Source organism: Lepisma saccharinum, chromosome 29, assembly GCF_977018435.1.
Source record: "Lepisma saccharinum chromosome 29, izLepSacc3.1, whole genome shotgun sequence".
Lineage (NCBI taxonomy): Eukaryota > Metazoa > Arthropoda > Insecta > Zygentoma > Lepismatidae > Lepisma > Lepisma saccharinum.
Window position 1 is genome coordinate 3756554 of NC_139257.1, and position 72089 is coordinate 3828642.

Here is a 72089-nt window from a genome sequence, read left to right on the forward strand (position 1 = left end):
AGAGATTATAAATGGATGTTTTAGCAGTGCCCTAAACATAGAAAATTTTATACTTTTCTTTGGAAATTTGTAGGTTACATGAGGATGAGTATTACAATTTTTAATATGTTGCTCTAATTGTTGTTCGCTTGATATTTTACCCCTTCCATAAAATGTTTTCAGACATCCATCACATATAGTAATTTTACCATGATGTAGTGTTACTTGACTTTGTGTCAATTTTTGGAGATCCTGTATGAGACAGTAGTGTTTTTTGTTATTTTTTAACATATAATTAATTTATAGTGTGTATATCATGTGGTGATGAATGATTCAGTTTGAGTACATAAATATTATCATTTTTTTCATTATAACCATAAACATGAACAGCTATCGATCGATTATTGTGTTCTTTGTATTGTTTTTCAAATTGGTCGATAGCTAAGATGTCTACTGGATATTTTATTCCTTTCATAGATTTTTAAATTCTATTTTATATTTCTTATATTGAGAAACACGATATTTATGATCTTTAGCTGGATGAAAATATGCTACGTATGATGCACCAAAGAAAACATTTATTGTCATCATTTTGAATATTTCAATACACTTTCTGATCTGTACTGGTAATCTAAAATAACTAGATCCACTTCCCCCTCCAAGGGGGTGATATTTTGCTATTTTCAATTCAAATTTATGGTTTGTATCACAAAGAGACAATCCTGGATTTCTTCTTCCAAATTTTCATGTGTTAACTTAAGTTCTTCACAAAAGCTACCATAAATATCATCTAATTGTTGTTTGTTATTATAGTGTAGAATTTTTGTAAGAGTATAATGATAACAAATGTCTTCTTGAATATTAGAAGAATTTCTAGTTTGATGATAAAATAAAATTTATTTTGAGAGAACATATTGTAAGTTGAAAATTTTATTTTATTTATAATTTTGGGTTTAAGTTTAGTTCGAAAATGAGGAATATCTAATACTTCATTATTTATATCAGTTGTATCATATATAATATGATCTAAAAAAATTTGATTATTCATTTTTTATAATTAAGTTTGGAATTAGTTTTAAATACACAAAAATTATTGTTTTTGGTTTCTTAAATTAATTTTGAAAAATTATAAAATTTGAGACTGGTTTTATATATACAAAAAACTTTTTTAAGATGACATATTTTTAATTAAAATAATTAAAAAATGTATGTTATTTAAAAAACAAAAAAATATAAAAATATACTATACACTGTAATAAATATTTGTTTTTTTATATGTTAGAATACAAAACTATATATTTTTTGGTAATTAACAAACCTCTTTTATGTTTACTTTGATCAAAAATCTGTTTTAAAATTTTAATACTGGAGGATATGAGAATATGCAAGTACGGTATGTTCGGTTCAGATATAAATGGACCGAATTGATACTGGGGTATTTTGCAAAAAATTTTAAAATTGACTCACATGAGTGAGGCGTTCAATTATTTTTTTTACAGTTAAAAAAAATAATGAATTTCGCTTTACGTATTTCAAAAAGTGAAATTTAAAAAATTGGGTGTCATAGGGGGAAATTATCAAAATCTTAGAATTTTTATACAATAAAATTGGAATTTAAGCTCTTGCGTGAAGCAAATTTTCAGTTTTTTACACTTGGAAAAGCAGCTAAAATCTTGATTTTCTGTTAAATTACACTAGAGAGCTCACTATGAAATTGTTACATTTTGGGGGGTGGCTGATTTAGCCCCCTCTTCTACTACTCCCTTGTGTCGACAGTGGAACGCAACAATTTGTTTCTGTCTTCTGCACTGGATGTGTCGCATACCTCACTGCTCAACTACAACAGTGGCTCGATGTGACGACCACCAACGTCGTTGCACACATTATACCGACGAATCATCTTCTGGTACATTCGCTCCATCACACCTGGTGTTCCGTCAATCTCTTGTGCATCGACCATAACTCGTGCCAGCAGATCTTCTTCTGTCTCTATAGGAGTCTCGCACACCATACTCTTCATACGACCCCACAAGAAATAGTCCAATGGCGTTAAATCCGGCGGTCGTTGGAGCCACGCGGTTAGACCACATCAGCCTATCCATCTTTGCCCGAATCTTCTGTTAAGATGTCTCCGAATGTCACGTGTAAAATGAGGCGGTGCATCATTGCACTGAAACCACAGTTCTTGGCGGACGTCCAATGGCACAGCATCCAAAAACAGGGCCAATACTTTCTATAGAAAGATCAAGTACGCGACACCGTTAGCCTGGCTGGAAGAAGGTACGTCCCGATCACATGACAGTCCAGAATACCTGCCACACACATTGATAGCAAATCTGTGGTGGAATCCCCGGCCATGCGTCGCATGAGGGTTTTCCTCTGCCCAGAGATGGCTGTTTCGAGAATTGAGAATGCGGCGTCTCTTTGGAGCACCACAATCCTTTCTGTCGGCAGTGAAGGTACCTCTCGATGCAGTTGGGTAATGCTGGCAAAAAGAGTATGCGAGAGTATGTTTAAATTTTCAATGGTGTTGCTTACCAAAAAACAGCAGATGTCTCAAATATCAATAAGACACTAAGCGTACAAACTACTAGAACATCTTCCTTGTTTTATCAGCTGTCCGACGGCGTATTATAATGTTCACAAAAAATGAAAAATCTGGGAAATGTCCAATAACAACGGGACAGGTAGAGCGCGACTATGAAGGGAAATTGAAAGAATAATGAAATTAAAAAAAAATTGTATGTAAGAATGGATTTAGTTCAGATGTCTCTCTCAAAATCTTCTCATCTATGTCGAATACACACCCAAACCCAATTTCTTACTTCTATTTTAGTTACTCTGGAAGTGAAAGAGTGTCGCATTTCTTGAGTTGCATCGACGATTCTGTGTTTGAGATTTTTTACGGAAGGCACTGGTGTAATGTAAACTAAGGCCTTCATGTGCCCCCACACATCAAAATCGACAGCAAACAAGTAGGGACACCTTGCAGGCCACGGGATTGGCCCTACTCTACCGATCCAACTCCTTGGAAATGTATTGTCCAGACACTGCCGTACGTATATGAAACAATCCCTTTTTCATATATCAATAGATCATCATCAGTGCTCGAGTTGTGGGTGTGGAGAAATAGCGCAGAGGGATGCTTTCCCCCAGTTAAGTAAATTTTCATTCTAAAACAGAGGAAATCGAAAAAATAATGAATCGTGTACTGAGAATCAAAACAATTATAATTTAATTTCATGCTCACATTATAATAATAATAAATATATGTAACACGAATACACGTTCAATCTTTTTAGATTGCAATTATAGATGTAGCGTATGCATTTATATAACATATGACATATCTTTGTTTTGGGCGTCTGACAACCATTCGAGAAAACCCAGGGTCGATCCCATGGGTACACTGTTAAAAATGGTTTAGTCAATACTGACTAAATCGATATATTTGCGGGGGTTTTAGTCAAAATTGAAGAAGCCGTTTTCTAAAGTGAGTAAGTTTGTGTACTGAGTCTTCATCATGTCCATTTAGTCATTTGTGTAGAATATTTTATTTTAAGTTTTGCAATCTGATTGAATTCTAAATCACCCAGAGAAAATGTTTTCATCCATTCTTCAGTTGAAGCAGATATTTTTTGTGCGTACTGTCAATAGAACGAAACAACTATATTTTTTATCTCAGTGTAGCTTTGTTTGTGCACCCATCATTGCGTGGAAGGATACCACCTTGATACTACCTACCACCATGAACATGCTGTTGTGAACGATAAAGTTCACGGGAAATGTTTATTGCGTAGTGCCTTTCTTACAATTTTACAAACCGAACTGTATACAAGGAGCTTCGAGTGAAATTCCATTGAAGAAGATGAGATTGCCTTCTGTGCAAATATTTTCAGGATTGTCTCTGAATTTAGAACGTAAGTACTTTTCGATATTGAAATCTTGGTTTGTTGTATACTCGAATATGGCGACCACATTTCTCGGCCGGTTACTTAAGTCAAGCATATTTTAATCACTGCGTTGTAAAACTCGAGAAAAACAATGTGCTAAAGGTGGTCATAAGAACATTTGTTTCGTTATTCTTATACATAGCTACAGATATAAAACATTATAATGACGTGGTTGTTAAGGATTTTCACATATACGTTTCAACACCAAGCAAGAATTATAGTGAAATCAATTCCATACACAACAATATCCTCCTATCAACTCTCTATGTCTTTTTTGTATTTATGGCCCATCCACATGCCATTTTCTAAGAGATTTAATGTCAAGTAGTTACTCTGAAAACCAGTACATTTTTATTAAAAATATCAGACGTTCCTAAATGTGTAATAAATCCCATAATAAATCCCATTCTAGGCATACACTAGTTGCCACTGCACTGCAAAAATAATTATACTTTTGATGAGAAGCAAACTTATCATACGACTTGGTAATAAAGTCTTATTTCCACAGCATTTTATTGCACACTTTGATTTCTGGAGAAAAAAAAAATATTATAGAGGGGGGGGGATGATGACGATCTCTCAAATTTTTAGGAGTGTTTGTGCGTAGTTAGGGACTGATAAATGTAGTGATGGAAAGTCGATATCTTCTTCTCTCACTAGGCATGGTACACAATGTCAAAACTTACACAATTTTTCAAGGTGTAAAACAACATATAAAATTTACCATTTTCATAGAAAGAATATCAATGGCAATCTCCAAGAGACGTCATTTTATGAAATGAGAGCTTGCCACAAGGTTGCTAACAATTCCAACATTATCCTTTGCATCTGTGTATAGATTTAGAGGCAAGATTCAATAGCATATCTATAGCCTAATATAAGCAAATAATCTAGTGATGTCAATTCCATGCAAAACACTAGATTCAAATGACAGACTACACTTATGAGTTTATTTTATTTATGTTTCCTTTCATGGCTTCAATTTTATTAAAGTATTTTGGTATTTAGCAGTCTCAAAAACATTTGCAATTTGAATAAAAAATAAAATTATTTGTCATCAAATTTGCAATTAAAATTTTACAGACTTACATTAGTTTGCAATTTATCATTTTAAGAAAAATTGTTGTAGTGGAGACTCGAACCGGAGACCTTTGTGTGGTGGGCAAGTATCATAGTCACTGGACCACACCATCTCTTTTGAGCAAGTGCTTACATGTCCCATCCAATCAAGCACTCACACTGATCAAGAAAAAGCGGAGGAAAATCATGGCAACAATGTTGGCTAAAATCTTCACCACGGAGTGTATTGCGACGAAATGCCACTTCAAAAATCTTAATGATAACCTTTACTTTCTGAAGGTACGAAATGTTTTAATTTTTTCACATAGTGTTTAACATCGAAATCTTCCTTACTGGTCATAAAAAGAAAGAAATGTACCTGTATTGACAAAAATACCTCTTCAGAGCCATCTGTACGCAGAAGTTTGAACATGACTGAGACCTTTTATTTTCTGATATTTACTTATATACCTTCCATCATAACAAAATTATAAGGATTACAGGTTCTACTGAATAAAACAATCTTTTATATCGGAAAATTACTTCCTTACTGAATCTACATTAGTTGTACTACAGTTATCCAAAAATAAACGGGACCTATGCTTTAGTATGGCTCTAGAACACCCTTAATGCAAAAACTTTATTTTTTTTTAATAGAAAATGGCATGCATTGGGATTAAAACGAATACACAGTCTTGACGAAATGATATGTCTAGTAGATGCACGAGCTTTTCCATTCCATGGGTGCTTTCTAAAGTTACATGAGCATAATGCGTCAAAGGTGTTGTGGCAACTGGCAGTTCCATAAGTGCTTTCCTGCATTTGTGCAATAACAAGTTTATTGCTAACATATTGTGCAATAAACAACAATTTACATAGGTACTAATGTCAACCAGGCAGGTGTTCGGGCAGAGCAAAACATCTGAAACATGTGATCACGTGCAAGTGAATTTCACACAAGTATTCAAGTTAATGATGAAAATTATCAAGAATTCTTTCTAAAAGGATGTATTTAAGATGTGGTCGAAATCTGGGTGTACAGAGATGAACAACTTATATATTAGGGAGATTATATAGTGACATGCGTTTTTTTTTTGTTGTTTTTTTTTTGCAGGAAAAAACTTGACAGTAATTTGTTTCTAATTCATATATTTGCAAAGAAAACGGTTGCTTTTTTTAACTAAATGATTTTGGAGTTAGGGTCAAATGCTCACTATGGAACAACCAGCTGTATTTCCATTGAACGTGATCATTGTGTGGAAAACTAGTATGTGACAGTTTCTACAGATGTTATGTCATAAACAAAGGACAACAAAGATACAACTTCATAAGTTTTCTTTTCCTTTTAAAAATCAAGGCTGGAAGTGAAAATAAACCTAAATAACTTTATATAGCTTTTCTGAATATATTACTTTAGTACAATACTACATATATTTCGATTTTGATGTAACTTGGAAATAATAGAATCCTATGTAAGCTGAAATCCCCTACATCGTATGACTATAGAAAAAAAAAGATTTCAAGAAAAACAGGGCCTCCCGATGGCGCAGTGGTAGCATCGTTGCCTTGTAACCAAGGGGTCTTGGGTTCAATACTTGGTGGAGGCACATAGTAGTTCAGATCCACTTTAAACTGTAGGTCCAGTCCCGATTAGCCTTACTGTGCATAAAGTGGATTTAAAACACCAAATCAACAAAAAGGATCATTCCCATTTGAACACAGAGTCAAATTTCATATCCAGTCAGTTTTGAGTCCAATTAATATGTTTACTTACAGTTTAACTCAGTTTTGCAATCTGAGTCTAAGGAGTCATGCCTGGGATAAGTTGCCTCCAGTTATGAATTGGTAACACAGTTTCATGCATTAACGAACATAGCAAAGGTTGACCTATTGTCTAGTGAAGTTATAGTTTTTATGAGTCTACGAAACATGTATTGTTTAGTACAACAGAACTGCATGTCATCAGAAATAGGAATCTAAAGTAGGAACATTTACTTGCAGATCATCATTATATTTTATAGATATGATTCCTTAGCCATGTGAACAAAATAAACGGATGGTATCCCCAATCTTAAATAATTTACTGATTACAAGTATTGAAGTATCATGTAAACATAAAAAGAGCAGATTAATGGAAGCCTGCATGTTACTCAAATTATGTATCATTCACAAAATGTATTATTAATCTAAACTGTATAAGAGTTGTAAATTTATTAGTTCATTTTCTTTATGTTTTCTGATCTGAAGATATACAATTATTAAGACTTTATCTTGTACGTGCAATTGGGTTCTATCGCTTACGCTAGATGATGGATGCTCCCAAAACACATTGAAAAGTCCTTTATCTAGTAAATTAGGATGTACATGTTGAAGTATCTACGAGAGCAGTCAGAAAACAAGGGATTCCATGCTGATGGTGTCATAGTGACTGCTGATCCTGGAGTGGTCCTGGCAAAACAAAGTAATTTGAAGTCTGATGGAAGCACCTCCGAATAAGGTGAAACAACAAACGGATTGTGACAGAAACTTCTTTACACCACATTCTTTTTTTTTAAAAAAAAAAAAATCACATCATTCAAATTATTTATGGCACATTAAATACATGCCACAACACAAAAGGCTACACAAGTATCAAACCTTGAATATCTTGAATTATTTAGATTCTGAAACAAAATATATTAAATGTTGAATATAAAATAGGCATTTAAGCTGTATGACTTTCTGAATGTCATCTAAGATCCTGCTTCAGTGCAAATAACTTCATATATGTTGAACACAAATAGGGCTTCTCTCCAGTATGAATTCCTAAATGATTTTCAAGACCTTTCTTCCGTTTGAATAAATTGTTGCACGTTGAACACACATAGGGCTTCTCTCCAGTATGAATTCTTAAATGTCTTTCAAGACCACCTTTCAATGTAAATGATTTGTTGCATGTTGAACACACATAGGGCTTCTCTCCAGTATGAATTTTTAAATGTTTTCCAAGAACATCCTTCCATTTAAATGATTTGTTGCATGTAGAACACACATAGGGCTTCTCTCCAGTATGAATTCTTAAATGTCTTTCAAGACCACCTTTCAATGTAAATGATTTGTTGCATGTTGAACACACACAGGGCACCTCTCCAGTATGAATTACTCAATGTTGCCTGAGAACTTCTTTCTGTATAAATTATTTGTTATATATTGAACACACATAGGGTTTCTCTCCAGTATAAATTTTTAAATGTTTTTCAAGACCATTATTCCATGTAAATGATTTGTTGTATGTTGAACACACACAGGGTTTCTAACCAGTATGAATTTTTATATGTTGTACAAGACCATCCTTCCATGTAAATGATTTGTTGCATGTTGAACACACATAGGGCTTCTCTCCAGTATGAATTTTTAAATGTTTTCCAAGAACATCCTTCCATTTAAATGATTTGTTGCATGTAGAACACACATAGGGCTTCTCTCCAGTATGAATTTTTAAATGTTTTTCAAGACCATCCTTCCATGTAAATGATTTGTTGCATGTTGAACACACATAGGGCTTCTCTCCAGTATGAATTCTTAAATGTTGTTCAAGACCACTCTTCAATGTAAATGATTTGTTGCATGTTGAACACACATAGGGGTTCTCTCCTTTATGAATAAGTGAATGTCGTCTGAGAACTTTTTTCTGTGTAAATGATTTTTTACATGTTGAACACACATAGGGTCTCTCTCCAGTATGAATTTTTAAATGTATTTCAAGGCCAACCTTCCTTGTAAATGATTTGTTGCATGTTGAGCACACATAGGGTTTCTCTCCAGTATGAATTCCTAAATGATTTTCAAGACCTTTCTTCCGTTTGAATAATTTGTTGCACGTTGAACACACATAGGGCTTCTCTCCAGTATGAATTCTTAAATGTTGTTTAAGACCATCCTTCAAAGTAAATGATTTGTTGCATGTTGAACACACATAGGGCTTCTCTCCCGTATGAATTCTTAAATGTTGTTCAAGACCATCCTTCCATGTAAATGATTTGTTGCACTTTGAACACACATAGGGCTTCTCTCCAGTATGAATTTTTAAATGTTTTTCAAGACCATCCTTCCACGTAAATGATTTGTTGCATGTTGAACACACATAGGGCTTCTCTCCAGTATGAATTAGTGAATGTCGTCTGAGAACTTTTTTCTGTGTAAATGATTTTTTACATGTTGAACACACATAGGGCTTCTCTCCAGTATGAATTCTTAAATGTTGTTCAAGACCATCCTTCCATGTAAATGATTTGTTGCACTTTGAACACACATAGGGCTTCTCTCCAGTATGAATTTTTAAATGTTTTTCAAGACCATCCTTCCACGTAAATGATTTGTTGCATGTTGAACACACATAGGGCTTCTCTCCAGTATGAATTAGTGAATGTCGTCTGAGAACTTTTTTCTGTGTAAATGATTTTTTACATGTTGAACACACATAGGGTTTCTCTCCAGTATGAATTTTTAAATGTTTTTCAAGACCATCCTTCCATGTAAATGATTTGTTGCATGTTGAACACATATAGGCCTTCTCTCCAGTATGAATTCTTAAATGTTTCCTGAGATTTGACTTCTGTGCAAATGCTTTATTACAAACTGAGCATGCAAAGGGATTATCTCCAGTATGAGTTCTGGAATGCTTTGGGGGATCTTGCTTGCTGACAACACTATGAGTTTTCCAATTCTTTTTAACACTATGTTTAAATGCTAAAGGATTGATACAATTGGAACACAACAATGACTTTTCAACAGTACAAACTCCTGTATATTCCATGAGGCTTTTAATCTCCTTTAATGATTCCTTGCACATTGAGCATTCAAAAGATTTTGTTCTAGTATGATTTTGCACATGATCCGCAAATTCACATTTATCATAATACAAATTACTTCCATCATTCAAAATGGCATAACCTTCTGAGTTCGAAGATTTTGTAGATTCTCCTTCCCTTGTAGATTCTAGATTAGTTCCACTAATCTTTGTTGCAGAGTAGAATGTTGTCGCTAGTGTCGAGCTGCAAGAAAGAAATGCTATTGGAAGTGATTTGGGAATAAAGTTTTGATTTGTAACATGAGTTGTCGAAGATATGAATGTGCAGCATCATCCAAGTATTTTACACACACACACACACACACACAACAGTAAGGGTGAATTTATTTTCAATTTTTTCCTCCATTCGAAAAGCCCCTTTGATATTCCAAAATAAAAAAAACTACATACGCTTAGAAATCCATCTACAGCATTATCATGAATTTTCATGTAGTTTGCTTTAACTGTTATCTAGATATTCTCAATAGTTTAACAGACTTACATAATCGCGAAATTTTGGGAATATCTAGATAACAGAGAAACAAGACTACTTGAAAATACATGTCAATGCTCTAGATGGAGTTCTAAACGTACGTAATTTTTCATATTTTGAAATACCACAGCGGATTTTCGAGTAAAGAGGAAAATTTGAAAAAATACGCCCTTACGGCTGCCAAAGGTCCAGTCGAGCCTTAATGCCAGATGGTCGATATTTCGACCAGCAGCACGCAGCAGCAATTATCATGCAATTTCTCACAAAATACACACGATATTTGAACTCTGGCTTATGTATATTTAATATACATATAAAGGTATGACATACTTGGGACGTTCAATATATGTTTCCCTGTGCTATAAAATATTGTATAAAGCAATACCATTAAAAAGAAGCACATAGTTAACAAGCGCCACCCTTCGTCTACAAGGAACAACAATCGATTCGTTATCAGACATGAAGGCGCATGCGCTCAAGGGCGAAAAGTAAATGCATGTTCGGAAAACGTGGGCTCGCATCATAAGGAGTTCAGAAGCATAGATGGTGCACACGTGTTGGAAAGCTGGAGTAAACATCCCCTGTCACAATGCGCATGAGGAATGCATTGCCATCTTGCTGGTATTGCATTAAACCTTCAAGGCTGCAGCCCATGCTCATCAGTCGATTATCACGACACAGTTGATGAGGAACCCAACGCTCGCCCCCACTCAGCAGGGCAAACAAAACAAAAAATTGAAGAATTGAGGTGGGAACAGCTGCCCCACCCTCCATACAGCCCCGATTTATCACGGAGTGATATCCATCTTTTTCCGTTGTTAAAGTCTGAATTGCAAGGTTACAGTTTCGAAACAGATGAAGAAGTGAAGTGGAATGTGAGAATAGTGCTCAATAGCCAGAGCCCTGATTTTCTTGCAAAGGGTATGGACAAATTGGTGCAACGGTGAGACAAATGCCTGAATCTCTATGGGGATTATGTGGAGAAGTGAGGAAGGAACCTCCTACACATGTATGTATAGTTTTCTAATGCAGCTTAAAAATATATTTTTTTTACAGCATGTGGAAACTTATATTGAATGACCCACGTACTCAAGTTGCAAAACATTCATTGTTACTACTATTAGAAAGCGAAGTTTAAAAAAAGTCCTTTGTTTATCTTCCTTTCACTTTGTTACCACCATATTATTATGGGATAGATTTCTAAAAGCAGTTATTACTTGTAAACTACTACATCTATTTTGAAAAATAAATTCTACAAGCAAGAATGAGTAAAAAGCAACTTTTTAAGCAGCATCCGACAATTAAGGATTCAGGGGGGACATAGGGGCAAAGGCCGATCCTTGAAATTTGTCTCAACCACGTGTTAGCACATGGCAGGAATTAACGCGTCATTTCATAAAAACTGTTCACTGTATTTCAGTTGTTTGTTTGTTACCACCATATTATTATGGGATAGATTTCTAAAAGCAGTTATTACTTGTAAACTACTACATCTATTTTGAAAAATAAATTCTACAAGCAAGAATGAGTAAAAAGCAACTTTTTAAGCAGCATCCGACAATTAAGGATTCAGGGGGGACATAGGGGCAAAGGCCGATCCTTGAAATTTGTCTCAACCACGTGTTAGCACATGGCAGGAATTAACGCGTCATTTCATAAAAACTGTTCACTGTATTTCAGTTGTTTGTTTGTTACCACCATATTATTATGGGATAGATTTCTAAAAGCAGTTATTACTTGTAAACTACTACATCTATTTTGAAAAATAAATTCTACAAGCAAGAATGAGTAAAAAGCAACTTTTTAAGCAGCATCCGACAATTAAGGATTCAGGGGGGACATAGGGGCAAAGCTCGATTGTTGAAATTTGCCCCAACCACGTGTTAGCACATGGCAGGAATTAACGTGTCATTTCATAAAAACTGTACACTGTATTTCAGTTGTTTTTTTATTACTAGTTTACGTATAAAGGTCATAGATACTGTAATTGCAAAACAATACGTCCATTGTTAAACGCCGTTTGAAAAAGCTTTCGTGTCTCTTTTGTTACTATGGGATTAAAGGCTATAACTGCTGATCTACTGCATCTCTTTTAACAATTTAAATTCTAAATGTAAGAATTAGTAAAAACCAACATTTTAAGTAACATCTGGAAATTGAATGTCCAGAGGGGAAACGGGGACAAAGGCCCAAAATTCAAACTCTTCCATAATTACGCAAAATTTTCGAACTTTGATATTTGAGTTTCTCTTTCGCAGTGCCGGCACAAGAATTACATATTTTCATAGTATGGTCTTTTGTTGTGCTTCCCTCCAAATTTGGTCAATCGAGAGTTCATTGGGCCGATTCTATGTGAAATTCCTGACATTGTCCCGAAGCTGGCAACATTGCCACTTTATATAAGGTTGTCTTTTTTCTTTACTCTAAAAGTATCAGTCTCATTTCAACCAAATTTGCACAATTGTTGGAATGTACTGCCGCTACGTACTACATTTTTCATTTGCTTCGGTCTATTAAGGGGGTACAGGGGAGTACAGTATGCCAACATTTTCTTAAACAATTAAACTTTATTTTTATTTTTCTTCGTTTAACACTAGTTTTTGCAAGGCACAATGTATAAATTTTACCTACACTAAAAACCATGTCTTTATGAAAAAGAAAAAAAAAAAAAGAAATTTCATCTGTCTACGACAATTAGTTCTTGAGTTGTGATTTTTCTTGTACTTCGCGGTAAGTTTGTAAAGTGCATGCTTGGAAATGCGGCAGCGTGAACGAGAATAGATGTACAAGAGAGGTCCGGCAGCTAAAGGTTAACCTTTAAGTAGGCATGTGGGGGTCAATTTGACCCCAAGTAGATATTTCATTTATGCCCAGACACTTGCAGACTGGTCACATTGCTAGCTTACTAATACCTTCCTAAAACATTCTCATTCAAATGTCAGGATCACTTCCTTCAATATGTGAGTAATGGAAGCAAGGGAAACTCCTCCAAACTTGCTGGGGGTCAAATTTACTCCTGTCTGCCTGGTAAGGTGTGTGATTCTTAGTTAATATATTTTCATTTTTTTAAATTAAAAAAAAAAAAATGGGTTGGGCAACTATTGAAACACATTGTACAAGGCACTCCACATCTGGAGTACCACATTATGCTTGCAAGTTGAAGCACCCGAAAATATCAATTTGTGTCTGAAGTTCTCAAAAACAACTACCATGATGATAAAAAAAAAGCACGTTGGTTATTTGCAGTAACAATATTAAAGATGATGGAAATATCCTAAGCCTGCTTTTCCTAGGTCTATTTGAGATTGATATCTTAATATTAAAATATTCTATGTTACTTTTCTGGCACTTTTGGCTAATTGCGACAATGAAGATGAGTGATGATATTATGAAATTGATGAAGCGACACTCACAAAGTACAATCATCACCAGACCAGGATTCGATCCCAGGACTCCTGGTATCGTGGCATGCTGTGGTAACCACTCCACCACAAAGTTCCACTCCTAGGTCTACCTGAATTGAAACTATTTCATTTTGGTAAACCTGCACCCACAGCATAGTGCTACAAGTACAGACTTTTACAAGAAATGATGTCTTTTTTGGGGGGGATAATAACCGTCCCCTTTAGTCCAGAAAAAAATAATTTAAAAGTCAGGAAAAGATGGCTGGCTACTAAAAAATGTATAGCCTCCACCCCCTATCGAAATTCCTTGGTACCACACTCTATATAAAGTTTGGTAGAGCTTTGTTTTTAAGCCCACTTTATGCACAGGAAGGCTAATCCGGACTTGGTACTTGTAGTTTAAAGTGAGATCCGAACAACTTGTACCTTAATCTTGCATCAAACCTGGGACCCCTTGATTACAAGGGGGTGACTTTACCATATCACCACCCCATTTCATAGCTGTACGATTTGTGTTGTTAGATGGTATGACGTCACGCTACGTAATCTCCAGGCCTCATGTCCGAACCAGGAGAATGGCTCGCCCACTTGGTCTCGGGTAGCAAAGCTATACACACGTACACTGGGGGAAAGCTCTATTGCACTTAAGTATTTCAAATGAACCATTAATTAATTAATAACGTAAACTTCTTTAGTAAGCTTATCGGCCATTAGGGCTAAAACTAACTAACTAATTTCAGGGTTTATTATTATTTTTTTTTTTGAAAACTAAACTTTCATAGATTTGCATGGCCGATAACAGTATGGGTATTAATGCAAGACTTAATATTGATCTACTTTAATATACACAAGGGGGAAACACTAAATCTAGGTGCCAATTGTTCAAGGTTATTTACTGGATATATATGTGATTGATGGTAGAATTGTTGTTATTAGTTATTCTATTTACTGTTAATATGTTGATTGTAATAAACCTGAAGAATGAAAAGATAGCTTTGGTTATAATTTATGCTTTATTGATAAGGTCTGTTGCTCTCACTACTAAGTACGTAGTTATATGGCTTAAGGAAAATGGGGGCCCAGTATAACTTTCCATTGCATTCGCTCGTAAGTTGCTTCATCTATAGAGATAAGTTACGTGTGTAGGACATACAAGAGCATGGTTGGTTTGAAGCCAGAGAGCTGTAGCTATATTGGATAGAAGTGACCTTAAAAGCTTGTGCGAGAAATTGTTCTGATGGTGTCTGTTAATTTCTGTATGTCATATTATTGCAGTATATAAGATGAGTTATTTGAATGGCAATCCTTATGCGACCGTCGACCAGACAGGAATTCTTGATGTAACTGGATACCAAGGACTACCTGCCATGAGTTTGACATGTGAAGTAGGTCTTAGTAAGTTTGATAGATTAGACGGTCAGCAAGAAAATAATTCTACTCAAATACCCCCTATTAGGGAGACTAGAGCAAAAGGGTGACCAAGAATTCCCTTTTTATAGTTAATGGATTGATCGTAAACCTAGGGAACATTTGATTCAGTTTCCCGATTTGGAAGACGAAAGTTCAGTTCCAAATGCAATAAGAAATTCTTAACCTTTATTTTCGGGACATACTTTGGGAAAAATTTCAAGTCATGTGGCCCAAACAACCCTGACAGGGATACTTAACAAAGTCCCATGATTAAGTGATAGATGTGATGAACTTTTTGCCTTCTTGTACGAGGTAGATTGTATTGTTGGGCTCTTCCCTCCAAGATAATTATTTTTAGCATTAATTCCTAAGATGTACAAGAAAATCATGAAAATATGGATGGAAAGTGTAGAATGAGGATATTCCTGACAATTTATAATGGATACCCTAATGGATAAATTCGTATGTATCTTGGGCCGTAAACATTTAATAGTTTAAATGGCTATTGAAGAAACAAGGGGAAACTGAAGATCCTTTTGAATTTTTAGAAAGTAGAATGCATGCAGCACGTACACTTTATATTTTCGTGGACACAAGAAGAGAAATGCAAATTATTTTTGGAACGTTTCTTGCCTAAATATTCAGAATGGTTCTTTTTTGGTGGTGTTTTTCCTAATTCATTTGCTGAATTTCAAGTGGCCTTGACCAACATCCAGAAACATCATAAGCTTGCACAGGATTTTTATGGGAATACTAAAACGGAAAAAGGGAACTTCCATTTTCCCCAACCACCCCAGAATAAAGACAGAACAGTGAATCAGTACTGTAAGTACCAGGGATTTAACTGTAGAGAAAATAATTTCCCTGTCAAGAGAAATATGTTTTCAATGCAACAAAAAATAGGAAATAATTCCCCTAATATTAAGTGTCATGCTATTTTCATTAACTGTATGGTTGCACAACAAGAATTACAAACTTGTGTGGATACAGGAAGTACTCACAATATTTTGAAAGAATCCTTGTGGGACAATATTAAAAAGAACAGGAAATGTAATGAACAGAAGGCAAACTTTCAAGTTACAGTTGGTACTTCAAGTGTTTTGCAAATTAATAAGAAAGTAGTGTTACCCTTGGTGATAAATGAAGTGTCATGGCCTGTGGAATTCTATGTTGCGAAGAACTTACCTATAGACTGTTATAATAGAAATGGGTAGTGGTGGATATTGTTCGAATTTATTTGGCATTAGACATGAATGTTTAATTACATTGAAAGAAAAACCAAATTTCTGTACCAAAACAATTAAGACATGGGGAGGTTGGTTGTGTGAACGGCCCAGAGATCAGCCAACGGAGAAGGACGCATAAGTTCATAATACGTTGGTCTTCGATCACAAGCCAATGCAAGCAACTATTATTATAATATGAAGAAATCAGAAAACTGAAACATGTTATGAGATAGTATTTAATGGGCTGAAGTTGAAATATTTACGCCGCCTCGCTCCCTTCTACACAAGCCTTGCAGACAAAATATGATTCCTTACCCATTCTGCACTGGGTCAAAACAAGTTAGCAGCGGAGGCCTCTGATGGCCAGCATTGCACACAAACACTAGTATTTATGTACGCACCATTTCTTAATAAGTTAAAAAGTCTGATTTAAAACTGAGTTCAAAGCTAAGAGTCCAAGAGGAGGAAATATTTTCCTCTCCAATATGTAAAGATGCTGATGCGAGAACGTCCTTTTGAAGTTCTTCCTTTTTCACTTGATTTCTCGAGTACGCTGCTCCGGAGAGGAATTGCCGCTCTTCTCTATTGGTTGTTGCACTTTTAACTCCTCCCACACGTGGTCATGTTTAAACTGATGGGGATGAGAGAAGGGATGATAGCCTTGCACGGGACAACCTTGTTCATAGGTTATTTTGGAGGGTGAAGAAGTATCTGGCTCTAATTAAATTTAAGTCTCTAAAAACTCCACAGTGAGCACTTTCCTTTTGACACTTGGTTAACTGATGTGTTTTCTCGCTGTCTTAACTTTCACGGTGGAGATATATTTTGGAGCGAGGTTGGGGGTCAAGATTCCGTACTATTTACCCTTGTCACTTCACTGTCAATGAGCCAGATTAGCTGGCACGCTTGAGTAAGTAATGTCCTCTGTTTCAGAATATTACGTGCAGAACTATTGTTTTGATTCCGGGTCTGGACAGCTGCTTCCACCCTCAAGAACAGAGGGTTGTTGTTCAGGACGAGAGCAAGAGTTTCGTTGGGGCTTTTAAATTTTAAAATGTCTGAAGTTCCGTGATTAGCTGCATCTCTAAATTTCAACCATCAAGCCAAACATGAATTGATGGTGACTTGAGCCGAATGTGGACTGGATGTATATCAGAGTTTATTGCGGGAACACACTGGCTTCTTTCTCTCGAAGTAGGTGCGGTGATCTAATATATATATCCTGGGCTCCATGGGAAAGAATGCTGGCTTTTTTGAGATGGCTGTCCTTTTCTTAGAGAGAAGAAAAATGAGATCTTGGGGAAGTGCGTAGAAAGACCGATGGTAATGATAAAAGGTAATTGGTACATCAGTCATACTGTGTATTAGGAATAAACTTTCAAATAAAAACAGACATGAAGATAAATTTGGAAAATGGTTTAATAGTGTACCTATTGTGTGGAATAGTAGTATTATTAATGGATGTGACATTTTTCAGGATAACTAATTTTTTTTACAGCAAGTTCTGGATCCCACGGACTCCATTCAAGCTATTTTGGAGGAGGAAGTATCGCACGGACAAGAGCTCGGTGCACTGCTGCAGGTGGCCAAGGTCAGCGTTGGAAGCAAAACAGAGGACCCACCCCACAACAGAGAGGCAAATGTCTCAATGCAGCCTTTTTGGAGGAGAAATACTATCAACATGAAACAGGTATGTCAAAGAAAGAATTTTCTGATGTTTTATGTGATAATAAAGTGGGATGCATTAAGGATTTTGAATATAAAATTAGAGTAACATATAATATTCCTGTTAGTGCTAATCCGCATCCTGTGACACATGAAAAACATCTTGAAATGGAAGAAATCATACAGGACTTATTAAAGAAGGGTATCATTGAAGAATCTACTAGCAATTATTGTAGTCCCTGTTTTCTAGTTAAAGGAAAAAACAAGAGCAGGCTTGTTTGTAATTATTGAGAATTGAATTAAAAGGTAGTTTACGGACCTTTTCCAAATAGTGTACTGGAAGAAACACTAACATCACTTTGTCAGGGTTCTATATATAGTGTCTTTGATATAACAAAAGCCTTTAACCACGTAAAATTTACAGAAGAATCCAAACCGTTAACAGCCTTTGCTAATAGTTCTAATTTGTATCAGTACACTCGTGTACCATTTGGAGTCTAGATAGGAAGTAGCTGTTTGTCTAGAATAATGTATAAAATTCTAGGGGATCTCAAGGGAACTATTCTATGTGGATGATGTGATTATATTTAGTAAAGATAAGGAATCACATTTGCAAAATTTACGTACTGTATTTGAAAGATTTCATGAATGGGGCGTTATAATTTCACCAGAGAAAAGCCAGTTTATGAAAAATGAAATTAAATATTTAGGATTTATTATTAAAGATGGTACAGTCATGTTCAAAAAATCTGTCGCATGGATTTTTTCTAAGTCCAACGTCTTACAAAATTATGTTGGTAGCTCTGAAACAAGGAAGTGTTGTGAAATATACGATCCTCCAATCAGAGTGAAGTTTGATTCAGAGGAACAGGAGGCGTGACTCACGGTCTTGTCCACAGGAAGTTCAACCAATGCAGCATTTCCAAATATGAGATAACGTCCCCCATTGGTTAAATATTGTTTCAATAATGCGAATCGGCAGAAAGATTGCGCAAAAGTTTACTTTGTCGTTTTAATGTCTTTAATCGTTTCAAATTAGTATTAAATTGTCCCAATTATAGTTCACGAGCTTAATATTGTATAATGTATTCATGTATGTGTTTGACAATCATATATCACTCATTAGAACAATTTTCACATTTTTTCACTACGTGAGATGACATTTCATTTACATTTACGATAAAATAGTGGTTTGGGTGTAATAACAGTTTTCATTAATTAATTTAGAGATGCATTTTTATTTGTTGAGTTAATGATTAGGTTAATTCGTTATTTCTCGCGAAAAGAGGGAACCACAGCTGAAAGAAAATACACAACTTGTATTATTGAGGTCAAGAGTTCGTTTTAACATCACTTTTTGCACACATAGGCTAATCACGACTCGGGATACATTTAAATTGGAATCTGAAACATTATGCGACCTGACTGGAACTCGGAAAAGGACACACTGATTACAAGACGTCGATACATTACCACTTGGTCTGGCGAACGCCAATAATAATGAGGGGTTGTGGGATTGGGAGAGGGGTGACGGAAAGTAGAAAATAAAGAGTATTTTTGGGGGTATTTAATGTTATATTTATACACATACAAAAATAAGAAAATATTTATTTTGATACATGTGGGTGGGGGGTGGGGAAGGGGGAAAAGAGAGGGACAGAAAGATATTGGGAGAGATGGGACGAAGAGGTGATTGTGGAAAATGTTTTATTTGACGTTCAGTAATAAAAACAATGAAATCAATAATCTTATAAATACCATATTTAATGTAAATTTGTTTTAAAAATGGGGGCGGGGAGCTGTTTGTTTTACGTTCAGTGCAGGATAACAAGTGGAGACACATAGTGGTTCGTATGTCACTTTAAACTGTAGGTCTATGCCTCATTAGCCTATCTTTGTATAACGTGGATTTAGAATTCAGTAGAAAATAACGTCGATCTAGTATTTTGGATTTTTGATGCGTTGAGACCACTAAAATTTCCAATTCTTATAATAAGAAACCTGTCCTCATATTACCATTTTGAAAGAGAGAGAGTTAATTGTATAATCTTTCGTTGTTAGTTTCAAAGAAGACTAATTCAAATAGTAACAATGGGAACGAATAAAGCTTACGAAAAGTTTTTGCCACCGTGTGGATTTGAACCTACGACCATTCGAGTGACAACCCAGTGCGATAACCACTACCCCATGAGTTCGTTCCTTCTTACGGCATGATTATTGAGTTAAGACCAATTCGTTCAATATGCATTAGAAATATAATCCCCACCCACCTCTTTATAAACAACACACCCAAACTCTCCTTTGTAGCAAATGAAATAAAGTTGGTATGAATGTCACAAAACATTTGAGGAAAATCTACTATATTTACGACGCAATAGTTTTACATGGAGAGGCTACAGCTTCGAGAATTGAGGTTGTGACGTGGCTTCTTGTAGTGGTAGGGTAGATATTCGTATGGCAAGGTTCCAGCGTGCATTAGCCAGTAATTTCCGAGAAAAAAAACTTCAATTTTTTTTTTATGATGGTAAAGTGGTTCGGTGATAGGCTATCAGTGTTACAAGCCGAAGATTATAAGTTTGACTTCTGTTCGATTACCCCTATTGTTATTATATATAGCAACTAAGTATTGTATTTAATTAATAATTGAAAGAAATAAAAATATTATATATATTTTTTTAAAAAAAATAACACTCCTTTCTAATGATTTTTCAATGTTACTTTTGAAAATAATTTTTCAGAATATGTTTTTGAATTTCTCATCATTTTACTAGGATTTGCATAAAAATGATCCATGTGTCATATTCGACGAAATGTCATGTACAGCTAAAGTTATATATTCTTATTTTAGGGAAAATTATCAAGAAACAATACAAATAAATACTATTGACATCCTTTTGTGAATAGTATTTATATTATTTTTTGTTCACCATGCATAGTTGTATTCTTGTAAAAAGCATGAAAAACAATATATTCTCTACATTTCGCAAAGCAAATAATATACGAATTTTCGTAATAAGTAAAATGCAATAAATAATTTTTCGGTTTAATAAGAAATAAAAATCGCAGAGTTAACCAAACGGTGAATCGAACACAGAATTTTACAACCCATAAAATGCCTTGTAGCCTTTGCAATGAAGTGATGTAGATTCAAGTAATAAAATTTCATGCAAAATCGCACGTTATAAGATTGTTCAAATATATTAAATCAATGTGTCTATAAGTTATTATACTGTCAGCCATTTGGCACATCTCGTTACAAAATCTGAGCACATCACCATTCACTAGTTAATCGAATTGAATATTGATTCACTTCACAGTTCAATGTGCAACAATAGTTTCGACTCATATCACGTTGAGATGTAAACTCAATTCAATTCTCTCATTGTATGTAACTTGTATGTTGAGCTCATGTAGAAATATCAATTATGAGCTCTAAGCTAAATTTGACGCTATAATCGCTTGATCAAATCTTGCGTCTCGCTGCCAGACATTCTACATTCTTGTTTGCTCCAGGTCGCTTCTGCATTTCATTATCATTGTTTTTACCCCTGTTTCATTCTCATCGTCGTTATAAACCTACGTAATTTCTACTGTTTACAGTAGACAGAATCTACAGTTATCAATTGTAGTACTCTACTGTGTCTCTCGGAAAGCTACTCAAAATCAATGATTTCCTACTGAACACTTTCAGTAGGCCTAATGTGTAATTACAGTTGAGGAACTACAAGTGAAATATTCTCTTCAGTACTACATGTAATATTGCATGTAGTGTGTTTGAATTTCAATTTCAATTCAAAATTTTGGGTGCGTCAGCACTTAGACTATTTTGCACCTGTCACTTTATACAGGGTCCAGTCCCTTACCAGAACTAAAATAACATAACTGTAACGTCGTGTTGTAACTAAAATATTAAAATATTCTGAATTCGGTTAAAAGCTGAGGCTGTAAAGAAGCACTCAGCACCCACAAGGACCAAACACAGGACAACACAGAAAATTATACTGGCCATGGGGACAGTCGCCAGAACCTCGTTCGTCTGCAAACTGAAGTCCAGGGTGTACTACATGTGAAGCAACAATTGGGTGTACATACTTCGTGGAAGGTCATCCCTTACACCCTTGTAGTGTGTTTAGCTCAGCATGTTAGCTGTAAATATAACTTTTAATTCCTCTTCACTAACAATTTGTTTTTATATCTATTTAAAATTTAAACCAACCTCACTTCAATGTAGTACACCCTGAACTGCATTTTGCAGACTAACGAGGCTCTGGTGACTGGACCTACTGTTAGTATAATCTTTGTAGGACTGCATGTGTGTTGTTCTTGTTTGTGCTGACTGTCTGTCGCTTTACAGGCTCAGCTTTTAACCCAGGTAAGGATATTTTAGTTTTCAGACACGCTTTTATTTTTGTCATGATAAGGGACTGGACCCCGTACAGCGTGACGGGTGTAAAATACCCTAAGTTTTCAGGCACACAAATTGTAATTCAAATTTAAAAAATCTTAACATAGATGTTTCAAAACACCTATTGATCTACTGAAACCCGTACAGTAGAGAAACTGCAAGTGAAATTAATTTATTCAGTATAGTGTATAATATGTTAAGTTTAATATTTTGGCTGTAAATATTAATTTCATACCCCCTTATTATTTTCTTGTATTTATATCTTTTTGGAAATCTGAACACAGTAGATGTTTCAAAACACCTATTGATCTACTGAAAACAGTAGACAAAAGTTTCATTGGAGTAAGTAGAAAAGAGTCATGAAATAATACCCAAAGAAGTCAACCATTATGAATTAATGTTACATACTTTTTAAACCTAGGAGCACGAAATAATACATGGCATGGGATTTACTAGACAGTCTGCTTTTCTGTGATTGATTCGTCGTGCCCAGTCGGGGATAACTTCCATTCAAGGTAAAAGGGGAAGGGGAAGAAATCCACCACAGTACCATGACGTATGAAGTAACATGTTCACAGGCATCCAATACAACTGATAATGGTTCACCTGACCTTGGAAGTGTGGGAAACACGTTTCACGCTGGTTTCTAGAAAGCTGTGGCTAAATCTGGAACTAACGGTGGAATAAGAAATAGTTTATAACATTTAACAATGACATTTCGCATTTACAAAATATGAGATATGTAGACTTTGATTTATTTATTATAGTAGACGGTAGAGAATTACTTACCACGAAAGTCAAGTTTTAAATTGCAGGCATCAAAATCTACGCCAGGTTGTAAAATACATTTGTGATAGACAGCAGATAGGTTAATAAGGTTTACAAGATTGCTAACGACTCTTAAGACAAACGTTCAACGAAGGTTATTGAGTGAGAAAATGGGAAATTGTTAAAAATAGCGGCCTAGATGAGTGAAGATCGAAGGTTTGAATCTCTTATAGAACCGGCTATTTTTTTTACACTAATTTTTGGTGCGTTATATATTTAATGTAGTGTCGACATTTATAAGAAACAAAATATGAAAACTCTCCTCCTCTGTAACGGTGCAGTCTAGGACTCTGTGCTTTGGACTCCGACTGCAGCGGGACGGCATGGATTCGAGTCATCCTGGGTTCTTGGCCTGTTATCTGTATAGGACCGGTGGCAACCCACCATCGTGAGGAAATTGGGGAGCTGCGAGTGACTGGTGTAACCTGGTTTCAGATATCTTCTATAACGGCTGAGGGTTCGATGTGCTGCCCAACGTCACCTCGTTGCCAGTTGAAGATAACTCTAGGTAGGATTGTGGAAGGGAGACTGACAGTCGGGAGATAGCCCAAGGCCCTTCGAGGTTTTAAAATATGAAAACTATTCCTTCCGTAAATCTAATTTCTCGTCATTGTCACGTGAGATTTATTTTCAGTATGACTCGTGCAATACTAATTAGTTCCTAAGTAGGATAATGAGATGGACAGAGAGATATCAAATTATGAGTTCACTGTTTAAAAAATTAGCATTAACACATTTTTATATTCACATATCTCTTTACAAATTCCTGAGCACGTCACTACAAATGAACCAATCTAGTGCACACTAGAGCCTTGGCTTATCGATACCTATGGGGTATCCTACAATTACAGTCAAACCACAACCTCAATTCTCGAAGCTGTAGCCTCTCCATGTAAAACTATTGCATCGTAAATATAGTAGATTTTGCTCAAATGTTTTGTGACATTCATACCAACTTTATTTCATTTGCTACAAAGGAGAGTTTGGGTGTGTTGTTTATAAAGAGGTGGGTGGGGATTATATTTCTAATGCATATTGAACGAATTGGTCTTAACTCAATAATCATGCCGTAAGAAGGAACGAACTCGTGGGGTAGTGGTTATCGCACTGGGTTGTCACTCGAATGGTCGTAGGTTCAAATCCACACGGTGGCAAAAACTTTTCGTAAGCTTTATTCGTTCCCATTGTTACTATTTGAATTAGTCTTCTTTGAAACTAACAACGAAAGATTATACAATTAACTCTCTCTCTTTCAAAATGGTAATATGAGGACAGGTTTCTTATTATAAGAATTGGAAATTTTAGTGGTCTCAACGCATCAAAAATCCAAAATACTAGATCGACGTTATTTTCTACTGAATTCTAAATCCACGTTATACAAAGATAGGCTAATGAGGCATAGACCTACAGTTTAAAGTGACATACGAACCACTATGTGTCTCCACTTGTTATCCTGCACTGAACGTAAAACAAACAGCTCCCCGCCCCCATTTTTAAAACAAATTTACATTAAATATGGTATTTATAAGATTATTGATTTCATTGTTTTTATTACTGAACGTCAAATAAAACATTTTCCACAATCACCTCTTCGTCCCATCTCTCCCAATATCTTTCTGTCCCTCTCTTTTCCCCCTTCCACACCCCCCACCCACATGTATCAAAATAAATATTTTCTTATTTTTGTATGTGTATAAATATAACATTAAATACCCCCAAAAATACTCTTTATTTTCTACTTTCCGTCACCCCTCTCCCAATCCCACAACCCCTCATTATTATTGGCGTTCGCCAGACCAAGTGGTAATGTATCGACGTCTTGTAATCAGTGTGTCCTTTTCCGAGTTCCAGTCAGGTCGCATAATGTTTCAGATTCCAATTTAAATGTATCCCGAGTCGTGATTAGCCTATGTGTGCAAAAAGTGATGTTAAAACGAACTCTTGACCTCAATAATACAAGTTGTGTATTTTCTTTCAGCTGTGGTTCCCTCTTTTCGCGAGAAATAACGAATTAACCTAATCATTAACTCAACAAATAAAAATGCATCTCTAAATTAATTAATGAAAACTGTTATTACACCCAAACCACTATTTTATCGTAAATGTAAATGAAATGTCATCTCACGTAGTGAAAAAATGTGAAAATTGTTCTAATGAGTGATATATGATTGTCAAACACATACATGAATACATTATACAATATTTAGCTCGTGAACTATAATTAGGACAATTTAATACTAATTTGAAACGATTAAAGACATTAAAACGACAAAGTAAACTTTTGCGCAATCTTTCTGCCGATTCACATTATTGAAACAATATTTAACCAATGGGGGACGTTATCTCATATTTGGAAATGCTGCATTGGTTGAACTTCCTGTGGACAAGACCGTGAGTCACGCCTCCTGTTCCTCTGAATCAAACTTCACTCTGATTGGAGGATCGTATATTTCACAACACTTCCTTGTTTCAGAGCTACCAACATAATTTTGTAAGACGTTGGACTTAGAAAAAATCCATGCGACAGATTTTTTGAACATGACTGTACATTGAATATAGATCAAGAACGTTTAGAGGTGATAAGAAAGATCCCCAAACTTAAGAACATACGTGGACTTAATAGATTATGTGGTTTCCTATCATATTTCAGTAGATGTATTCCTGATTTTCAAGAATTAATGGGACCCGTGTATGAATTAAAAAACTAAGGGCGTAAAATTTAAGTGGGGACAGGCTCAAGAATTGGCCTTAAAGAAAATCAAAAAATGTTTAGAAGAGAATGTAAAATTAAAATTACCAGACTTAAATAAGCCCTTTTTAGTAGAAGCAGGTTGTAGTTTAAAAGGGTATAGATGTACATTGTTACAAAAGGATGACATGGATATATTGAGGGCTGTTCATTTTCATACTAAACGAATTAAAGAAAAAGATAAGAATAAGTCAATTTATGAAATTGAATTATTAAGGCTCATGTTAGCCATTGAAAAATTTGCATCCTATTTGAAATTACAGCCCTTTGAAGTACAAATTGACTCTTTAAGTGTAACATGGATGCTGCTATATGGAGAAATTGTCTGAATTTAAATTTGAAGTTACACACATCTATAGTAAAAGTAACGTAATAGCAGATTTTCTGTCTAGAATATACAATAATAACGAATTTGATAGTGAAGATTTAGATGTAGAGGCACTGGAAAGTGTAAACTTAATTGATTGAATTGGTGTTTTAAGTCCACTTTATGCACAGTATGGCTAACTGGAGCTGGACCTATAATTTAAAATGGGATACGAACCATTATGTGCCTCCACCGGGTATCGAACCTGGGACCCCTTGATTACAAGGTGACGACGGTGTAAACTTAAGTATGTGCTTTCATCCTCTGTTTTCTATGTCCTTGAAAGATGAACAATGGAAAGATTCTGAATTGTCAGACATTATGAATATGATAGAGAATAAAGAAGTAATACCTGACTATAAATTAGTAGGTGGCTTGTTGTATAAATGTACCAGAGCAAATTCTTGGTCCTAAACATTTACAAAATTCTATCATAGATTATTATCATGCAAATGTTATACGGGTGCTCATAGCTATTGGGTTAAAGCCTTGAAAAAGATACAATTGTGATATTTGCCAAAAAGCAAAAAAGAGGAATGTATTACCATTTAATGTTCTAAAGTCAGAAATTGTCACGCAAGCATTGCAAAGATTGTATGTAGATGTGGTTTGCCCTCTGCCAATCTCTAATAATTTTAAATATATTCTTATTTGTGCAGACGGGGCTTCAAAATTCTGCATGTGCCAACCTATGACACAATTAAGTGCTAAAAGTTCTGTAAAAATTATGCATAATTGGTTTATGTTACATGGCATACCTTTTGAATGCATCACAGATAATGCTGCGTATTTCAAGAGTGAGTATTTTGCTTCATATTTGTTTCAAATGGGAATAAGACATAACCACCTTTCCATATCATGCCACAGCTAATTTAAGTGAACGATACATTGCCACCATTAAAGGTGCATTAAAAACTTACATTCATAATAATCAGATAAAATGAAGCACAATATTAAAAGAAATTCAATTTAGCATTAATTCTGTGTATCACGAAATATTGAAAATGTCGCCAGCAGAATTATTTTTGGGCCATCCATTACATTCGCCACTGGAAATTAAATGGAAACTTTCTCAATTTGAGGAAGATACGAATATAAACGACCTTGCTTCAAAATGGGAAATTGCTATTGGAAATATGGAGAAAATGTGGAAAAAATCTGATGCGTTGTACAGAAAAGATATTCTGATATCACATTTTCGGTTGGTGATCTAGTTCTGATACAGTCTCAGGAAATTTGCAAATTGTCAGATAAAATTACTAAATCTTTATGTTTGAAATATCAGGGACCATATTTGGTTCAAAAGTTCTTAGGTGGAAACACTGTTCTGCTGGAAGACTTTAGACACATCAAGAATTTGCGAAGGTCACATGTAAGCTTTCTTAAAAGATATCTTCCTCGCCTGAATCCATAGCTTTAGGATTAGCTACTAGAGACCGACGAGTTTGTGTTTTATCTTGTATATCTGTCAAGAGTACGTACTTCTGTTTTTCTTGTTAGATTCGTTGTTTGTTTACATTTATGTAATCATGTGTTTTATGTAAATCAGTTTGAATGGTACCGGATAATGAATGGACTTAGAAATCGATTTCACCTTTTTCTGCAAATAGGAATATCGTAAACTAAAAATTAATTCATATTCATGTATTAGTCAAAAGTGTGTTTAGATACTGTTTCTTGTCCTTGTGTATTTCAGGAGATATGCTGGTATCAAGTCGACATAGAACAACTACATGTGCACTCAGTGCTACCCGAAGATCAAGGCATAAATTGGTATCTTTACAGCTAGAAAAGGTGTTGTTATATGGTATTGTATATCTTTGAGGGAAGAGGGGGAGGTTATCACCACCCCATTACACAGCTGTATGATTTGGCAACACATCATCATATGGAATGAAGTCACACTACGTAATCTCGAGGCCTCGTGTCCGAGGCAGGAGAATGGCTCGCCCACTTGGTCTCGGGTAACAAAGCTATACACACATACACTGGGGGAAAGCTCTATTGCACTTAAGTATTTCAAATGAACCATTAATTAATTAATAACGTAAACTGCTTTAGTAAGCTTATCTGCGATTAGGGCTAAAACTAACATAACTAATTTCGGGGTTCATTATATTTTTGAAAACTAAACTTTCATAGATTTCCATGGCCGATAACAGTATGGTATTAATGCAAGAATTAATATTGATCTACTTTAATATACACAAGGGGGAAACACTAAATCTAGGTGCCAATTGTTCAAGGTTATTTACTGGTTATATACGTGAATGATGTTAGAATAGTTGTTATTATTCTATTTACTGTTAATATGCATGTTGATTGTAATAAACCTAAAAAATGAAAAGATAGCTTTGGTTATAATTTATGCTTTATTGATAAGGTCTGTTCCTCTTACTACTAAGTACGCAGTTATATGGCTCAAGGAAAATGGGGGCCCAGTATAACTTTTCATTGTGTGGTAAGACGTTTGCTCATAAGTTGCTTCATCTATAGAGGTAATTTACGTGGAGTGGTCATAACTATTACGCTATCCATCAACGGAAGAAAAATGAATACTGTCCCACAACTTCTCACGACACAGACTGTTCCATTTGGAACCAAAAAGGGAAGTGAAAGGGCTCTCCCACATTCTGATAGGGGAGGAAGTGTGATAATTTACATTGATATTTCTTATTATTAAAAAAAAAAAATGGTACGAGGGTCCAATGTTTTACTTTTTTTCATTTCCATGTGTTAGTACATACATTCAGCTACAAAATGGCATAGTTCGTTTAATTTATGGTTGATACTGTTTTGAGATAAGCTTAATTCTAAAGTTGTGGATTTCACAACTTTTAAGTATTCAAAGGGTATTATCTACTAACAGCATCAATATCCAAGTAATGTACTATAGCAGGTAGTTTATCCTAATAGTGAACTTCAATGCCCAGTAAACAAATCTTTGGGGTACTGTTGCTTAACCAAGATATTAAGGGGCAAAATCAGGCAAAAACTGCATTTTGGACCCTCTTTGTTGCTGCATAACAATGGAAAGAAATCATGCCCTAAAAAAAACAATTGAATGGATATAAGCAAACAGTCTTATATTAACAGTATATCAAAACACAAGTTTGGGATTAGTAAGTCTTGAAGCTTTCCTGGCGACGAATGATGAAAAGATTATCTCGGGCTATCGACCAGGTGAGTTGCGGAAAACATTCCAAGCTTTCGAGAACTAACGTCCCTCTCATCTTCAGGGTTGGAGTTCAGTTCTGAGCATCAACCCAGTGTATATAAGTTCGTAGAGGGAGGATACTGGTGAAGATGGCGGACCAATGGGGTGGCATGTCTGCTGCATGCATGCTTCTGGTTAACTAAAGCTAACCAAGCTGGGTCCAGTTCGAGTCCTGTGTCGCGATTAAGATTATCATTTTCTTCATGAATAGCAGCTTTCTTCCTTGATGATGTGGTCCCTGTAGTTTGAAGTCTTGGCTATGATTCCTGTGTTGCTGAAATCTGGTCTATGTCCGTCATTGAATGTTCTGCTAGTCCCAACTTTTCAGGATGGAAATACTTGATGTATTATTTTCATGTAGTTTACAGTTATTACAAGCATAAGAAAACAGATTTTCTTTGTGATGTTTCATCAGACATTTATTTTCATTTTGACTAAAGATACAGTAACTTTTCAAAATTGTTTTTAAATCACCAAGAAGTTTGGAATGTACATTTAATGCATTCAAACTGAGAAACTCTCTACCAGATGTGGAAACCACAGGAATATACCATGTGAGGCACCTAAAAGTACCAACTGAAATAGCGAAGAAACCAAAAACAGTAGTGATGTGAGGTTTGCGGGAAACAATAATATCAAATGGGGCTCGTAAATCGGAGGTATGGGGTGGGTCGAAAAATATCGACAAATGGGGCATCTGGAGCAAAGTCATATTTTTTTAAATGGAACGATATACAATAACATGGATAATATAAAAGAGCACACGCAGAGAAACACAACGCCCTTGGTCTCATGCATCTACTGCACATAGGAACGAAGATATGGCCATGTGAAAATATGTAAACAAACTAACAAGTGGCCCACTTGACCGTCAGTACCACGGCATGTACAAGTATCAGATGTCGGAAGCCATTGGACAAGATGAAGACAGAACGTGTTAAAGGAAGAAAAAATACAGTAGACATCGTCAGCACCATGTATTTGACAGTGTTACAGCATAATGAAAATGACCATGACAATATGTCGAAGAACCACTGCGTAAGAAGCGAAAACCTGTCAAAGTGTGTGTTCAAAGTGGTGGCAGTCAGCTGCGATACAGGCAACGAGGCGCCCACGCAAAGATCGTTGCACAGAATGTAGTATCTCATAGGGAATGTCCCTACAGGCCGCAGAAATGCGGTGTTGCATATCCTCTGGATTTGTTGGCACATCCTGGTAGACAATGTCCTTCAGCTTTCCCCACAGCAAAAAGTCTAACGGTGTCAAATCTGGGAACGAGCCGGCCATTTCACGGGCCCTCCACATCCAATCCAACGATTTGGAAATGTATTTTCCACACATGCTGTAGCGCGTCTTGCACTGTGAGCTGGACACCCGTCATGTTGGTACCTCATTTCCCTCCTTGTCTGAAGTGGTATGTCCTCCAATAGTACAGGCAGTTCATGTTGTAAAAACTGTATGTATCGGTCAGCATTCAGTGTCCCTTGTATAAAAAAGGGCCAATGAGATGTTCACCCACTATACCACACCACACGTTCACACTCCATGGGTGCTGGCGTTCCACTTGGCGAAGCCAATGTGGAGTTGTCACCGACCAAGAGTGCATGTTCCTTAGGTTGACATTTCCATGATTGGTAAAAGTTGCCTCGTCAGTGAAGAGGATACGTGACAAATCGGGTGTGTCGTGTCGTAACATCCATGTGCAAAACCAAACACGGTCCACAAAATCATTCCCGTGAAGTTCCTGATGGAGGGAGATATGATATGGGTGAAACTTGTGTGTGTGTGTAGAATGCGCAATACACTTCGCTGACTCATCCCAGCATCCCTGGCAATTTCACGGGAGCTAACGTGCAGATTCACAGCAACAGCGGCGAGAACATTTGTTGCACCTGCCTCAACTGTAGTTGGCTTGTTCCGCACACGTGCTCGTGGTGTTACACTTCCGGTGTCTCTTAATTTAATAAATAACTTACCAAACAGACGTCGAGATGGCTCTCGTCTGTCCAGATATCTCCCTGCGTACACACGGTAGGCTTCTGAGGCATTCTTTCGGCATTCCCCATAAATCAGGATAATGTCCGCTTTTTCTATGTTTGTGAACACCATAATCTTCGCTCTTACCACTACGACTGCTTGCTATGAACTAACACGATCTCGTGAACCTGCTATCAAAACTTGCTCTGCGTGAAGGCAGTTCTGTCAGGCACCTGAGAAGTCTTACATGCCGTGGTACTGACGATCAAGTGGGCCACTTCTTAGTTTGTTTACAAATTTTCACATGGCCATATCTTCATTTTTATGTGCAGTAGATGCATGAGACCAACAGCGTTGTGTTTCTCTGCATGTGCTCTTTTATATTATGCATGTTATTGTATATCGTTCCATTAAAAAAAAATATGACTTTGCTCCAGATGCCCCATTTGTCGATATTTTTCGACCCACCCCATACCTCCGATTTACGAGCCCCATTTGATATTATTGTTTCCTGCAAACCTCACATCGCTACTGTTTCTGGTTTCTTCGCTATTTCAGGTGGTACTTTTAGGTGCCTCACGCGGTATAATATTAGTTGTTCATGTTCAAAAGATTATGTGGGACAAACAGCAAGGAAAATGGCAATAAGATGGCATGAACACGATTTGGACATTATAAATCTAAACCCAAGAACAGGTTTGTTAATTCATATCATCGAAGAGAAGCATTTGATTGAAAAGAGAAGGGTTTTAAAAAGATTAACGGGAAACACAGAGTTGAATGTCTGGGAAGCTTCGTTCATTGCAGAAGAACACTGGAATAAATTAAATAATGAAAATGGTAACATAGATCCAGTATGGAGTTTTCATTTTCACAAATGGAGTAAGCCACCATCTTTAAAATTTAATGTAACAGAAAACATCAAGAGACTTTGTGAAAACAATGATGAATTTGAATTACCTGATGATATTTGGGATTCATAATTTTAAAAAAAATATACATATAAGAAATAAAAATAAAACAGACTGCTTTTTTAACAGTTATGTTGCTATATTACAACAATGTAACATTGACAACATCCATTATATAACAGATTCTTTTCGTTTAAAAAATTACTAACCATTGTTATAACTGTATCTTTAGTCAAAATGAAAATAAATGTCTGATGAAAGGAGCGTGTGTTCTCCTGAAACATCACAAAGAAAAACTGTTTTCTTATGCTTGTAATAACCGTAAACTACAGGAAAATAATTCTATAATGCAAGCAATGCGTACATACAAGAAAAACTAATACCTGATGTAGCTTTGGTGTTCTTTACAGTGGTTTTATTGCCCTACCCATTTGCCCAATGTATGATTTCCTGCATTTGCAGATAATACGGTAGACTCCCAGTGTCTTGAGTCCTAACTCATCCTTGGGGTTGCATAGTAGGCTTCTGATCTTCGGAGGTGGTTTGTGAATGGTTTTTATGTTAATTTTTAGTGAGAATTTGGCTAATAACTCCAGAGAGATTTCTGATGTAAGGAAGAATGGCTATCTTCTGGTCAGCTTTGTCCGGGTTCCCTGGAGTGTCCACGTCCCCTGATGTATTTGGATTCCCCGGTGTGTCCAGATTCCCTGATGCGTCCAGCTACCCTGATGTGCTGGTCTTCATGGACAGTACTCGTCTTTATGTTTTGTTGATGTTGTGTTCCGAGTACCCATTCTGTTTGAAAGCTGTCCGAAGATGCTGTATTTCTTCTGGAAGATGCTCCACGTTGCTGAGAGAGATGGCCCAGTGAAATAAAGTAGAGAGTATTGTAGCCCATTGAGACGGATGGTGAAGACTGTTGGCGTTAAGATATAAATATGTGTGAGTCGGATTCCGCATCATCAAGGAAGCAATAGCCATTCATGAAGAAAATTATAATCTTAATCGCGACACTGGACTCGAACTGGACCCAGCTTGGTTAGCTTTAGTTAACCTGAAGCGCGCATGCAGCACACACACCACCCCATTGGTCCGCCATCTTCACCAGCATCCCCCTCCACAAACATATATACACCATGTTGATGCTCTGAACTGAACTTCTACCCTGAACATGTGACGTAAGCTCTCGAAAGCTTGGAATGTTTTTCGCAACTCGCTTAGTTGATAGCCTAACATAATCTTTTCACCAAAAGTTTGGGATGTTGTTGCTTTCCAAAGATACAGCACTTCAAACTTAGTCTCATTTCACTTTTCATGAAAAATGGAGGGTATAACCTTGAACTTCAACATTTTCTACAGGGGATAGAAAATTATTTCAGGGTTTCAAATTTGCACAATATTCATTTCTCAATACCTACTTCAACATATAAACAAATTAAGGCAAACAAAAAATATTTCTTTCTCAGTTTGTGCAAATTTCAAAATAATGGCTCTTAACAACAGATATTTATGTCATATAAATTGTTAATGTGTGTTAACATAATTTATGACAGATAAATATATTATTGAGCTCGCGATGAATACTGCACCAGATAAAAATCAAGCAAGCTGAGCAGAAGCTTTTCTCGAGGAATGAATAGATACTTGCAATGATTTCATGTCAAGTCAACCAATAAAAAATATTTTTGAACCTTAAGAGATTCAGATTTTTTAGATTTTTTGTTTATACGTTGCACCTATCAAGGGGACAAAAACTGCCAAATTTCAGATTATTTTTGGCTCTTAGTTTTAGAGTTATTGACTTTCAAAAAAGCAAAAATCCAAACATTTGAAGACATTTTGAAATCTTTAAATAGTTCTACCGGTATAGATCGACCACAAGGAAAAAAACTTGGGACGAGAAGTCCCCACGCAGCTTTCCCTTCTTCCCTCCACCTCGGGCCATAAAGAAGCATGGTCCACTCTCCCCCTCCCCTACTCACGGGGGTACGGTGCACAGGAGCCGTGGGTTTGCACAGGTTGTTTTGCTCGTGGTTCCACTATAGATCAAAAACTATTTGATGTAGAAATCTCAAATTGGAGTCATTATCTTCTGCTGTTAATGAGCTTTAATTTGAAATGCAACATGACTGTGGTGTTTGAATGTCTTAATTTTTATGAAACTTGAAAAAAAAATGTTTTATTTTAAGTCTCAAAAACACCATTTTTAATATTTTTGAAAAATATATATGATTTGAAGACATCAATTGACTATTTGTGTGCAAAATTTCATAGTGGAATGGCAATGGGTTCCGATCGAAATTAATTTTTTGTATTGTAATGTATGCAAAATTTGCTAAATTTGTTGACTTCCATGTTATAACCACAACTATATGCTGAGTGGTTGATGTAGAATTCTTCATAATAGTCTATTTTATAATTTTTGGACTAGACATATGAAAATTCATATTATTTATTACATTTAATATCAGGTAAGCAAATTGAAAAATGTACGTGGGAGTCATTAAATAACATGAATTTTATTCATCAAAAAAGTTCCTTAGCAACACTGCGCCTGCGCAGTAGTTCATACAGCATGGCCGCTCCACTGTTGGCTTGCACTGTAGGAGAGCTACAAAGTGTTTCTCGTTTTTTGTAGTCAGATGGAGTGAAACCTTCTGAAATCTAGAGCTGAATGAAGGTTCAGTACGAGACAATTGTTTAAGTCAGGGGAAAGTATATGAATGGGTGGAAAGGTTTAAAGATGGAAGACAAGCCAGTTTGTGTGGCAACTAACACAGTAAAACAGCAGATCAATTAGCGAATCCATTAATTTAGTACACTCTCTTCTGACAAACAATTATCTCTGTACTGAGCCTTCATTCTGCTGTAGATTTCAACACAAGCATGCACAGACCCTCTGATTAGGGGGGGAGCCTTGATGATAGTTTATTTGGAGAAAGAAAAACCTCATTTCATCTCACTGTTTTATTGTATTGATGGGTATGGAACAAGGGTGTATATATAGAGTGGGTCCCGAACAACTGAAAATAACTGTATTAGAAGAATGTCCTTTGCTCCCTCCATTATTCTCACTAATTTACATATGAACATGGTTTCAGACAGCAGATTTAAAACAACTGCATATAATAAGTTTATTTCCAACACTAATGGCCATTGGCGGGGGGGGGGGGGGGTTGCTTCTTCACTTTTTGCCCCCAAAACTATAGCCTGTTAATGCTAAGCCTCATCTGCAAAGAAAAAGTAAACTGTCGTTGCCCTCCTCCCTACTTTTGTCCCTCAATTGCTGCTGATGATTTCTAATGTATGGGCAATTTATCTTGCAAACACATAGGTAACAAAACTAACGAATAAACTGCATGCAAGTGATAATAACAAGACATTTGCTAGAGAACTAAGTTGGATAGTTCAATTACATAGAAAATAATGCATCTTACGTAGTTGCTTGGTACTTTCGTTGGCTTGAAAATACTTAATTATGTAAAGAGCATAATATTGTTTAATAACAGCAATAAAATTCCTCTGCACTAAATTCCTAAGCACGAGTATTAGCGCACGCCTTTGGATTTCAGAAGGTTTCACTCCCTCTGAACACAAAAAACGAATTACACTTTGTTGCTCTTCTACAGTGCAAGTCAACAATGGAGCAGCCATGCTGTATGAGCTACTGTACAGATGCATACTTCGCCATTGTCACGACACCTTTATAGTGTGTTGCTAAGGAACTTTCTTGAGTGCCAAAACACACATTTTCGTTGTGCATAAATATCCATGAAGTTTAGAATAAATTCCTGTTATTTAATAATGTCCCTTCGTATATATTTCAACTTGCTTACCTGATATTAAAAGTGAAAAGTTTTAGGTAATTTCATGTTATTTGTAGTATAAAAATTATAAAATAGACTAATATGAAGACTTCAACATCATGAAGGGTCCAAAAAATTAGAATTTAATCGTTTGGTCTTGGGCACCAGCCTCAAATTAACAACAATAGATTAAAGTTTGAAAATTTTAATTTAAAAAAAAATAAAGTGTGCAGGAGATGCATTACTGTGAGAAATGCTTACAAAATGGTTATGCAACTATTAAATTAACTACACGTATGAATTCATCATCATGTTTCATTTTTACCTCACATTTCGTATATATAAACATAAATGTGTATGCTCATTCCAACATTAATCAAACACTGACAACAAGGCAAACTATGCAATGAGATGTGGTTATAGATGAACTTTCATGAAACCCATTCTATGTCAATAAAACATTGTCAGTTATAGATGTATTTAAAAACATCTAAAAATAATAGACAATTATATCCTTATGACTTGGCCAAGTACTTACAAACCACATTAGCGTACAAGGTAATTTTAATTTAACAAGTATAAAAATTCACTTAATGACTTTTTCAGGCATTCGTGTAGGACTCAATATAAAAATAATCTGGCGCAATTTCTTCTATTCCACTTTTTTCCTTTCAGGGAAGAAATCTTTCCAGACGACCTATATGCCAACTACCTTATATATAGAAATCGTAATTTTTTCCACGTTGGCCAAAACTGATGCCCAATATCATGTTCACTATTTCTAACAGGTATAGTTAGGAGTTACCAGTTCTAAGACAATTATCACAAGATTATGGAGGAATAAATAATTTCCGCTCAAAAGAAGTTCGAAGAACCAATACATATCCTGACATTTTAATGCTTTGAGGTTGTGTCTTTGTCAACCATGTGTAATGTATCCATGTACAACCAAGAACACCTAGTCCACTTCGCTTATCACACATGTTAAACTTTCACGTAAAAGAGAGATTAATCATCATGCTCCAATTTGAGACTTAAAATATTGAAAATAAAGCCTTTTTGAACAAGAAAATCATGCATTGTATTATCCTGCACCAAATCATCACTTTTTCTTCATCACGATATCCTCACAAGTGTATCCAATACCCCATCCCTTTTCCGTATTTACAGATTACAAACTATCAAATTTACATGAATAGAAATAACAATTTTGTAACAGTATTGTAGAGATATTTACATTGTAATTCCTTCTAAACCTAATAAAAGGCAACTTGGCAACAGATTTAAATATGCTTCATTATTTCTTACCTTTAACAAGAGAAAAAATACTATACATGTTTGCGCAATTATAGAGGGAAAAAGGATATTTTTGTACTATTCGAATTTTTCCCTACAGAGGTATTTTGCCACACTAAAATCAACACAGTCAATGAGACATTGCTTACAATTATTATTCAGCATTTTTACCATTCAGAATACAAAAATTGAGTTCAAAACACACTGTAGTTAATGAAAAATGAATTAAAATAACCAAGAAAGTGAGAGCAAACTCTGTTCATTGTGCAAAACCAGGTAAATACAAAGTCTATTAACATGCAACATTTAGTTCTGTGCAAAGCATGCAAGTGATTTATTTGTTAATTTTCTGAGGTCGGTAACTTTTGATTTAATGTATCGATTTTCATGAAATTTGAAATATAATGAAGAAATCTGACAGGTCGAACAATGAGAAAGATCACATTCCACAAAAATGTAATTTAAAAATTAAAGGTTGTAAAACCTTGGCCACATACAATGTACACTTGACGGTATCGTTATAACATCATCCACTCAGCATATAGTTGTGGTTATAACATGGAAGTCAACAAATTTATCAAATTTTGCACACATTACATTACAAAAATGTAATTTTCATAGGAACCCATTGCCGTCCCATTATGAAATTTTGCTCACAAATAGTCAATTGATGTCTTCAAATCATATATGTTTTTCAAAAAAATTAAAAATGGTGTTTATGAAATTTTGAAAAAACTTCTTCTAAAGCTTTTTAAAAATTAAGAAATTCAAACACCACAGTCATGTTGCATTTCAAATTAAAGCTCAATAAAAGCAGAAGAGAATGACTCCAATTTGAGCTCTCTAGGTAAAATAGCTTTTGATCTAGAATTTTGATTTGATTTAGTTTATTTTACTTCGCGTTTTGTGCCTCTTGGCTAATTTGCGAAGATGGGGATGAGTGATGAAATGATGAAATTGATGAATGGACATTCACAAACAACCAAGCCCAACCGGGATTCGAACCCGGGACCCTTGGCGTCGCAGCACGATGTGCTAACCACTCGGCCACAGGGTTGGGCTGATCTAGAACTGTTTAAAGATTTCAGAATGTTGGCAAATTTTGGGATATTTGCTTCCTTGAAAGTCAATAACTCTAAAACTAAGAGCCCAAAAAAATCTGAAATTTGGCAGTTTTTGTCAACTTTACTGGTACTACCACTGCACCAAAAATTATTAATTACTGGGATGTCAAGGTTCAGATCCTGGTTGATTTGGCATGGAATGACCCCATAATCCTATATTACATTATTACAACACTTTGCACTTGGTACGTAAAAAGAAAAAAAGAAACAGGAGAGGGTAGGATTTGAACCTAGGATGTTTCAATCTTGATGAAAAACTATAACAGGATGACTAACCAAACTGCTACACGAGATTACTCACAAGAAACTCTGTAAAACATGTTCATCTCACTGGAAAGAAACTCGTGCCAGAGTTCTGAATAATTTTTCACCACAGATCAAGGAAAAGGTGCATTGCATAGTATTGTGCAAGACATATTTACTGATATCACACCTACAATTGTAAAAAATTTGGCTCTTTGCTTTCAAATGTGGACAATTCATTCCAAGTGAAGGAGATCCTGTTCAGTGTTTCAACTGCACACATTCTTGTGCTCCTTATTTTATGTTTGTAAAACAGGTAACATATGGTAAAGGGACTGATAGACTGAGATTATTTGGTAACATTCATAATGGGACTGAATAATTCTATACCAGCCAGTCAGAACATGAAATAATATTGTATGGAGCACGGAAAAAAAAATAAGAATAACAATAAAAAAAGCACCCAAATTTTTAGGAAGTTCGTGGCAGCCATATATAGCTACCAAACCATCAGAACATTTTGCATTTCCAATAAAATGTAATGCTTTCAACCATGGTGTAGCCATTGTGTAAACAAGTGGGCCATTGCAAACTGGTAATGATGTAGACTATGCCAAATATGCTTAACATGAGAGATTTTCAAATAACATGAATAAGCATTTCAACATATGGATGATAGAACTACAGCGTGGGCGAGAAATAACTAGTTAATGAAAATTTGCTGAAGTTTTTGTAATGTTTAAGCAATCTGAATAAAAGTTTCTGTACATTATGAAATAGAATGTGCATACAAATTTCACAATACGATGATCCTGTGAAATACATGAAGCACATCCTTAAGTTTTCTTTTTGGAAAGGTCCCAATAGTTCTAAATTCCATTGCCATGTGACAGTGGTTAGAAGAAATAATTTTGTGAGAGTAGGTCAGTCGTGAGTGTGCAATGTCAGTTTCATACACAATTTCACTAAGATCCACCACCTAAGAACTCCATTGATTTAGTGCTGAGGTGCATACTGAAATCTGTCTGAATGGAGTTGGATTACCATATTGACCTGTGCAGAGTAACAAAGGGTGCTGACATTAGCATTTTTGTGAGTTAACTTTGTGATAACCACTGGCACTTAAACATGGACAGTTACATTACACATGTGCAAAATTGTATCCTATTTTGACAATATATGAAAAAAATTCACAAGTTGAAATCATTCAAATAATTTTGAAACATGGTATATAATAAGTAACCCTCCACATGCAGAACACATCACAAAGAGTTGGCAATGATGAAACGACATATATATAGTATAACATAAAAAGCACTCATTTCGTTGCTACAACACATCTCTGCAAACTAAAACAACAGAGGCCAACCTCCATGGTGAAGTGGTTAGGCATGTCCTGGGTTCCAATCTCTGCCTGGGAATGTGTGTTCTCTGTGAGTGTGACTTCATCAATTTCAACCTTTCATCACTCATCTCCACGATTAACCAAAAGTGGCAGAAAAGTGATGTAAAATAAACCAAACCAAGCAATCAAAAACAACAGAAAGTGTTAATATGTAAAACTATTCATAAAGAAACCATATTTTGTTCTTAAATATGGGAGACTTGAAATCCAAGCTTCATTGTTTAATTGCTACATGGAAAAATTCATGACTTTGCCCATATACAAGAAGCAATTCTGACAATGACTAAATATTCAAGTTGAGGAAATTTTGAGGACCTATGATCAAAGTCTTATGATACTTGGTTTCATTAATGTGAAAATATTTCATGCACTCACCTTTTTGTCTCTGCAGATGGACATTCATCTTCAATTGCGAGTTCACTCTTCACATCTTCAGGCTCTACAATAACATTGTCACTCTCATCACTTTTGCATGCAACAGCACCAAACTCTGCACTCGCATCCAAATCTTTACTATCATTTTGCAAAAATTCAGTCATCCCAGCACCAGAGTTCAATTGTACGTGAAAGGCAACATTCCCTGCTTCATTGACTTTCATTTGTTCCAACTTTAGTTCAGATTTAATAACTGATGATGATGATGCTGGCTGCCAAGTGTTTTCAGTTGATTCTTCATTTGGTTCACTCTTGATTGAACAACTCATGAGGTCAGGTTCTGCCTTCAGGAGGTTGGACAAAGAGTGATCATGAAACTCCATCTGTGTTGATGAGGGTGAGGCACTTGCAATCTGAAAAGACATTTTACACACGAAGATCAGATGGTGCTCAAATATTGGTGAGCCCAACTTAAAAGTTCAGTATGGGGCTTATGACGACAGCGTTGCCGCATGGCGCACAGCAGAAGATTGTTCCTTTGCATGTTGAGCGTTTGCTGTAGTACATGCCAACACAAAAGTTAGTGGTGCATGCAGGCCCATACCCAAGGGGGCATGGGAGCCATGTCCCTCCCTCAAAGATTACAAGAATCTTTGCTAATACATATCATTTAATTTATAAATATATTATTTTCTTAACATATATAATTATAATGGCCATTCGGTGGTACTGGTCAATGAGTATTAAAATAAATTTTAAAATATCGCTACTTTGCGGAATACAGTTTACTTTCTCTTGGTGGACAAGGCTTAACATTAAGTAGCCATCAATAGCAGGGGGGACAATGCCCCCCACAGACCCCATAATCATCACCACTGTAAGCAATAAAAGTAAAATAAGAATGCAAGATAAATATAAGAATGGAATATTAATTGATTATATTAATAGAAAGCAGAACTTAAACATAATAAAAGCATTTCAACTACATTTTGCAATCTGGCATTTTAACCAGTTAGTTTGCTACTTTTCAACTTTTTAAATACTATATAAAAGTAACAAATTAATTCCTTTATGCATAATGTTTAGCAATTTACTTCTGTATGTAACATAATAAATATGTATATTATAATAAAACAATATACCAAATAAAAAATTGCCTTCCACATTTTTTCGGTGGCAGCGGTGGCTCAGTCGGTAAAGCATCTGACTACCATGCTAAAGGTCCCAAGTTCGATCCCCAGCCAGTTCAAATCCGGGGACTTTTCTGACGGTAGTGGCCCCGGTGCCCACCCAGCATCGAATAACATGGGTACCTGGGGGAAACCCTGGGGGGTAAAGGTGGTCAGGGGAATGATGCTGATCACATCACCCCCACTCACGACCGGATCAAGAGAGTGTGGGGCGTTACCCCACACTCCCTATACAGCTTCATGGCGTGGTGCCTAGCACAGGGGAACACTTTACTTTTTTTTCTACATTTTTTCAATTACTCCCCCCCCCCCAAATATCCTGTGTCCAGGGTTGGGTCCATGGTTACTGTATAATACAAGAGCACAAATTCATAAAACAAAGAAACCTCCCTTTAAGAAAAAGGAGAAAATAATAGGGAATAGCAAAATAATTATAATGATGTATGTACTTACAATGCTACTAAATTCTTATTCCAAAGGCGCAACACTGTCTATTGGGTCACCACTGCCTGAGGAATCATCATTGGTGGTCATCTCTTAATCTGAAGAATCCTCATTTAGCTGTATAATTATGGGTTCGATGTCATCCTGAAGTTCATGTGCACCCCACATTTCACTTTCAATTTTTCTTACATGCTCCACACACTTTTTCCACAGTTCACTTGTCACTTCATCGAAACCTTCACAAATCAGTCACTCCATGTCTTTTATTTTAAATGTGCTGTTTCTTGAACTCACATAGTGTTAGACCTGGGCCCAGATAAGTTCTTTGGGTTTCAACTCGCAGTGATAGGGGGGGTAACCGCAGAATTGTGTGGCCAAGATCTTTTGCCATTTCGTCTATTTTATACATATCATACTTGCACCAGATGTCCATCAGATCTCTTTTAAGCATCTAATCTTCATATCCTGTGACCGGGGTTGGGTCCATGGTTTGTCCAGAACGATGATGGACCGTGGAGGGAGATTTGGAAATATCTGGTCCGGAATATACTTTTCGTAGGTCTCCCTGTCCATTTCATCGTGTTCGTCGGTGGTGTTTTTTCCGGCACACAAAAACGAGTTTCGCATTTAGAACAAAACCGTGTTCATTACCAGCATGCACCAAAGCAAATCTCACTCCCCCAACCTGTAGGTTCTGCAAGCACACTGGAAAGGCCACAGAAAAAGGCATTGTGCAGTCTTTATTGTCTTGTTCCTCCACTCTTATTGCACAGTAGCACCAGCATTAACCCATGACTCGTTCGTGTATACAATGTACCTGTTTTCGGTCCTAAATTGTCTAATTTGACATAGATATTTGTGACGCATAGACACAACATCTTCCCTTTCAATGAGCATTGCTTTGCTTCCCCTTTATTCAAATATAAAATCAAGTTCTTTCAACAAACGATGAAATATTGTCCTCTTTAAATTTGGCAATGAAGGGTCAGCATTTACTGAATGCAGCACAGATTGAAGGGTTGGAGGACAATTTTTGAAAATGAACTCTTGGACTTTCCGCCACACAGTGCTTTGAACAAAGTTGTCGTATTTTACATACCTGCTGTTATCTGGCGTTTTTCTCCTCTGTCTCCTTTTGTTTGGTGTTGTAAGAATTCCTTGAACCACTTTGCTGGGAATTTTGTAAACAGTTTTACATGAAATTCCAGTTGCTTCAGTAGTTTCACTCAATCCAAGTAACACTTTTGCCATGATTTTTCTGCTTCAAATAATAAAAAATATTTATTACAATTTGTCTCTCTTTACTTTTAAGACACTGGCCACTTTTTCGCTTAATAACACTTCCACTTGACATTTTGCTGTTGTACAATAATAATAGAGCTAATAATGAGCTCCTTGAAGGACTACCCAAAACGAAAAAGCATGCACACAATAAACCTCTTGACCCCACGGGACGGAAGGACAGAAGTCTATTGATGAACTTTTGTCTGGACATTCCCCCCTCCCCATTTCCCTCTTCCCAACATGTGTTTGCAGCAGCTGGCAACATTCGGAGAACTGTTATTTTTAGCTCCCCAAATCACGTAAACACAAGAAAAGAATATGTCTTTATTCGATGGTTTGACTTGTAAAAGAAGGTGTAGAATTTCAAAACCTTACATTTCCTCTGCGTATTGCATATTTCTTTTTTACTCTTCAAATGTTAAGCATTTTCCTTTCTGACAGAAACACTGTTACTTGGGGATGGTGGCAACAAAGGTAAAAGCTCATAACAGACCATACTGAACTCTTAAGTTGGGCTCCTCTATACAAGATAAAATACATGTGTGTGTGTGTGTGTGTGTGTGTAAAAAGGGAAAGGGAAACCCTCACCAGACACTGGAAAAACTCGAACGTTTACAGCTGCATCTCCAGTGGTAGAAAAAGTTTGTGGAAACGCAAGCTGTGTAAAGTTGAAAATGATGGTTAGAAAGGGATAGGGGTAGTGATGGATTAGTTGGAAAGTTACTGGGTGGCATCTTTCAGGCCAGTGGCCTCCACGATCGCACAGTGCTAGCATCACCACCTTGTAAACAAGGGATCCTGGGTTCAATACCCGTGGAGTCTCATAGTGGTTCAGATCCCACTTTAAACTGTAGGTCCTGTCTCGATTAGCCATTCTGTGCATAAAGTGGACTTAAAACAACACATCAATCAATCAATTTTCAGGCCAGAGGTTGGTTGCATTCATGGCTAATATGTAGGCCCTCTCCCATCTTTTTCGTACCAAGGTGTTAATTGAAAGGGATGTCTTGATGGTTGGTAGTGACAAAAATAATTTAAGTCCAGGTTGTGGGTTGAGAAGGGGTGGGTGTTAATCCTGAGGTTGAAGGCCTTCGATGTGCCCCTCCCCTGATTTTGCAGGTGAAGGTATAGATAACATTGCTCAACTTCTTGTGTGTATGTGTCTCTTGGATTTTAAGCCTGTTCCTGGGTTTTGGAGGCTGATTCAGAAAACTGCATCTGATAGACTGCATCAGTTCCGGTTTCTTAGATACAGATATGATATGATAGATATGAATGCATAAAATGTTAGTCAATTCTTTGAAAGATCTCCTCTGCAGAATAGGGATATCATAACAAGCTTTGTTAATTGATTTCGCAATTAATATATTTAAACTACCCACATTTCGTATGTATAATTGATCCATGTTTCACAACTATTCCCACTCATATCATTTCATTTCTGCAGATCGAACACTACAGAAGTTATGGCTACTTCAAGATGGACATGCTTGAATCATCCCAGTGTATTTCACTATATTTGTGGGGAGTACACACTGAAAGCAATTAGGAAACCTATTTCTGAGTTTGTGAAAATTAGGGATGGCCAAACGGATCCAGATCCGAAAAATCCGGATCCATTCGGATCCGGATCCAAAAGTTACGGATCTGGATTCGGATCCGAAAATCCGGATCCGGAGCCGAGAGTTTTGTATCTCAATCCCATTATAATATTACCACACCTTAAAAGGTATTATGATCTTCGATTACAAAGAAATTTTTCGTTAGTCCTAGAAGAATTTTTTTTCACGTGTTGTTCCTAAAACACTTTGCTACGCATCGGCTAACACACTCATGCACAAATGTCAGAGGTGATTTTGTAAATGCCTTTGAAACGAATATGTATTCATTTGAATGTATTGGAAATGAAAACACACATAAATGTGAGACATTCCATTCCAGGATGAAACCTTTAACATATATAACAAGATAGAAATGTTATACAAAAATTATACAATTGTTCTACAGTTACAGTTTTACAAATTAAAATAAAACATTATAATATATGCAGTGTTAAATAATTACGAAGTGTAAGACTAACAAGGGAGGTTATCTAAGTGTCCCCCTCCGATTTTGGCAGTATAGTGGGGCCCAAAGGAAGAATTACATGTTTTTTTTGTTTAAGCTAAAAAACGGTTTTAGGGGCCAAAACCCCCTCAAATGTCAAGATGAGGACAAATTGAAGTGAGGATCTGACCCCTGTTTCCCTCCGATTTACATGAAACTTGGCAGGTGTATAGTGGGGCCCAATGGAAGAAATGCGTGTTTTATTTTTTCAGCTAAAAAACGGTTTTAGGGGCAAAACCCCTTCAAATGTCAAGATGAGGACAAATTGAAGTAAGAATCGGACCCCTGTGTCCCCCTCCGATTTCCATGATACTTGGCAGGTGTGTGTATAAACGGGCCCAAATGAAGATACACGTGTTTTATTTGTTTTGGCTAAAAAACGGTTTTAGGGGGCAACCCCCCCCAAATGTCAATATGAGGACAAATTTAAGTGTGCATTTGACTTATGTGTCCCCCTCCGATTTCCATGAAACTTGGCAGGTGTATAGTGGGGCCCAAAGGAAGAAATACGTGTTTTTTTTTGTTTCAGCTAAAAAACAGTTTTACAGGGCGAAACCAACTCAATTGTCAAGATGAGGACAAATTGAAGTAGGGATCTGACCCCTGTGTCACCCTCCGATTTCCATGAAACTTGGCAGGTGTGTGTATAAACAGGCCCAAATGAAGAAATATGTGTTTCTTTGTTTCGGCAAAAAATTTGTTCTAGGGGGCAACCTCCTCTCAAATGTCAAGATGAGGACAAATTGAAGTGAGGATCTGACCCCTGTGTTCCCCTCTGATTTCCATGAAACGTGGCAGGTATATAGAGGGGACCAAACGAAGAATTACATGTTTATTTTTTGTTTCAGCTAAAAACTGTTTTAGGGGGCAAAATCCCCTCAAATGTCAAGATGAGGACATATTGAAGTAAGGATCTGACCCCTGTGTCCCCCTCCGATTTTCATGAAACTTGGCAGGTGTATAGAGAGGCCCTATGCCCCCTGTTTCTTCCTATGCCATATTTACATCGTTTCGGGGTCAGATCCCCACGTCAATTTCTCCTCATCTTGACGTTTGAGGGGTGGGGCCTCTATACACCTGCCAAGTTTCATGGAAATCGGAGGGGGAGACTTACACCTCCCTTGTAAGTGTATTAATTCATTACAAATCACGCACGCGCGCACAGAAAGTTCTGGATCCGGATCCGAAAGTACCGGATGCAGATCCGAAAAATTTTAGGATCCGGAACCAACCAGATCCAGATTTCGGATCCGTGAGGATCCGGATCTGGCCATCTCTAGTGGAAATAGCATATGTAGCTCATTTTGGTGTCAAGCTTGGATATAAGGATAAGCCATGGGCTCCTCATATTGCATGCAAAACTTGTACAGAGCATTTATGCCATTGGACAAAAGGATAAAGAAGCTGCTTGAGATTTGAAGTACCAATGGTATAGAGGGAACAGAAAAAAATGCTTCAATGACTGTTATTTTTGTATTGTTAATATCACAGGCATCAATCAACATAATTGTGACAAGTGGTCTTACCCTAATCTACCTTCAATCAGAAGACCTGTTCCGCATTTGGATCTTGTACCCATTCCACCTATCCATGAACTACCACAGCTCTCAGGGGATGAGTCTTGCATGTCTGATACTGCACAAGATAAAGACAGTAGGCTTAGTGTCACTGATTTCCAAACAACTTTACATAGTTGACCAGAATAAATTGAGTGATCTGATGAAGGACTTACATCTTTCCAAGGAGTCTTTGGAATTGCTTGCCTCCAGACTAAAGAAAAAGAAAGTACTTCAGCCTGGAACAAGAATTACATTTTATCAAATGGAAAAAAAAGATTTGCTGTCATTTTTTTACTGAAGACAAAACTTAGTATTCTGCAATGACATGGAAAACATTCTGAACAAAACTGGTCTTTCAGAATATAAAACAAGTGAGTGGAGTATTTTTATTGACAGTTCAAATGTAGTTTGAAATGTGTTATTTTAAATAACAGCAACAAATATGGTTCAATTCCAATAAGTCACCCCAACAGGATGAAAGAATAGTCCAAGACCATCTCCTTATTCTTGGCAAATATAAAATACCATGAACATCAATACGGTTACTTTTATTCTTGGTCAACCAAGTGGCTACAAAGCCCCATAGCCCTATGAACCATTGACACATAGCCCTACAAACCATTTGCGGAAATGTACAATCTTTAGTTACAAGAACACGTGTTTGGAAACACTGAATGGGATTGACCGGGATTACGTCATCACACACAGGCAACATCCGGCTGGAAGGAAATGGATGCAACAGCTTTTGTGCATCGGTCACACATTTATATCGAAAAATAGATGATTTACCGGCAAAATTCAATGAACGATGCGAGAAAACACTTCCCCAAACTTCCACAAGTCTAAAGAAACTGCATTCGGTAAGTAATTTCTCCTGTAAATTTTAAGAAATCTGTTTCCCAGAAACAGAAAGTTTCCCTTGAATTGTACTTTATTTTAATGCGCAGTGGTGTAGAAGGCAGGAAATGTGCCTAATATCTGCAATCACACACAAAGCAATAATAGAATATCTGACAGCAGACAAACAACAAAGTTCTGGCTAATTGTTTGTTGGTCACTTTTTGGAAAATGCATGCTTTTGTTTCTTCACTTTTCTTTAACTTCTCGCCTGTAAGTAACTTGTATTTTATCTACGTATTCTTCTGAATCTAATCTTTCTAATGCTGTAAGACACATATTACCATTTACTTTGATAAGCACTGTCACTTACAACAAAATGTGTCCCTCGGGATCCGTTTCCATACTACCTGCATGGGGAATGTAAGGGAAGCGCATTGTATTAAGACAGGTCTTCCATTGCTATGGCGACATTGCCGGAAGTGACGTTTACTTTACCAGCGTATTTGAGGAAATGACTACAAATTTGACCACAAGCCTGTCGTGGCTACATATTAGACTACATATCGCAAGGTACCTTTATTAGGTAGGCAATTCCCGAGGTTCCGAGAATTTCTTTCATGATTCTGTGCGTGCTATGACGTCATTATGAGGACAGAATGGAACTTACTCCGTTAGCGTATACGGAAGAGAGAAATAAATCGGTCGATTATTTTTACTTATACACACCTTTTCTCGAATGCCGTTACAATGAGTACAAATCATCCTATTTGTGCTCTTGCCACGTGCAATAATCACAGAAGAAAATCGCCTGGAATAAAGTAACAATCGCTTCCCAAAAATCATGTTGCTGCATCAGGATTGATTCAATTTGTTCCTCAAAACTACTTACTTCCACACTCGCCTTCTGCATCCTCACGTATGCAACTTTCAAAAGCCATTACACAATCGGAACTCAGGTTCTAATTATTGCTTTATTGAATATTGAGAACAAGATAAGATCTTTTAAGCTTTGAAGTTGAAACATCGCCCGCGAAAATAATACTTTGAACATCTCGTAGGTAGTAAACACAAATTGACAATTGCACTGTGTTACTTTACTTTATGTTCTGAAAATATAATGTACGTCTTCCAGGACAGAAGATTTGCCCTTGCACATACTTTCAACCTTCTCGTCAAACAATGAGAACAGCTGTCATGTAAGTAATGCCCAAAGAAGCTATTCAATGTAACGCATGCTTATGAAAGCAAGGAAAAATTTTTCAATGATTTTTGTGTTATCAATATAATATGTTGTATACACATCTATTATATTATAATTAAAAGATATCGTACAAATATAATACTAATTTGCTAGCTTTAATTTATTTCATATGTGCTTTAAAAAGTCGCGGTGGTTCAGTCGGTAAATAGTCTGGAGGATTCTGTTCCCTGGGTGGTTGGTCTCAAAGGGGATTTTCTCATCAACGTCCTTGCATCAAAACTGCTTTCAGGTTCACCAGGGGTCTAAAAAAAATAGTGTTTTGGGGGCCGAAACGTGATGATAATACCACCTTCATAAATGGCCAAGATTGTGAATCATAATACCTATATTTATTCATGGCATGTTGCAACGCGCAGAAGGCACTTTTGCTTTTAAAACTTAGTACATATTTAGTTGCACACCATGACCGTTCAGTCTAAGACGTCATGCTTTTTGGCTCCGGCTACAGAACGTGCAGGTTCGAGTCTCCTAGGGGAAGCGTAACAACTTTCCTTCTGAGGTTTCTGACTGTGTATGAGACTGGTGGCCCCCCACCATTGTGAGAAAATTCGAGAGCTATGAATGAGTAGCGTAATCCGGTAATGGAGACTTACAAAAATGACTGTGCGCTCTTTGTGCTGACCACACGTCACCTTGTAACAGGTCTTCTGCCTCGGCAGGTGGGAGTGTGGCCAGCAGTCGGTAGGTAGACCTTAACCATCCCATGTATTAGTACATATAGGGATATATGCCGCAAGAATACTGACACATTAGGATTTTTTTTTACAACTCAATCACACTGCAGAAACTCTTTTCACGTAGATTTAATAGACGACCTCTGTGGCAGAGTGGTTAGCACATCGCACTGCGACGCCAGAGGTTCCTGTTTCGAATCCCAGCCCGGGTATGGATTTTGGTGAGTGTCCATTCATCTGTTTCTTCATATCATCACTCATCCCCAACTTCGCAATTAGCCAAAAGTGGCAGAAAAGTGAAGTAAAATAAACCAAATAAAAATATAGAAACTAGATTTAATATTTCATATTTGCGTTGCTTGATTGAATTGGTGTTTTATGTCCACTTTATGCACAGAAAGGTTCATTGCGACTGGACTAACAATTTAAAGTGGGATCCGAACCACTAAGTGCCTACATCGGGTATCGAACCTGGGACCCCTTGATTACAAGGCAACGTCGCACCTACTACGCCATTGGGGAGGCCATTTTTGTGTTGCTTCACAAGACTTATTTTCTAATTGCGGACTACTAGGTCTATTAGTATTAGGAAAACACATTTCATGTGTGTGTTTGATATGGTATGACATTTAATTAGGAAAAGCAATTGATAATATAATATTTATACAAAGTAAATTAATGTATTAAGTATGGTCTTACAACAAATGTAAGTATTACAGAATGTGATAGGAAGCCATTGCCGAAATTAGCCGTAAGTTTTTATAATTCCTCGCATTAGTAGGGGAAGGAGGGGTAAGATTGGGTACTGGGGTGAAACTGGGTACCTTGGTTCTGGCGTCATTAGTTCTCCTCTTTAGCGGAAAGATTGTGAACTACACTCCACTAGTTAAAAGAAGGAGCAGCCATATTGGCGTGTTGTTGCTGTTTAATTCATGGCGTCTCTGTAGGTTAGTTTGTTTTACGATGTCGTCTCTCAAATGTTCCTTTTGTTTCTAAACCATCCTTATTTAATAGTCATTACAGTTATAAAACGCTCTTTAGCTCAGCTTATTATATGTTTACTAAGGATTTATACCCTAACAAACAATACGGATATAGTCCAAAAGTAGCTTGGTACTGTTTAGTTTTTATAACCTCTGCACTCGGGGTAAGACTGAGTACAACCAGCGGTGCAAGACCGGGTACTACCCATCATTGTCCCATCCTTTAACAGTAAATTATATTTTTTTGTAATGATGTATTTTATAACCCAGAACAAGGAGAAGGGTGGATCCAAAGTGGAAAGTGCCTTGGCTGGGCCCACGAAAGCTGCAGTGGAGCGGAGGAAGAAGTCAACTTCTTTACTTGTGACTTCTGTAACTAATATTCTTGAATTGTTCAGCTAAGGCATGAACAAACTTGTCATAGGTATAAAATAAAACTTTCTGCTACTTTTCCACTGAAAATCTCATTTTTCTATTTTCTCATAAAGTTAACATATGCACCCGGTCTTACCCCACCAGTGGGATAATACCCAGTGATTTGCCTTTTTCCAGAAAACAAAAATTGATAAAAAAAAAGTAGTGCAACTATGACTTTTCAGGAAAGATATATAGTGTACTCAGTTAAACAATGCATATTTTACTTAAATCTGACACTCTAACTACCCGGTCTTACCCTCACTTTCCCTTATTCACCTTAAAATATCGTTACAAATAAAATCTAAAAATTAAGGTCCTCAACTCAGGTGGATAAAAGACCAAATTATAATTCTCAGCTTGCATTTACCTTCCATTATTAGAAGAATCATAGGACCGAAAAGCAATCTCTGACTCTTGGCTGATTAGTGCGACATGCCTAAAATACAGGAAAACCTAACAGCATAATCGTTCCATTATTTTTATTTTGTGTTTGTATCGATTTTGTTTCGTTTTAAGTATAATTCACCACTTGGCTAATCACAACGATGCAAATGAATGGTGAGTAGATGAAATTGATGAAGGGAAGATCACAAGACAAAGAACACAAACCCTACATAGTAATACTCAGATTGTTGGCCCACATAGCAGAGCCTAGTAAGCCCGCAATAATGAAGATCCTAGGATATATTATTATTATGTTTAAGACATTTGAATGTTTCCCGATGAGACACCCTTTATGCAATAGCCATCATCCAATTCATTCACAGGCTCGATAGCCGTGGGCGTTAAGTGGTAGACTTTTGTTTTCACCTCCAAAGATCCCAGGTTCATGTCCCAACATAGGCATAGGGGTTCTCTACGAGTGTTCCGTCATCAAATTAAACTAATCATCATTCATCCTGTTCATCGCGACGAGCCAAAAGTGGAAGAAAAGCGACACTAAATAACAAAAACACTAATACAAATTTATCCTCATCCTTACGGTCGACTTGGAGAATCTGAAAAGTAACGTAAAAATATTAAAGTGATATTCCAGGATATTCAGGAAAAAGTCATATCAGAATATGCCAGCACAAAAACTTTCCTTAGAATTACACATTTAAAATAAATGTAATAGGTTAGCTGGAAAGAAAAGCCGGCAATGGGCCACAGCCTACAGGGACAAGATATCACGAAAATAATGTCTGAAAAAGAAACTATCCATTGTTTCGGAATAAATGTATTCTTCTATCGCGTATTTCATCTCTTGTTGTCAAATCAAATTAACAGATTTGATGCATAAAATCAAAAGATGCATGAAAACAGTGTTTCATGGGCCATCTGATACATTCTCCACATAGCTTTCTTCCGCTCATGTCCTCTTGGTGACGTCACAAGCTCTAGCCCAATGACGTGCAAGTCGCGTAGAGCACCCCTCTGCACATATCCTACTATAAACATTTCCTGAATCGCCCTGCATGTTTTCTTCCGATTCGTAAGTTATTTTCTATTTATAAAAACGTCAGGAAGTACCGGAAAGTACTGTGAACAAATATGAATGTAATGTGGAACCTTACTGAAAGTAATTATCACAGTTTACATTTCGATAAAGTCCGAAGTATAGGTGAAATGAGATGTTGAAATTACCTTTCGCAAAAATTCCTCTTTTGTAAACTTGATGCATAACACAGACTACTACCGGTAGCTCTTCTTGAGTGTTTACAGGAGGCTCGAAGGGGTTTCGTGTTTGAGAACAGCAGTAGTGACAACTCTGAGATAATACAACTGAACGTATCAAGTGAATAGTAATTTTGCAAATAGGATCATGAAGGAAATGCTATGGATACCAGACGTAGCCACGGAAGGAGCATTTCCCACGTAGCCAATCCTCGTCTGACGACTGAACGCAGAGTTGTCGTAGTGTTGTGCGATAAGAGAAAACCTAAATGGTTAGAATTCGTGAACCGATACCGGAAAACCCTTCGTACCTCACACATATGAAGAAGAAGAAGACAGCAGCAGTTCGTAACCAAGACGATAGTAAGCAAATGTCGGTTACCAAGTACAGGATTATGTGGGAGTGAAAATTTGACGATCTAACAAACAGTATAAATAATATCAATAGATGTTTCTTTTTTCATTCTTGTGAAATATAAGTGAATAGCGAACTAAATACATAAAAAAATAATAATAATAAAAAAAAACTCAGGAAGATGACTAAAATCGACTACCAGTTGATAGGGTCAGAAAAAGAAGAAGAATCCAGTGTCAGGGGTAAATTTCTTGGTAACGATTAGATTAGATATGCCGAAGACGAATTTCTTCAAATTTACAGGAGAAAAGACGAGAAAGTACTTACGGAATTGCGTTCTTGTGGACTTTCTGAAGCCAGGGAAATAGTTTTTTCGAATCGTGCAACATATTTGGCCTGTAAGTAAGGTATGGTACTAATTTACTATCCTTCGGACACATTTATTTATTTGTAGAGAAGAAACTACTTACCGTAATAAGTTCCTGTAGCATTGTCGAACATCGGGAAGGTGTTTTGTGTGATTTGGGAATGTTTCAGAGCTGAAATTCATGTTCTTCGGAGATAGCGTTTGGCGCATACATCTTCCGACACCATCACGTTCGTACACCTTCGTACACCATCACCTTCGTACACCGTCGTGACTATCATGACGTGTCGTGATTGTGTTTTGTTGGTATCCAGTGTTTCGAACTCCCTGCGTTTGCGACGAGAGTTAGAACTGTGGATCGAGGGTTTGGAGAATGACGTGTGGTGGGTGTGTTGTAAAGTTTGTGGCGGGTGTGGACAAACCATTGGCGCGTGGATAGGTTAGTAGGGCCACGCAAAGGTTTCAATAGTGAAAAAGAAAGCCCCACGAACCATTGGCGCGTGGATAGGTTAGTAGGCCATGCAAAGGTTTCAATAGTGAAAAAGAAAGCCCCACGAACCATTGGCGCTAGCCCCACGAACCATTGGCGCGTGGATAGGTTAGTAGGCCACGCAAAGGTTTCAATAGTGAAAAAGAAAGCCCCACGAACCATTGGCGCTAGCCCCACGAACCATTGGCGCGTGGATAGGTTAGTAGGCCACGCAAAGGTTTCAATAGTGAAAAAGAAAGCCCCACGAACCATTGGCGCTAGCCCCACGAACCATTGGCGCTAGCCCCACAAACCATTGGCGCTAGCCCCACGAACCATTGGCGCTAGCCCCACGAACCATTGGCGCGTGGATAGGTTAGTAGGCCACGCAAAGGTTTCAATAGTGAAAAAGAAAGCCCCACGAACCATTGGCGCTAGCCCCACGAACCATTGGCGCTAGCCCCACAAACCATTGGTGCATGGATAGGTTAGTTGAGTTAGGTTGGGATACATAGTTAAAATTTGGTGTCAGAACACGAAAAATAAAGTTAAAAAGAAATAGATCTGATTAAGTTTGTCGACGGGCATTTCTTGGGTTCCGAAGGTTGAAACACTGTATAACAATTGAAAATCGAGAAAAAACAAGGCCGATGCGTCATTCCTACGCGTTATTATTTACGAAGGTGTGCGCGCCATGTTGTGTGTGAGGCAAACGGAAAGGTAGGAGGAAGAAGTAGTCGTAAGGTGAAAAATTGCTCTTAGTTTCATCAAACCAACGTCAATACACGTTCAGGAATGTTCCGCGAAGCAGATACGTAAGTTTGAATGTCAAAAATTTGGCAAAAGAGAAGCCGGACGCGGAATTATGTAGGAAGGTGTACTCGCGATATTGTGTCTCAGGCAAGGGAAAACACCTACCAGAAAGACGTTCTGGTAATGTGGAAAATTGCAATTAATTTCATCAAAACAACGTTAATACACCTTCAGGAATGTTCCGCGAAGCAAATACGTAAGTATCAATGTCAAAAATTGACGAAACCAAAAAAATAGAGGTGTCCGAAGGATAGTAAATTTTTACCTAAGGTATTTTTCGTCATTCATGCATCTCCCTGGCACGATAGCTCGTGCCACCATTGACGTCGACTACGTGAATCAAATGTTCTGTGCGTTCGGTTATATAACCCCTGTCAGTGTAGCAACCACGCGGTAGTTTGACAAGATTTTATTTTTTTTTTTCGAAATTTTCCTAACCTAACCTTACGTGAATGGTTTGTGGAACAATTTTCGAATAAAAACGTTTTGTGAATAGCTTGTGCGGCATTTATAGGTTCATAGCATGCAATACATTTGGTATAATTTAACAATACAGGGAATTTCTCCAATTTGTTTGAAATATCGGATACTTACTAATTTGGGTCTCCTAATCACGAATCTGCACTTAAAATTTGGCGCTCACGTATAGAAATTCCTGAATTATGTGGAATTAACACCGGTATGATTGTCAATACACTCCTGTGGCAGCAATGTTTGATGTTGACAAGTGTGGTTCGGTATTCGTTACATACTTGTTGCTGTGTCTACAGCGTTGCCGCATTGTTACTTTCTCATTTGGGGATGATTGATCGTAGCAGATCAAACTTTGGAATTTTTTAAACTTGCTGGAATTTTGTATAATCCAATAAGCTCGGAGGAGAATTGCGATAGTGACGATGACTGTGTGGAGGGAGAAGATGTTGTGGATTGCAGCTTCCAATAGAGGTAAGTTTGGGAACGGTGCGGTTCCTAGAGTGTTGTACGAATAGTTATACCAATTTCCTGGAGGCGAAATTTCTTTTTCCACATAGGACAGGACTAGCACCGGAAGTGATGATGAAATCCTGATTAAGGGGCCTCGCGCAATCGTCATGTAAACAAATGAAGATCAGATACCGAAGCGTGTTGTTTGTTGTTGTCCTATTCTGTATATCAATTGAATATATGTTAATTATAAAGAAGAGTGTGAATAATTTGTCGATTGATATCATTTTCAGGTGAAATCCTTTTACAAACTCACGAAAGTTAGTAGACAGTTGAATCAATAATGATAATAATGCAATAACTGGAGTATAAAATTATATTGAAAACTGCAAGATACAAACTCCCGAAAGTGAGTAGACAAGACAGTTGAATCAATAATGCAGTAACTAGAGTATAAAATTATGATACTGAAAACTGCAAGAGGAGCTGTGATGAAATAAATGTCTGTAAGAGAAACCTTAGCATTCGCGTAATGATCGTTTAGTGCAAGATTCCAGCAATATGCAACATGTTGATATGGGTATGTACTGCGAGGCAGTGATTTATCAGAACAAACCCCACATTTTTTCACAAATGCCCAATTTACAGTCACTTTGGCTGTAAATTTACTCCTACACCCCTCTAAATGCAAAGTTAGACCTAGCCAGATTAATATTTCCGAATAAACCTCTTCTGTGAGGGGTTGTAATTAATGCACTGTGTTTTTTTACGTTAAATAGTTAATGATATTTTAGTGCAAGCTTCTTGAAACATGTTGATATGAGTGTGTTATGTGAGATAATGATATATCCGTACAACCCCCACATTTTTTCATAAATGCCCAATTTATAGTGATTTTGGGGCCCAAGTTCCTTTTGTTTTATTGCGATTTCATCATGCTACGTACGTAATTTTTACATGGTTCGATTCCGATTTACGTCTGTTAACACACTGTAGAGTTTGGTACCCATGACCCTGTGTACACCCCCTATAGAATGTGAAAGGTTTTGCATGGTATATGAATATTTTGTTGTTTGTGAACGTTTTCAGTTGATTTTAGCTCGCGAAAATGTGCTATAATGTACCAATAAGAGCCTGAAAGCTTCGTGCAATTGAATCTAGCACCCAAAACGACATTCTACAACAGCAAGTATAATTTTACATAGTTAAGTTAGGTTTGGTACCAATAGTTATTATCGACTTGTTCTTTTGCTATTTGAGTTGGCATACAAAGGGTTTCAATAATAAAAAATTGGCGGAAGCACTCCAAAATGGCAGGTTTTTGCTTTTGCTGGTCATACTTTATGATCGAATAGCTCAGTTATTTGTGTTTTCCACACGCTGCAACTAATATTATATTACGCAAAACATCAAAAACTGTTGATTAATATAAATTTCAATGTAATTCTGGAGGGGTATGGTGGGTAAACGGCCCCATGTGCTTGACACCAGTCATTCGTGTATCAAAATGTTTGAAGATTTTGTTCAATACCCTTCTACAGGTGCCATGATTGCCAAAATACTGCAACTTAAAGATGTTGAAAAAATTGCACATTTTGCACTCATACTTTCATAGTTAGGTGGGTCAGGTTTAGTTCTTTTACCATTTTCACATGGAATGACCCTGTTTAGAATTTGATGATAAATTACAGAACACAAAGTTAATATGCCATTATGTCCATGATGAAAAGGACCAAAATATATACTTTAGGAAATGAGTTCATGTTAATGCTAGTATAAATTCTGCGTTTGGTAACAGTTATATATAGTGAAAACAGAATTCTTCAAATTTACAGGAGAAATGATGGGAAAGTACTTGTGGAATTGAGTTCCTGTGGACTTTTGGAAGCTGCGAATAGTGTTCTTTCGATTCGTGCAACTTATTCGGCCGGTAAATAATGTCATTTTCGACATTAATGTATCTCTGTTGCACGATAGCTCGTGCCACCATTACCGTCGACGACGTGAATCAAATGTTCCGTGCATTCGAATATGTAACCCCCTGTCAGTGTAGCAACCACGCAGTCGTTTTACAAGATGACATATGAGCGAGTTTTTTTTTTTACCAATTTAATTTTCTATTTTTGCCTAACCTAACCTTCTGTGAATGGTTTGTGGATCAATGTTAGCCTAAAAACCATCATTTTTCGGTTAATAAGTGTTAGTGTAGCAACCACACGGTAGTTTTACAAGATGATGTGTGAGCGGTTTTTTCCCCCAATTTAATTTTCTGTTTGCCTAACCTAACTGAACCTAACCTAACCTTCCTTGAATGGTTTGTGGATCAATTTTCGCTTAAAAACCTTTTGTGAATAGTTTGTGCAGCATTTTTCGGTTCATAAGTTTGGAAACACTGCATATCAGCTGACGATAGACAACGTGAGTCAAGATTTGCCCGCCATATTGTGTGTCACGAAAGCGAATTAGCAACGACCAATAAATACTTGTAATGTGAAAAATTACTCTTTTTTCAGTGAAAAAAACATAATCCCAAGTTGAAAAATGTTCCGCTATGCATATAAGGTAAGTACAAATGTAAATAATTCGGAAATAAGCAAGTTAAATGTGTTTTCACTATATCTAACTGGTACCCTGCTTTTTATACAGTAACGCACAGGTTTCTGAAAATTTGATCTGGTGTACCAGATATAGGCCTATGTAATAGATGTAATAGAAGAAAACACTAATGAAGGCATGCTAGTAAATAAAATAAAATGGAAATCCAACAACTTCAAATTTTCTGCTTTTTTTAATTTTTCATAAAATTACCTCTTTACCTACAATTGGACATAGGTTTCCCTGTACCAAGATAAATTTCCCTTCACATAACAACACTGCCTCTGCCAAGCACCCTGAAGCCTCATGTTTTTAAATAACCACTCGTCCTACTTTCTTTTCGTCTCCCGTACCTACAATCTGGGAGGAAACCTGGTCATCAGAAGGGTGTGATGGAGACCAGTTTTCAAGTTTTTTAAATAATTTACTTAAATTCTGGTTTAGAAGCTTGTTTTCGTAGTTTGCAGAATATATAATGAGCAATAAACCATACTTTAAATGAAATACAATATGAAAAAAGTTGTAATGTATGTAAACGTGGTAATTGGAGAATGTGCCACTGTAATTTACATACACAGATATGGACATCCGAAAGGAGCCAAGGAAAATGACTGTCCACCTAAAAACTACATATTTCACACATAATTTCATTTCAGTCACCGTAATTCATGTTATTTATTATAAATTCATTGAAGAAACATGATAATTTCAGACTGAAATAGTGTTTTTTGAGGGGTAAAAATATTCCTGCCCACCCCCCTCGAAAAGATCCTGGAGATGTCCATGTACACAGAAGTAAGACAACTTATAGTAAACTTTATTTATATAAAAAGGCTAGGCAATACCAAATTCAAAAAGTTACATATATTTTCAACCAGATATGATGTATCATATACATAGCTTAAACAGTTTTTAAATATCAGTAAAGTGCTCCCCTGTGTTATGCACCATGCCATGATGGCGTATAGGGGGTGTGAGGTTAGGTCCCCACAATATCTTGATCACAGCCGAAGGTGGGGGTGATGTGATCAGCACCACGCCCCTGGCTGCCTTTACCCCCCCCCCCCCCGAGTTTTCTCTAGGTACCCACTTTATAAGATGCTGGGTGGGCATCGGAGCTGCTTGAACAGGTGGAAAAATTCCTGGTTCTCCCCCGCCGGTGATCGAACCCGGGTCTCTCACATGGTAGTCAGATGCCTTAATGACTGAGCTACCACAACTACTTTTAAATATCAGTAAAAAAATTATATGGGTCATTCCTTGTCAGACCAATTTCAGAAAGTCTTGGATTTGGATGATGGTCCAGTTATGTATGGAAAGGTTCTATACAAATATTAGGTTTCTCTGAGAAATAGTTCTAAAGCTATAGCCTGTGGAAGAAGGTGGTGCACAACAAAAATTGTGACCCGTATTTGACCAATAAGTATTGTAGCTAACTGCAAGGTTCAATAACTTTGGAACTATTGATCGATCACAGCTTGTTTAGCAAATACAAAATCAAAATATGTGTTAAAAGGTCTTGTATGCCATAACAGGCATATTTTGTGTGCATAAAGTTACAACTGTAATCCACCCAGGATCATGGTATTAATAGTAACACTGATGTCGGCTGAATACACACACATTAAATTATTTCAATATCTATCACATGTGGCTGAATCTACTAGAAATGGAAGAATCACTGGAAAATGTAGCACAAAAAGGTGATATCCAAGCCAAGTTAGACACACTATCTAATCAGACTTCTCCTTAATGAGTGACATAATACTAACTTGTTATTGCAAGGCATTAGTGTACAGTAAAGGTTTATAAACATGTATTGGGATAGGTGATGTAAACAAAGTTTTAAAAATGTTGATTCGAAATCTCCTTCATTGCCATGTGCCATGATCTCATAGGAAAATCATTTGTAAATGATGAAGCGTCGAAGGTGAACAAGAAAATGGATGCTCTGAACAACAGTGGTTCTCTACATTTGTAAGCCCACAGCCCAGTAAATTCGTATTTTCAAAGTTGATGCTCCGATCCCAACAATTTTTCTCGCAAATATCATCCTATTTTTTTTCAACTTTATACATTAATTAATATGTACCCTTGAAATTTAACATTAATACATGAATTATGGAATATTCAAAGAGAGTATCAGGCCGTGTCCAAAAGATGCAAGACCGTACTTGAAGCAAGTATACTTCGAGAATGATCTTGCAGTGTGGTCTTGAAGGCGTTGACTGGAAGTGTAAATCTTTCAAACTGCACTTCGACTTCAGTGCCAAATACGATCAGTAGATATAACCGAGAACACGTTGCTTTTCCACATTTTAAACACTTGTGTTTCACCACAGAAATCACATAGCAAATGTTCTTATACATACATTGCCACACATTTGAAGAACTGCAACAAACAACTTGCTGGCTTTCTACCTCTGCAATTTCAAACAAATGAACAACAACTCCACTTGTCATGTGACCAAGCATGTAACTTGGCGTGCTCTTTAAAATCTCTGTGTACGCCACTTGCAGCTCCACCTTGAATAACACACAATAGGTTATAAATTATGGTATTTTCCCTCAGGTTTTTTTATCACCCTGTCTCTGAACCGCCCATCCCAATTCTTCCATCAGGCATTAGCACACACTCCGAGCTACCCACATATAAAATTGGTGGGAAATTGAAAGGGGGGGGGGGTATTGCACGAAATTTGCTATTGAAGTAAGTAATTTATTCTTCTAAAAATTACATGGAACTATACATAAAAATACATGGTTATTAATACATTCATCTGAAACCTTATTTGAATGAAAGCTTACACCATTTTTAACAAAAGAAAAGAAACTTGAAGTTTCTACGGCAAACCTGAGGAAAGATACTATCATTTATAACCTAATGCGTGTCATTCAAAGTGGATCTGCAAGTGGCGTACACGGAGATTTTAGAAAGTGCGTTAACTTCTGAACCCCTAGACCAATCTAAAAAATATTGTCGTTTTTGTAATCAGCATTAAAAATTGTATAAGTATACTGAATTTAATCAAAATCGGGGACGGTGGGTGACATGACCTGGATGAATTGACATCCAATGACCCCGAAGCAAGTGTCGCTTGTTACTTGGCCTGTACTAATTTCTCAGGGAACTTTCAGACCGAAGCAACAAGTGACATGTATCAGTCACTTGGAAGCAGACTCTCAGTAAACCATTCAACCTTTTAAAACAAAGTGTGACAACGACCTAAACATGTCACTTGCATGTTGCTCGGACTACACTGTTTTCTCAATGGTATGCACGGTGAATGTTTTGCTTTATACTGAATGCGACTGTGTCGCTCGTCATCTGTGACTTCAGTCTGAAAGCTCCTTCAATGGCGCACATCATTTCACCTCGGTCTTGCTTGTGCATGCATGGTGGATGCTTGCTTACAGACTGAAGGGGCCCATGTCAGTTGTCATGGCCCCCCACTGTCATGTGTTGCTTTGGTCTGAATATTCTCTAAACTTAACAAGATTGTTAGCTACTTCATCAGACATTAAGATTTAATTTAGCCTTTAATCACAGAGAACAAATTGCTAGTACTATTGTTGTAAAAAGGCCAGCTTTTTGATAGAAGTTTCCTTTTATAATCACAAATGGGCCTCTGGAGTGGAATAAATTATTAATGTTGCCTTGTAACAAGAAGATTGAACCTCAGTGGTCAGAGTGCTTCGGATCTCATTTCAATCTGTAGGTCCAGTCCAGAGTTCTAAAATAGGATTTTTTTGCTTGACATTTGCGACCAGTCTTATTTGCTTCTGCTTCAGTTTTAGTGCCAGTGTTTTTCAACCTCTGGGCTGCAAAAGGTCCGTCGTCCAGGGGTTGACGACTAATTTTTTAAATCTAATTTTATATTTGACAGCAAGTCTATACACAATTGAACCATGATTATGCCAGAGTTGATATATAAATATTAATTAAGGGTGCATATTAATTTCCATATAAACTTTAAAGATCAGAAATGTATTTATCAGTGAAATTGTTGGCATCAGGGCATCGACTTGTAAGAAATAAATTTACTGGGCTGAGGTCTCACAAATGTTGAGAATTTTGCAACAAGCAGCGAAAATACACCACTAGTTTCTCTGTGACCAGGGTTAGCAGCCATTTATCCAAATTATGCATGATGTACTGGAAAGCCAGAATACAAATATACATATTTTACTGAACACAAAATTTAATATAAAGAGATTTGATACTAGACTTTGTAAAGGTAGAGCAGTATTTTCTTTTTTCAAATTCAAACATCGTAAATAGTATCTTACTGATCATACTATTAGGTTAAATTAAAAAAACAACATACAAAACTACTCTAATTACATGAATATGTTTATACTACATAGATTTATTTAATAAGCCAACCAAAATATGAAGATAACACTCGGTAGGAACCGTTTCAACAATGTTTATGTCTAGCTATGAATTTCATATTGTAAATTGCATTTTATATTATGAAATGAGTGTCCGCTTTACAGTAGGGAGCTAAACGAAAACAATGAAACAGGAAAAATACTGCCAACTCCTGTATTTTCATTGATTTGACACATTTTGTGAAAAAATCCGCAGAAAGCCATTTTTTCCCGACCATTTCCAATTCTAATTCTGCATGGATTTTTCTCTGTGCACGTGAAAATAGCAACTTTTGTGAATCAAAATTCCACTGACTTTATACAGGTCTATAAATTCACTGAGGCACGTTTTTCACAGTTCAGCTTCATTTTATCAAAGAAGGAAAAGAAAGCTGCGTGGAAAATAGAACAGAATTCTCTCAATCCGTTTACTTTGTTAGTATCCTTTGCAGAACAATCTATCTGACAGATGGAAGATTATTGCAAGCTAAAATATCTTGAAGTTGATGTTAAATTGAGTTTGAAATTTTTATGCAATTAACAATCTTTCATAGATTAGTATATGCCGTAACATTTGTGATTTATGTTTGTAGATGCATTTCGAGTCTTAGTATGTTAAATGGCAAATGTAAACTCTGCACCATAAATTAAATATTTTTTGAAGTATGTACACCATTTAATTGAATTAGAATTTTTGGATCCATTGGAATGACTCAGACCCTTTATATTGTTACTATATCTGTGTGTGGGTGGTGAGAGACGGTACTAATATGTAGGATTGAAATAGAGAGAACATCTATCTGCATGTACCCTTGAATTTTTGGAAAATTCGCCTTTAAAAGTGGGAATTATACTTGAATATTACCATGGTCCTAAAGTTGCCATCCTGCAAGATCACTTAAACAAAAAAATAAATGTTTAAACAAAAAAAACAAATGTATTTTTGTTTAGTATCACTTTTCTGTCACTTTTGTCTATTCATGATGATGAGAATGAGTGATGATATGGTGAAGAGACAGTCATAAAGAACACCCATGTCCAGACTGGGATTCGAAACCTGGGACACCTGCCATCTTAGCACACTGTGGTCACCCGCTGCCACAGAGTCAACTAAACAAATAATGAATACTGTTTAGGAACAACACAGCAATTGAATTATCCAAAGGCACCCAGAAAATTCAATAGTGGTTCTTTGCAAACAATTTTTGTCAGACAACAAAGAACAAGGAAAAACATGTTATGGTGAATGATGCAATGGCTAAATGTAATGAAGACAACAGTATTGAGCCATGGGAGATAACACAGGTCAATACAAAAGAAGTAAAATAGAGGTTTGTGATAAGGGATGGAGTTCAATCCAAACTTAACAATTGTAATGTGGTACAAAGGTGTCCGCAGGATTTTTTCTCAGGGAGACTCAAAGTAAGATTTCATATCTTGACCCTCAGTTACAGAAGTTGTTACCTTTGTTATTAATTTTTTACAAATTATAAAATTGAAATTGAGTGAAAATACCTTGGCGCTGTTGACAAATTCTGACTTGAGTCCACTATTTAAATAGAATTCGGATTCGCCTTGTTTCCTTTACATAAATATCTATCACTTTGATGATGAACAATTCTTTATCATTTTGAAATTTTTCATGATGCATTGATATCAAGCAGAGTGCACTTAATCTGCTCTCCATCGTGGCACCAATGATCAATGTTTTTATGCATCAAAGGTTACTGTATAAAAGAAAAGTAATTCAAAATGACAGCATGAGAATTGCCAACTTGGGGAAATGATTTTCGACTTTTCGAGATCCCGAGAAATCAAGAAATTCCAAAGGATTGTGTTGGGAAATGGTTATTTCTTGGTATTTTTTCTGCTAAAAGTGTCTAAATTTTTTTAAATTAATGGCTTTTTATTTCAGAAGTGCAAAAACAATCACTTAAGAGGGAGGGGTTAGTGTGTAGAATTCAAGATTTTCACGGTGAGATCTCTTCGTCAAGATGGGGGAGGATTTTCTCATTATCGTTAATCAAATAGACATGTGTGCCAATTGTTGTGAAAATAGTCGCATACTCACAGCCAATGACTCCAGCTCCTACAGTTCACAAATATTGTAAGTTTCCCAAAACATGATTGGGGAGGGAAATCCTATCATACGGAACTGATAAAATTTGCCATTTCTGGACCAGTTTCGGGAAGGGTAAACTTGCAAAATTTGTGAACATGGTGAAAATCTTGAATTTTACACATGTTCTCATCACAAATTTTTATCCTTGGACACCCCTAGTTATGGCAGTCAAATGTTCTTCCCTTACTTTGTTCGACATGGCAGTAATTGCTATAACTTACAGTTTGCAAGTCACAAAAAAATATTACTCCCTCTGTCCCATAATTATTGTCCAGTACAACTTTGTTTGTTGTCTCATAATAATTGCCCGATATTCAAACTGCGACATTGATGTAGGCAGAAGAACATGAAACAAGGGAATGAGTCATACAACTTTACTACTCAAGGATCAGTACAAATTGTGCTTTCCATCTGCCTCTTCGGCTGTCATTCCTGTACTACCATTTTGGTATACCGGACTATAATTATGGGACAGAGGGAGTAGTATTTATCATAAAATGTCACCACTTGAATTACATGGTATTTTCTCATATCTTAGCTTTTAACAAGTCAGAATATTTTAATAGTTTAGTAAAATAACATTGCAATTATGCTATTTTAGTTATGGTAAGGGCTGGACCCCGTATAACGTGACAGGTGCAAAATAGCCTAGGTGCTGACGCACCCAAAATTTTAAGTTCAAATTCAAATAAACGTATCTCCAGAGTTTTTTACTCCTTAAACCACTCTATTCTTGTGAAAAAATTGTTGCGATTGCTGTACAGAAATCTGAACAATTTGATTGAGTTGGTGTTTGAAGTCCACTTTATGCATATTAAGGCTAATTGGGACTGGACCTGCAGTTTAAAGTGGGATCCGAACTACTATGTGCCTCCACCGGGTATCGAACCTGGGACCCCTTGATTACAAGGTGACAATGCCATCGGGGAGGTCAGAAATCTGAACAAGAATTCATAAAAACAGTAGGACGGAGCCATGTTAGTATCGATAAGTATCTTTTGAATTTTCTCCACTGTTGCCAATGATCTTGAGTGACTAGACGAGCAGCCAAGAGAAACAACTCTTTAGTCAAGATATGTCATTTTCAAAGGTTCATTCACCTTTGTGACTTGGGGGTCCAACACAGGAAGTTCCACATAGATTTTCGAGAAACGCTGTACCCTTCTGGAAAGCAGATGACAAGTACCAAGGCAGAACTGATGTGCTGCACCCAAATGTGACATCGAAGGCATGTAACTGCCTAGTGGTCAATGCTATGTGGAAAAATGAAACAAATCATCCATTGCCAATTCTTGCTTGCAAACTCTTGGGTAAGAACGTGGACATTTTCAAAACCACCATTATCATCATGTGGGCCGATTCCAGAGTTCTTGATAAAGGAATGAATGTCACTGTGTGGAGGGAGGGTTGTGGATTCCTACCCTTCTGTGTAAGTCTTTTGTGGGACTGCTGACTGATACCTACACTGCAGCGGCTTGTTCTTGTTGCACATGACAGAAAAGAATGGGCAGCAGGGGCATAAACAGAGCTGGTCAAATTAGCATTATTATTTTTCCGTATTTGTATATATTTCTATGCCATTTTCCTCTCTCTCCAGGTTAACCCAAACAACAAGAATCTTGATTACATCAAATTGAATAATAATCCACCAATTTTTCGGTGTAACTGCAACACTTTAAAAAGGCTTGCAAACTTTCAAAAACTTCTTCTTCTTTTGCATCCTGTGGGTCTAGAAAGAAGTTCACATAAAATGTCACAAGACATTTTAAAATGCTATAATGCTACATGAGAACAATTTAGGAGTTATTTAATGTGATGTGATGAGTTGTCATAACTCAGTAACTAGACTTTCTTATTTTAAACTGCTGAAATTATATAATCACACAGCCCTCCATTTTGGGGGAAAAATTTGGATGATTTCAAATCAGCAGTGATCAGAACGCTACATTTTAAAAGTAGCTTCGCTACAGCTACAGCTACTCTTCCAAAATGTAGCTTCGCTACAGCTACGGCTACATTTACCAAAATGTAGCTCGCTACGCTACTCCTGTTCGCTACTCGCTACTTCGCTACTTTTTGCGCTACTTCTGCATAAAAAAATGAAAACAACCATATGGGTATTAAAAAAATCCCCTACTACTGGTAAATAGATTCTGTTATTTATTATCATGATTCCAGTCATTCGATAATTTTGATAGCAGTGTTACTTCAGTTACTTATTTTTACTATAGTTTTTGAGAATACCATATCTATGCAAGTGGCATATCAATTCAAATTTGATATATGAATATTGCAATTAGGGTGTTACCCAAATTAATTATTACAACTATACAGAAATAAAATTTGGTAGGATTACGTATTTATGTTCACATCAACATATTTTTCTTGAGAATAAATATATTATTTTTTAGGGACTGATATGAAGTCAGCATTTTGAATGAAAAGTACCTGGAGCCCTTTGACTACAAAAGGGCCCCAGGTTCGATACCCAGCGGAGGCACATAGTGGTTAGGATCCAGTCTCGATCAGCTTATCTATGCATAAAATGGACTGAAAACAAAAACTAGGAAAGATGCCAAGTTGGGAGGATGAGATCCTCCTGCTCCTCCATTCCCCACACTGCTCATCATTCATCATTCTTCCTCGTTCTCACAATTAGCCGAAAGTGGCAGAAAGCGACTATAGATAAGATAATAATTAAATAAACCATTCATCCTCATTGTCATGATTGAGAGAAGTGGAAGAATAGATGAAGAGGTAAACAAAAGAGGACAAATGGGTGGAGGACTATATCAAAGCGTTCGAAGATTAACATGGAACAGGGATGTACCTATGAAATGAAAGAAGGTAATATATAACACATACTATGTGCCAATAATTATGTATGGAGCAGAGACTTGGACAATGACATAGAGAGACAAAGAAAAGATGCAGGCAGTGGAGATTAAATTGTAAGGAGTCTTTTGAGGAAGACTAGAAGGGATAGAATAAGAAATGAGGAGATCCGACAGACAGTGGGTGTAGTGAAACTTCAGGACAGAATAGATAGGCACAGATGAGATGGTTCGGACACATGAAGAGGATGGATGCAGAAAGACTACTAGTAAGAGCTTACAATGCACAAGGAGTAAGAATAAGGCCAAGGGGGAAACCAAGATGTCGGTGGAAAGAGCAGATGGTGGAGAGTGTTAGGAGAAGAGGATAAGATTGGAACACCTTGGAATGAGAGGAGTCATGAAAGACCAGGAAAAAATGGAGAGGCTTGACTTCTATGCCGACCCAGCCAGAGGCAGGAAACAGCGAAGGAAGATGATGATGTCATGATTAGCAAAAGTTACAGAAAAGTGACGCAAAAGTAGGAGAAATACATAAATTTGAAAACTATGTATATTAACTAAAGAAAATTGTCGTTTCTGCAGGAAAGTCACTAACTCGTACATACTTTTTGCAATATGATAAAATTATTAAGGAAACTGTCGTGTAAACCTGAGTGTTCTAAACGTATTGTAATTTTAAAATGTGTGAACAAACACTATCGCGAAAATAATTGTAATTCCAGAAACTCTAGCATTTTTGTAACAATAATTTCTTGCTGGTGAGATCCTATATACTGACGATGATCAATGCTGTTAACGTACTGAGCCATTTGTATTGCTGGCACTATTCCCTTGTCAGTGCAGTCAATCCATCGCTCATTTTTGCACTGCAAGTTGTGTCTTACACAGCAATTAATGACATTTTGGTGTCTCTTACACCATGAATATCCACAGGATTTGTTCCGGGGTTGACGCAAACGAGGCACTTTTTACCAGTGGTGCAGCAAACGAGGCATGTTTCTTCCCAAAATAGCGATGCAGCTAAAGAAACGTAGCTGTTAGCAGGAATATATTCATATATGTCAGTTAGTTATCTGGATATCTGAATTATTCAGATACTAATTAAATAAATTACGCAGATATCTATAATCTACAATCAAGATAATCTGTATCTCCATGTAATAGACTGTCCTTATGAACCTCCTGCAAAATTAAGGGTTATTGTTGAATTTTTCTGACGCTGTTGCCACATTCAAAATTCACCTCAAAATGCTGAGAAAAAAATGTAGCTGTAGCGAAAATTTCGCTACAACTACAGGAATTTTGTAGCTTCGCTACTGCTACAACTACAATTTTCAAAATGTAGCGTCGCTGCAGCTACAAATTTTGTAGCTAGCTACAGTAGCGACGCTACAAGTAGCTCGCTACTTCTTACCACTGCAAATCAGTATGCGATTCTGAAAGTATAATAGTATTTTGAGTGCAGATCACAGAAATGGCATCCATTTTTTCCACATCATGACTGGATTTTTCAAAATTTCACAATTAAAATTCTCACATTCACCATTTCATTACACTTATTACAGAATGCAATAAACTAAATTTAAACATGGGAAATTTCGGTTGTTTACAAACCAAAAGGAGATTCTGGAAGTATTTTGAATGCTGATGGAGGATATGACAAATTTCTTCCCATCATGTCAGATTTTTCTCCATGTCATTAGGTTCAATTAAGCGCCACCGTATTATAACATTCTGTTTTCAACACCTTCCCAAACACTCAATGTGTAATGAGAAGAAAGTAAAACATGCCAATAATGTTTTCTCTTTGGAACAGTTCTTCATGTTATGAATTTGGTATAATATCACATCTTTTTTATTTGGAGTTCTTCATCTTGTTTCATTTGTACACGTGTATACATATCTCTCTCTCTCTCTCGCACACACACACACACAGACAGAGAGAGAGAGAGATATGAAGGAATTGGGAGCATAAAAATTGAAATCTCCATTTGTTAAAGCATAGCTCTGAAGCTCATTGGTTGAATGCTCATTCACCCCAATTTCTACCGGATGCAGAGCCTAGTAATAAGAAATTTCCACTCGGCTCTGCACAGTCAGCAAGACAACGACCCTTACCAGCAGTGATTGCACCTCCACTATAACTTTCCACCAGCATCAAGGGATACCCCTGGTGAATATCTTGAGGTGCAAAGTCCACCACATCTCAAAGGAATTCTGAAGTATAAAAATAAACCTGGAGATGGTAAATAGACATCATCGATGCTGATTGACAAGATCACATCATCACGAGGTCGCAACAAGCGTGCGGTACGATTGCAGCAGTCTGGACTACAGAGAGCCAGAAGCCAAGAAGCCAGCCCAAGTCCGGAGAAGTAGTAGCGGTCCAGCGATAAGTCACCAAAACTCCTGCCGCCTCCTATCGTTGTCAACATCTAGGCCAGCAGTCTCCAGCATCTCCAGTGCACCCATCTCTGCCCAACTGTCGCCGATGCCAATAGCCGAGGGCCAAATCATCACGCAAGTGGTGAGTATCATTAAACCGACTAAGGCTCCCAACGTCCTTAGTCCACACCATTCAGGGTAGAGGTGGTGAAGCGTGACCCAAATTGAAATCTTATGTTTATTTAATTGAGCTACGTCCCGGCGTGACTCGATCCCATAATTAACCAGATGCCACACTACAATATACATACATATGTGTGTGTGTGTGTGACACACTCACACTCTTCAGATTGACCCTGCAAAAAAATAGTCCAATCTCATTAAAGAACATTACAGGAGGCAAAATATTTGTTGCTATTTTAATGTTTCAAAGGCATTATACTAAAATTCTGTGCAAAGAAGCTGTTTAACAACACCTGGTACGAGTATTTTTTTGGTATACTCAATCTAAAATTTTGTGTCAAGACATTCTTCTGAGGACGACAACTACCATCTTTCTTTAGATGACTCATGCACTGTAAGTAGACTTCTGTCACAATATCTTCTCAACTTTCTAAACCCAATCCTTAGACTTATTTATGCACAACCATAATTCCTATTTTCCATATAAGGAAGGGGGAACACTAAAATTTTGTTGAAATTCAGTTGAAATAGCCATGCTTACGAAGGGTTTGTGGTTGCTGGGCATGAACAACATGAGTATGATGATAAAATACAGTTATGTGCCCAGTTTCTTCATTTACTGTGGCTTCAATTCTTGCTGGACAGTTTACACGTTCGATTGCTAGTTGACGAACATACCACTGTTTTATGCATCCATCCTGAAATGTTTTTTGTCCTGATCTGTTGAAATAGTTGGTTCTATTCAGTTCCTGTTTCCACTTCAAAAATTCTACAAGAATTGTACATGCTTGCAGTTGTAAGAAATGTAATCAGTGCATTAAAATCTCATGGTAATAGAAGAACCATCACATCAGATAATAAATACTTGCAGTAGTGGAGTGTCAATAGAGATGGGAGACAGTGTCTATCTCAAACTTTTCATTAGTAAAAGCAAATAAAATATATATACTGATTTCTTTAAATGCTGTATCTGGCAAAAGGATGAGTGTAGTGCAGTTCATAATCTGACAGTAAAAACAGAACACTAATCCAAAACAAATTGAACCATACCTCGCCGGAGGCTGCAGCAGGAATGGGATGAGTACTGATGGATAATGTCTGGTTTCTATTTGCTATGCAGAAGTAAACTAGCTGATTGGAAGAATTTATTTAATTACTAGTATCGACACCATCATTCTTGACCGATCCTCTATTGCTTGACCAGAAGTTTTGTGGAATGAACAAATGATGTGATTGATTATTCAGTTTGTGTCCTTGATTTCTTTGTTTTGAGCTTCCTCCATTGTTTGTGAATCCACTAGGTTTGGAAAACAATGTGTATCTTTTCTTGTTAGGCACAGTGCCAATCATTATTAACTTCAGTAGTAAACATGGTATCCCCCAGCTAGCAAAATGTTCCCAAAGCATCCTTCAACAGTCCCATTGTCACCATGTCAAACCATAAGAGCATCTCCCACAGGGTGTTTACCACAATAACATCCAAAATTCTTGACTTTTTCATGACTTTACATTTTCTTGACCCCCCTTTTTT

General features: G+C 36.7%; 1 protein-coding gene across 1 annotated transcript; it reads right to left on the bottom strand.

Moving 5' to 3' along the window:
• Window positions 1–8247: 8247 nt before the first annotated feature.
• Window positions 8248–55847, bottom strand: LOC145981276 (uncharacterized). The gene is made up of 3 exons (XM_083114435.1): window positions 55733–55847; window positions 40721–41133; window positions 8248–10024 (listed from the first exon to the last, which is right to left on the bottom strand). The coding sequence occupies exons 2-3, from the start codon at window positions 41101–41103 to the stop codon at window positions 8284–8286; spliced, it is 2124 nt and encodes a 707-aa protein (XP_082970561.1). The 5' UTR covers window positions 41104–41133; window positions 55733–55847; the 3' UTR covers window positions 8248–8283.
• Between the last annotated feature and the right edge of the window lie 16242 nt (window positions 55848–72089).

Coding starts and splice junctions, on each gene's coding strand:
- LOC145981276 (XM_083114435.1), bottom strand. CDS start 41,103: ATGGAGTTTCATGATCACTCTTTGTCCAACCTCCTGAAGGCAGAACCT. Junction 10,025..40,720: donor CCATCTGCAGAGACAAAAAG/GTGAGTGCATGA, acceptor TCTTTCTTGCAG/CTCGACACTAGCGACAACAT.